Raw genomic sequence first — 72,089 nt, 5'->3', positions numbered from 1 at the left:
ATTGCACACGGTGGGATGGGTACACGTGTGCGTATTGCTGCATCCATAGCTTCAGTGCGTACTTGCCAATGGGCACATGACCACGGCGCTGTTTAAAAAAAAAATTCGTAAATGAATCAAATATTCACTTACAAATAGGCATGCTTATAAATGGTATCGATTTTATTCTGTTAAGCTAAATGATTGCGCCGTTAATGTCCAATTACGCTCTATAAATAAAATGCATGTTCTTTTTACAAAAATATCTCTTCACACCAAATAAATATGGATGGCCGAAGTACATGTAAATAAGTTTAAGATTATTTTAATTATATTTGTCCCGCAGGGAGGTATATGTCGTCGATGATCTTCTATAGCTATACGTATCACGTATACCTACATCTATCAATATACCAGACGGAAGCTCTTGACCTCTAGACGTGACTTATGGAAATTCAGTTCTCTAGCACGTGGTAGTAGCGTTGTAAATTCTCGATTTACACATTTTCTATCTTACACAATAATAGCTAAAGACACATACTCCTCCGCCGACACATTGAGAACTCTCCACTGGCTCCCCCGTGTCTGATACAATTGAGTTTATAGTTCGCTATCCTTCCTGTCACCGAGCCGCTCTTCCCAGGACGACCATCACACCTTCTTCTGTCACTATTAACTCTTTCCTCCCTCTTTAAAACCTGCCGTACAGAACGAGAAAAAAGATGCTGGGAGGTGACACTGACGGCTGCTCTGTGCTTCCAGTGTTCAGAGGCCTGCTTAAGGCGCGGCTCCGGCTGGAGCACGCATACCACGCACATGTCGGTGATGTGCACGTCTTCTTCGAACGCTGGGGAGCCGGAAAAGCCCTCTCTACCAGCATGCACGGAACTCTCGTGTTCACCTTCTGAAGCGCTCGCACGTCACCGTGGCGTGCGCGATGACCACCAACACAACCACGTGACTTTTCTTTCGTGTTGTGCGCGGTGCATTTAGCGCCACAGCGCGTGGATTTGTAGCGTTTATTTTCATTTGTTTGCTGGTGACTGTGCATTTAATATCGAAATCGCCTCCAGTGCTTTTGCTGCTGGCGGCAATAAAGTTGTTTAAAAGTCAAAGTCTCTAGAACCGTTGTTCCTCGCACCGCGTCCCTAACTCGACCAGCTCGTCGTCTGTCAATCACGGACCGACGTTTCTCCACGGTCGCTCCATCCCATCTGGAACTCCCATTCATTCCCCTTCGCGATACGCACGATTCATGCGGTCTCCATTCCCTTTCAAAGAGCATCTGAACCGCGCACCCGCTCCGGCTAGAGCCGCCAGCCGTGCCCGATGCGCTGGGCTCCGTGCCTCCTGGTCAGGGTGGAACTTGTTTAAGCACGTTGGCGAAAGTGTGCGAGCTATAAGTCGTCCGTTGTTGTTGTTGTTGTTATTTCCGTTATCATTCAACTATATTCTTACCAACATCAACGTCGAGGTCTGCTAACCACGAGAGGGCTTCAGGAGAGAGGTCGTGTAGCTTTGCTCTTCCATGAAGGATCGACAGACTCGGGTGGTTCTCCATATGGTCCAGAGTTCCGCTTGTATGGCCACAGTCGCACTGTGGCTTGCGCCTTTATTTTCCCCAATTGTGAAGGAGACGGTGCGGATCCGTCTGTTGATGTCCTGATGCGGTTGATGGCTTCACCATCGGTGGCTTCGACGAGGGGCATCAAAGCCAGGAGGGGCGATGAGGTTCGTGTCTCGAATGTGAGGCTCATTCTGGACGCGCCTGCGTTGCTCCACTCTGTCTCGCCAGCGTTCTTCCGCATCTGGGTGAGATTCTAGGATGGTGACAGCGGCACGATCCCACAAAGGGGGGGATCGGGACGCGAGTCGGCGGCGGGGTACATTGTTGAGGTCTTGGTTGATGGGCAGGGTTGCTGGAGCTGGATTGCAACCATTGCAGAGAGAGGAGAAAGTTTGGCGAGCAACATTGTCACGTGATGGTGGCGTGGGGCACGTGGGAGGTGCGTGGGACAGAACACCGGCGTGTGCATCGCTAAGACCCGAGTGCGTGGATCACAACAATACTGCTACTCGTAATTGTAGTAGCATTCTTTTTTTAAATAATTATTTAGAGAGTACGATGAAAATAAATATCTTCACAACCAGTTCGTTTAGGGCATGCGGAGTCGCTGCTCAGGTGTCTCAGTCATACCGGGCAAGGTTGGAGATTCTTCAGGTTGAAGATTCTTCAGGTTGAAGATTCTTCAGGTTGGAGATTTTTCAGGTTGAAGATTCTTCAGGTTGGAGATTCTTGAGGTTGAAGATTCTTCAGGTTGAAGATTCTTCAGGTTGGAGATTCTTCAGGTTGGAGATTCTTCAGGTTGAAGATTCTTCAGGTTGGAGATTCTTCAGGTTGAAGATTCTTCAGGTTGGAGATTCTTCAGATTGAAGATTCTTCAGGTTGGAGATTCTTCAGGTTGGAGATTCTTCAGGTTGAAGATTCTTCAGGTTGAAGATTCTTCAGGTTGGAGATTCTTCAGGTTGAAGATTCTTCAGGTTGAAGATTCTTCAGGTTGGAGATTCTTCAGGTTGGAGATTCTTCAGGTTGAAGATTCTTCAGGTTGGAGATTCTTCAGGTTGAAGATTCTTCAGGTTGGAGATTCTTCAGGTTGAAGATTCTTCAGGTTGGAGATTCTTCAGGTTGAAGATTCTTCAGGTTGAAGATTCTTCAGGTTGGAGATTCTTCAGGTTGGAGATTTTTCAGGTTGAAGATTCTTCAGGTTGGAGATTCTTCAGGTTGAAGATTCTTCAGATTGAAGATTCTTCAGGTTGGAGATTCTTCAGGTTGGAGATTCTTCAGGTTGGAGATTCTTCAGGTTGAAGATTCTTCAGATTTCAGTGGAAATGCCAACCGGCTCCAGTAGCCAAACAAAAAGGAACTCATCGAAGATCACAAGAGTAGCGGGAGCAACGTCCCGAATCGTCCCGAACTGCTCAAATGTTTAGTATCCTCCGTTATGAGACGACGAACAAACCGGCTACGTAAATGCAATTACAGATTACGGCTGACGCGAACAGTTGACGAGTGACATCTTAACTGGTTCTACTCTAACCCGAATAACGCCACCACCCTTCACCAAACCCACACTTACCAGTGCGAAGAATGGTCAAACAACCCCCATGACTCTCACCACAGAGAAGAGGCTTTCATGCAGCAGTGGATTGAGCAAGTGCAGTAAATAACGTATTGTTATTAAACACACGTCACGTGCAATGCTGTGTACATAGCGCATACAAAGAGTCCCCATATAGGATTTAATAGACTGTTGGGAAAAGTGCTGTTAGTGAGCACCTATGAAGGCAAGAATAGCACACGAGTGGGTGGGTGGTCAACACCACACCCGGCCGCCTTTGTCTCACCCCGTGCGTATATCACGACACAACGCACCAGCTACTCGTTTAAAGCTGAGTCGACCTGGGGGATGCCCGCTATCGATCGCGAGCTGGATTCGAACTCGAGTGGCCAGGTTCATAGTGCGGTGCCCTGGTCACGACCTCACCGCTCGCCCACTAACACCGACACACAACAAACATCACTCCATACAATCTACACACAACAAACATCACTCCATACAATCTACACACAACAAACATCACTTCATACAATCTACACACGACAAACATCACTCCATACAATCTACACACAACAAAAATCACTTCATACAATCTACACACAGCAAACATCACTCCATACTATCTACACACAGAAAACATCACTCCATACAATCTACACACAGCAAACATCACTCCATACAATCTACACACAACAAACATCACTCCATACAATCTACACACAACAAACATCACTCCATACAATCTACACACGACAAATATCACTCCATACAATCTACACACGACACACATCACTCCATACAATCTACACACAACAAACATCACTCCATACAATCTACACACAACAAACATCACTCCATACAATCTACACACAGCAAACATCACTCCATACAATCTACACACGGAAAACATCACTTCATACAATCTACACACGGAAAACATCACTCCATACAATCTACACACAGAAAACATCACTCCATACAATCTACACACAACAAATATCACTCCATACAATCTACACACAACAAACATCACTCCATACAATCTACACACAACAAACATCACTCCATACAATCTACACACAGAAAACATCACTCCATACAATCTACACACAACAAACATCACTCCATACAATCTACACACAACAAACATCACTCATACAATCTACACACAACAAACATCACTCCATACAATCTACACACGACAAACATCACTCCATACAATCTACACACAACAAACATCACTCCATACAATCTACACACAACAAACATCACTCCATACAATCTACACACAACAAACATCACTCCATACAATCTACACACAACAAACATCACTCCATACAATCTACACACAACAAACATCACTCCATACAATCTACACACAGCAAACATCACTCCATACAATCTACACACAGCAAACATCACTCCATACAATCTACACACAACAAACATCACTCCATACAATCTACACACAACAAACATCACTCCATACAATCTGCACACAACAAACATCACTCCATACAATCTACACACAGCAAGCATCACTCCATACAATCTACACACAGCAAACATCACTCCATACAATCTACACACAACAAACATCACTCCATACAATCTACACACAACACATATCACTCCACACAATCTACACACGACAAACATCACTCCATACAATCTACACACAGCAAACATCACTCCATACAATCTACACACAGCAAACATCACTCCATACAATCTACACACGAAAAAACATCACTCCATACAATCTACACACGTCAAACATCACTCCATACAATCTACACACAACACATATCACTTCATACAATCTACACACAGCAAACATCTCTCCATACAATCTACACACAATAAACATCACTCCATACAATCTACACACAACAAACATCACTCCATACAATCTACACACAACAAACATCACTCCATACAATCTACACACAGCAAACATCTCTCCATACAATCTACACACAATAAACATCACTCCATACAATCTACACACAACAAACATCACTCCATACAATCTACACACGACAAACATCACTCCATACAATCTACACACAACACATATCACTCCATACAATCTACACACAACAAACATCACTCCATACAATCTACACACAACAAACATCACTCCATACAATCTACACACAGAACAAACATCACTCCATACAATCTACACACAACAAACATCACTTCATACAATCTACACACAACACACATCACTCCATACAATCTACACACGACAAACATCACTCCATACAATCTAAACACAACAAACATCACTCCATACAATCTACACACAACAAACATCACTCCATACAATCTACACACAACAAACATCACTCCATACAATCTACACACAACAAACATCACTCCATACAATCTACACACAACAAACATCACTCCATACAATCTACACACAACAAACATCACTCCATACAATCTACACACAACAAACATCACTCCATACAATCTACACACGACAAACATCACTCCATACAATCTACACACAACAAACATCACTCCATACAATCTACACACAACAAACATCACTCCATACAATCTACACACAACAAACATCACTCCATACAATCTACACACAACAAACATCACTCCATACAATCTACACACGACAAATATCACTCCATAAAATCTACACACAACAAACATCACTCCCTACAATCTACACACGACAAACATCACTCCATACAATCTACACACAACAAACATCACTCCATACAATCTACACACAACAAATATCACTCCATAAATTCTACACACAACACATATCGCTCCATACAATCTACACACAGCCAACATCACTCCATACAATCTACACACGACAAACATCACTCCATACAATCTACACACAACAAACATCACTCCATACAATCTACACACAACAAACATCACTCCATACAATCTACACACAACACATATCACTCCATACAATCTACACACAACAAACATCACTCCATACAATCTACACACAACAAACATCACTCCATACAATCTACACACAACAAACATCACTCCATACAATCTACACGCAACACATATCACTCCATACAATCTACACAACAAACATCACTCCATACAATTTAACACACAACAAACATCACTTCATACAATCTACACACAACACATATCACTCCATACAATCTACACACAACAAACATCACTCCATACAATCTACACACAACACGTATCACTCCATACAATCTACACACAACAAACATCACTCCATACAATCTACACACAACAAACATCACTCCATACAATCTACACACGACAAACATCACTCCATACAATCTACACACGACAAACATCACTCCATACAATCTCCACACAACAAACATCACGCCATACAATCTACACACAACACACATCACTCCATACAATCTACACACAACAAACATCACTCCATACAATCTATACGCAACGAACATCACTCCATACAATCTACACACAACAAACATCACTCCATAAAATCTACACACAACACATATCACTCCATACAATCTACACACAGCAAACATCACTCCATACAATCTACACACGACAAATATCACTCCATACAATCTACACACAACAAACATCACTCCATACAATCTACACACAACACACATCACTCCATACAATCTACACACAGTGAGTTAGTCGCGCCGTGTGCGCTCGCATCTCCAGGCGAACGTGAGTAGAGTTCGTCTAAGGGTTGGCACCCTCGTGATGATCCATGCCCCACGTACGAATCAGCTCTCGCCCGCGGCAAAGCCAGGGTCGCCCTGATAAGGCTGTTAACATGCAGATAATGGCTATAATTAAAAGCCACTAATGTGACATGACAGAGCGTGACGGATTGCGTGGATGCGGCACCTGCGCCCCAGACCCAAATGCGAAGGCAAATCAGTTATCCCACCTCCGCTACAACGCGCACTCGGGTTAACCGATATTTACTTTTCTACAGCCCCCCCTCCTCCCGCCGCATAACATCGCAATATTTGTGAGAGGTGGCGGCGGCGGCGGCGACTTGGGGAGGCCTTCATCCAGCAGTGGATTGACCATGGCTGATGATGATGATTATGATGACGATGATGATGATAGTACCCAGACGCTGCCGCGTGAAGCCGATTTCGAGTTGCTCGCTGCGCTTAACGCATCTCAGCGATGTAGTGAACAGAGAGATACTTGCGAAGTCATTATACTACGAAGTGGTGTTCCTTCGTGAACCTCTTACAAACCGACGGGCCACGGCGGACGTGTGAGGCCAAATCGCCTTTGGGGTCGTCCATAAATGACGTCACGCACCTAGGGTGGGTTGGGGGTCAGCCATTTGTGACGATGTGTGACGAGGGGGGAGGGGTTGAGAATGTGACGTTACATCAAAATGCGCAACTTTAAATAAATATAGACAACACGTTCTGCTTAATTAAATAGACTTTGTAATAAATGTTTTCTCCTACAACATCAGAGTGCAGCGCCACATTAAATACGCACTACGATGACAATAGTTTAAAGCGATTTGAAGCATGTTTTATGGTTTGGGGGGGTCAAAAATCGTCCAAAATCGCGTGACGTCATTTATGGAGGGCCCCTTTGTAGAGCTTACTCCAGTGGAGGCCCTTCTGCCGGGCAGTGGCGTTAACAAGCGATTGCAAGGCTGCACCTTTTCAAAAAAAATTCTACCTAGCGACAATAAATGACCTCGTTCGGCATTAACACTGCATTGCAACATAACACACAATATATAATAATAGGTTGGCGTTTTTCGCAATGCCCCTTTCCTCACAGTATAATTTTAACATTCTAGATTTGAAGCTTTCGTGACTGCAAGGAATCATATTCTTAGGTTTTTTCGGTAAAGTCACGTAGGTAAAACATCAAAATTAATGAAAATAAAATAAAATAAAACAAAAAATCACGACGTTTCGGAAGCAACACAAGTCTTGATGCAGCTAATTCGGCTGTGACGGTCCCACCTGATGACGGAGACTTGTGTTGCCTCCGAAACGTCGTGATTTTTTGTTTTATTTTATTTTCATTAATTTTGATGTTTTACCTACGTGACTTTACCGAAAAAACCTAAGAATATAATTTTAACATGTTACATTTAGACATCCTACTGCAAGATCATCTCATACGCGACGGAGCGACTGGTGTACATTCCAAGGATGCTATAGGAGGGCTCGACATCGGTAATGTTGGCGTAGCTATGATCGAGCATGTGATTAATCGCCATTGGCCGTGTTCTATCCACTGCTGGATATACGGTCTTCCCACGTCGTCGCCATCTCTAACGGTCTTGCGATACAACAACCGATGGATGGCACAATCTGATGTCGTCAGCAGGGTGGACGTCTTCTCTCTCGTGAGCGCTCCCTCCTTTGGCTGCCACTCCGTCGTCGGTCTCGACCACCGGTCGTCATCCCTTTCGAGCGACGTGTCCTCTCTAAACGCACTTTCTTTTCTTCGCCACCAAAATTGTGTCGCCAATCCGCTGCCTTTGTTCTCCCATCCAAGTGTTTATAGTCGTGTCTGTGTCACACCCAGCATGCATCTCCCCATGCTTCTTTGCTTACATCTCAGATTTAGTTCTACGTTTTTTTTTCCATTCATGAATCCTTGTTCCCGAACCATATGTCACACCAGGTATGGGTAATAGACAATGAAATAAAGCGAGTTTTCTTTGGGAATGTTGGAATTTTACCATCGTTATCAAATTCAAATGTCCCAAAACCACTCCCTCGCCTGCTCTCCTTCACCTCTTCAGTTCTTCGTTTTCAACCTGCCTCACGCGTGTCCCTCCGACACTTATCTCGTCACTAAATAGAAATTGTTGTATGTGGCTTTGACTTTGCTCACACAGTATCCGTATCGAAACCCACTCTGCAGCCTCCCTTGTGATCTTAAACAATTTCCTGTAGCTCATTTAAAAAATATATTTTTACAAATAATAAGCATGTCGTCAGCTAATCTGAGACTGCTAATTTTTATAATATTATTTTATTTATATTATTACTTTAATTAATTTTAATTTTATTTTTTATCTACGTGACTTTTCCGAAAACACCTAAGAGTATGAATCCTTGCAGTCACGAAAGCTTCAAATCTAGAAATGGTAATTATTTCACCATTTGTGATCATTATCAGAATGTCCATCATTATCATGGCTTTATAATTTCAATCCAATGTTAGGAAAACAATAATATTCTACTGGTGCTCTGAATATATTTGCTACGAACCTCTCTCCCTGCCCGGCTCCTCTTCTCACTTGTATCTGTAACATTCCACACGCATCCCGATTGTAGCTGTCCCATATTTATAGGGTTTACATACTTTTTATATATTTTATTAAGACCTTGGTTTGCGAGAGCATGGACGACTGCATAATTTCCCCCTGAATCAAATGCTCTTTCATAGTCTATAAAAGCCAGCCGTAATGCTCACGCGGTTGGCTGGCCTCTAAATTGACCATGATTCGTCTTTTCCATGAACTTCATGGACAGTTTTTGTATACGTGCGATAACAGGCTAATGGCTTTGTAATTCGTCAGCTCAGTTTGCTCTCCTGTTTTGAATAGAGGCATGATTAAGGCGTCATTCCACGATTGACGCATTTTTATTTCAAGCGTAAACGTTAAATGAATTGCGTCCGCTAATTTTGATCAGTCAGCTCATCCTACCCACGCCTATGATGAGGTCCACAGTTATTCCATCGGACATGGGAGCTTTCCACAGTTTTCTCATTCTCTGAATGGCGGTGGTGAACTCTTCAGGTGTGACATTAGGAACATCATCCTTCTACTTACCTGATAAATGATCTGTTTTTTTTATATAAAGATCTGCATATTATTCATATTTGATCGTGTTGAATTGTATTTTATGTTACCTATCTCGTGTTTGCCAGTAACTATACCTTCGATCTCTCTCTTTGGATAAACTCGCAACTTTTACATTGTAACCAGCCTATGATCACTCCCCGTGTCGAACTTGCTGTGGAGAGACATCTCTGACAAGTTCGGACCTGTCTGTGAGAACCCAGTTCACATCACTTCAAATTTTCTCAATTCGGCCTCCTCTGGATCCATTTTCTATAGACCCCTTTTTAAAATAATGACGTCCATCATCTTCCTGTTCCCTCGTGGATGTGGCCTCTAGTAGGCTGCCTCCTCCCTTATTCACTCCTTTGTCAATTTTACCAATCATCCTCTCATCTCCGCACCTTTTACCGACCGCAAAATGCCACCGTTATTACACTGGAGTGTGTTTTTGCACTCGTTTATAAGTCGCTTAATTACCTCGCGCGCCTGGTGTACTTCTGCATCATCATTGTGAACATACATTTGAAATAAGATTAAACTTGTTGCGGTTTGATAGCCTTCATTATACTGCATAGCCGGAGCACTGTCTGAAATACCATACTCTAGGAACCTTCAATGGTGTGTTGAAGAGACGAATGACTAATTACCACTGTTGCATTATATCGCGTTCTCGCCTTTAATTGCCCTCATCTCAATTATGGACAAGGGTGTTTACTGCTCGTGCACACTTTGTAATTCGTGACTATTATTAATTTTGACGCTATTCAGGATGAATACGCTGCTGAAGGGCCTCCCCGTGCAAGTCACGTCTGGCACTCGCAAAGGGGCTGAATTAATCACTCCATCTCCACGGCGGACGTGCAGCTCATGACCCTTCCCAGTGGTTTAGACGTCCCGTGGTCGCGTGGAGTTTTCTCCGGGTCCTCCGGGTTTTCCCCTCCATATTTAGGATCAAGATCACGCGTTTAGAGGATTTGGCTGCTATAGATGTCTCCGTGATGATGAGCCACTTCGTTGAGCTGTTATTTGTGGCTAGGGCGCTTCGGAAAAAACAGCTACGTAGATCAGTCGACCTTATCTGGTAGAATTAAAACAAAATTGTTTAGTTTTAGTTTAAAACAGTTTGGCTGTCACTCCGTCACTCCTCCTTCACAATCGGACATAATCCCTTGCAGCGACGCGTCCCAAGCGCACTTGTCTTGGGGGCCGTCCATAAATGACGTCACGCACCTGGGGGGGGGGGGGTCAGACATTTGTGACGATGTGTGACGAGGGGGGGGGGGGGGGTTGAGAAATGTGACGTCACATCAAAATGGCAATTTTAAATATAAACAACACGTTCTACTTAATTAAATATACTTTATAATAAATGTTTTCTCCTACAATGTTTTCTACTACAACATCAGAGTGCAAGCGCCACATTAAATACGCACTACAATGACAATAGTTTAAAGCGATTTGAAGCATGTTTTATGGTTTTGGGGGAGGGGGGGGGGGGGCAGAGCATTGTGACGTCATATTTGAGGGGGGTCTGACTTTTTGTGACGCTGTGTGACAAGGGGGGGGGGGGGTCAGAAATCGTCCAAAATCGCGTGACGTCATTCATGGACGGCCCCTTGACAGTTTATTAAGTTCATTAGACGTTGCTTTTAATTTAATTATTATATTTTTATTTTGTCTCACTTTATTTAAGTAGTTTAGTGCATGCTGTGTGTCATAAAGAGACGCGCATGAAGTTTTTTTTTAACAATTAGAAATATTCGCTATGGAAAGTAGCGGTTCTTATCTCTGAAAACTGTCACGTTAAGTGGTTATTCATCATCTTTACTTGGTTTTAAAATATAAGTTCAAAGTTCATGATGTAGCGTTACAATGTTTAGAAGTAATATATGTATTATATATTGTACTACTTTGTTTGTACTGTTTCGTTTAGGATCTGATACAATCAATCTACCGTATTAAATGTCTTTAATCTTTACGTCGAAAACGTCCAGATTATTAGTAAGCGGCAGAATGAAATGCATCCGCGAGGATAATTATACAACCCTTTGTCAATCCACTGCTAGATGAAAGCATTTGGAAACAACAACAACAATTGTTTAAAATCTAGGAAGTGAACATCTGTCAGTTTGACTGTACTGGTCATAGACGGCATTCAAGTATTATTGTTACATTTGTAGTACTGAAATTATATAGATGTTGCAACCATTATCACAGTAGCAACCTTAAATTAGGGATGGGTGGGGCTGTCTGATCACATTGCATTTATTTGTTGGACAGATAACTTCACCAAGCTCCACTGACCAGAGTGGTGAAGTATGGTCGAAAATCATCTTAATATCTGCCGAAAATAAACAACGGGCCCCAGTCTCCAAAAGCTCTGGTTCCACCGGTCATTGACCAAAACAAATCATCCTATTTGTTTTTTTCGGTAAAGTCACATAGGTAAAAAATATAATTAAAATTACTAAAAGTAAAATAAAAAATCACGACGTTTCAGAGGCAACACAAGCTTCCGTCTTCAGGTGGAACCGTCACAGCACGATTGCTGTATCAAGTACTTATCAATTGATTGCTGTATCAATTACTTGATACAGCAATCGTGCTGTGACGGTTCCACCTGAAGACGGAAGCTTGTGTTGCCTCCGAATCGTCGTGATTTTTATTTTACTTTTATTAATTTTAATTAAAATTTTTACCTATGTGACTTTACCGAAAAAACCTAAGAGTATGAATCCTTGCAGTCACGAAAGCTTCAAATCTAGAATTAAAAAAAATCAGGTGAAAAAGATCTTTATAGCTCATCGGATTTCTCCATTATGAATACAGATTCTGATTGATTCTGATTTAATTATCGACCTGTTGACTTTCTAATTCAATATTATCCACAAGCATTGGTTTTAAGCAGCCAAATCCTGCTGTATTTGTATTATAAGACAGTGCTCATTATGAATGTTGTGTTGTTTTTTCCTTGGAGTACTTTTATGCACCGCCGTCAACGTAATCCCTTCACGTTTTTTGCATTCGTTAATTTCATGAGAATGTTGAAAGAAGTATTTCTTCCCCATACAACTCCGCAACGAGGGTGCATACAGAAAGGAATGCAGAATTTCACTGGCAATCCATTAGAGCTTACATGAATTAGGATATATGTAAAAAGGCTCGTGATCAATATTTCACGGCCAGAAACCCATCCGAAATTGCCTCTAAAGCGACGGCATTCCATTTAATCCACATCCTGTTATCCTCCTGGCACCGTAACACACATTGCTCATCATCTAGGATTCATCATCTCAGCCTCAAAGGCAGCCACGAGTGCGTCTGCAATGCGTGTATTGCTTTGGGGGGGGTGGGGGGAGCATATACAAATCATAATAATTTCAAGACAACCTATAGGACGCTCCGCGTGAACGTTGCGCCCGATTGTGCGAACGCACGGCTTAATGAGTAAACTGCCGCTTTGATAATAATCATAACAAAGATGTTTTGTTCATAATCAACGTTTTTGGGTTTAGATCGCGTTATTTATAAATGTGTCGTAACCCTCCACCACCCGACACGGCCAATCAGTTAAAAAGTGTCACGTTGACAAAAGACAAATAGTTCACTGCTTTAGCCCACCGGTGTGTTGAAGCGTGAAACCACAACATTTACAATTTGAGTACGACGTTTCGCTGGTAATTGCATCCAGCATCATCGGGCAATTCGCCAGAATGGTGATTATGAATAATATTGGTCGCGAAAGCCTACGTGTTAAACAAAGATGTTTTGTTTCAAACGCGTTCCGAATACAGTCCGTGTCAACGCTCCGACGGCATTGCGCTGACTGCAAGCCCTGTGAGAGCCTCAATGCCTCTTGCGGCTCACACGGCGTGCGCGCAGCAGACTCTAGGTGGCGCGATGCGCCCACCGATTCGTTCAAGGGCATGGACCCGGGGCCCTGTGAATGTAAAGACAGCGGCAGTCTTTTTCTCCCCGGCCGTTGGTCATCGTCAACAGCTTGCGAGTGGGGAGCTTGGAGAGCGCGGCGCCGGGCCCCTTTTGCTTCCTCAATTGGCGCCGTCTGTTCATCCGCAAACACAATGAGACGAGCCCACATCAAACATCGCACGGGCCCGGGGTGGTCGTGGCGGCGGCTGCGGCTGCGGTGGTGGTGGTGAAAAAGCGGCGCCAGTCACAATGTGAGGAACTCGGTTCTGCACCGCAGATTTCAAATCTCATTCTTTTTTGGCAGAGAGATATGCGGGGAACCAGAATGCCCCGTAGCAGTTAGCACAGACGGCGGCAACCAGGTGTCTACCCCGTGCCCCTCATCGTGATGCTGCTCTCTTGAGTTTGTTTTTCAGTTTGTACCGCTTGCTGTTCGGCGTGCGATGTTCGACGTTTCGCTCGACACTCGCCGATGGGAGATTCTTCACTGCACGCGATGATGTGCTGCGGTGCTTCTTCATGTAACTGCGTTTAGTCATTTGAACTGATGATTCACTTCTTGATTGAAGAGGATTCCAGCACGTGCGGCGAAACGTCGGACCATCGTTCCGAACAAGACCCGCTGCAACTCTGAAAACGCATCGTAAATAATTCGCGAAAGCAACGTGAATTCAAGTTGGATGGAAAAAGGTTAAATAAAAAAACGACCCTGGTCTGTGTCTTGTTGTTTGTTTCAGGGCGCGGACAAAATAACGACGCCCCCCACAGCCAGAATAACCCAAGTGAGGGGCGACGCGACTCTACTCGTCTATTATGGCAGGGCAGACAGACTGGAGATAATAAAAATCGGCCCAAATTTGGCCCAGGCATTTGTAGACCGGGCCCAAATTGCCGTGAGCTCTCACTGGCCTATTTGGGCTGGTCCAAAAAAACGCAAATGGGCCGCTGAGGAAGAATCTTCGTGGCTGCCGAATATGGAACGTACTACCCACTGAGAGAGTAAATAAGCAATGGCGCGTACACATTCGAGGTAATAGAATAAAATAAAATATAAAAAATAAAAATTTACTCTGATAACATTTGCAATTTCCCCACACAGACCGACCCACCGGCCCTCGGGATGAACTTGCCGAACCAGGCAGTTGCCCGGAATTTCTGCCCCACGTCCAATCCGGGCCCGATGGCAGGGCTGGTGGGTTTTTTTGTTCTTAGGTGTAAGCCACCCGCGTCACCTACGTGCTCCGTGTGGCGTCGAGCGCCGCCGCCAATCGCCTCCAGCAAGAGGCTGCGCGCTCACGGCTACGCCGCACTGATGAGTCTTGATTTAGACGAAGCCGGTGTACAGTTGCTGCGTTTCTCGTTCTGCAGCCTACGTTAAGAATGCCACAATCTCGGCCTCTTTTTTTCCAGCTGCAGGCTATCACTGAAACTGTTGATGGCATCTTGTCATGCAAAGCATGCTGGGATTCCTGGTATGTTTCGATGTTGTTGCATTTATTGTTAAAATAAGAGTCGTTACATTTGTTTTGTATTTTTGTCTTACATTCGGAGTTTGATGCCATTAGTTTTAAAACAAACCAACGTTATATATTGCCATCCCTTCCTGAATTCCATTGCTGGACGAAGTCTCTCATTGGCTATGAATTCAGACTTAATCTGGACATTTTTCGGTAGTCAAATTACTCAATTTGTCCACAATGGGGCGCACATGACGCATCTTTCTGGCTTAAATCCACTTTTCAGTTGGACTGCATTAAAAATCCAATTTGTACAACTTGTTAAAATAAAATCCATTGTTCTTAGCGCAGTATATGTGTGTGTGTATGCCATATATTGGTATACCAATACGCGGTATGATTACATGTCATCCGAACAAGGGTCAAGAAACGGTAGTAAGGTCAATAAACCACTGCGTTTGAAGGTTAATCCATTTGGCTGTTTTATATAGACCCAGGGCTACCACCGTAAGGGACACTGCAAGCAGTGGCGGCAACGCGGTTGGCATGAGCCCTGGTGCAAGGAATGAGAAAGGGGTTCGCAGTCGCATCCCCCTTCGATGCCCGGAGCCTGGGCCCCTGAAGGCCCCTAGACCCCGGCGAGACCGTCCTGCTGGTACACTCGATAGCGTCGCCCCCACTCACTGCCTGTCGAGTTTACTTTGTCTTCTTGGTTCATTCGGTAAAGTCACGTAGAAGGGAAATAATAAAATAATAAAAATAGAGCATAATAAAGTACATTTTAATTGTATTACATTCTTTTATTATATTATTATATATCATTAGTTCATTATATAATATAATATTATTATATTATTTTAATATGTTTTATTTCTATTATTTTATTATTTCCCTTCTACCGAAAGAACCAAGACGATGAATCCCTGCAGTCACGAAAGCTTTAAATCGAAATTTAAGTTTACTTTGCTGAAGCGATCGACGCCGATGCACGAGCAAGGTGTGTTCCTAATTGTTTTTAGGCAAACACGCGTCTATACCGAGTATCTTATGGGTAAAGCGGAGCGCTATGAAAGTGGCGAGCGCACTGCTGTGCTATGAATCCGACGATCTGAGTTCGACTCACGGCCCCCGGCTAACATCAGTGGCGAATACTATCTGAATCGGTCCCTGTTAACCCGCACCCTGTGCGCGTATGTTGAAGTTCTTTCGCACCGTACGTAGCCAGCCGTGCTAGTCGGAGGTGTGGGGGAAGAACAACAAACCGCACTGACCGGTATGGTCAAACAATCCCCATGACCGCACGGCGTGGAGAGCCTATCATTCAGCAGTGGATTGACACGTGGTTGGCTGTACATTATATTATTTGAAGAAACAAAAGCACACGAGGCTCTGATAAAACAATGTTACCCAGCGGCGTTCATTTCAAAATTGTACTGTTTGTTCTGTTCCGACTTGACTGTGTTTTTTGCTGTTGTTGAGAAATAGTTTGAATTAAGATACGGGTTCAGACGTAGAAACAGGCATGTATTTTTAGATGCACAATTGTAGAAGGGTTTCTTCCCGGGCGGTCCTACATGAGTTTGGAGCGAGAAAACGAACTTTAAAACCAGTCATGTGCAAATTGGAACTTTTTTTTTTATTTTACCAGGAAAGGCCCATTGAGCTATGTAGCTCTTTTTCAGAAGCGGCCTTGGCCACAAACGATCGCGCAACGAAGTTGCTTATCATTGGGACATTTATAGCAGCCAAATACTCTAAACGCATGTTTCTAAATGTGGAGGGAAAACCCCGAGGACACGGAGAAAAATCCTCGCGACCACGGGGAGAACACGCACACTGCAAATATAATGCAGGCGTCAGGGTCGGGATCGGGATCGAACCCACAACTTCCTGTATACGAGGCGAGGGAGTTAACATCTCGGCGGGGGGAAGTCCCACACCGTTCGTAGGACGGCGCAGCGATGCTGGTTTATCGCTCACGCCTGTGGTACTAACCCCCCCCCCCCCCCCTATCACCCCCTACCCCTCAGGACACCCCATCAACGTTTTACTACCGGACCTTCAAGTTCGTGTTGGACGACCCAAGCGACACCGCCTCTGTGCAGTGAGCGAGGCGGAGTTGGCCAGGATCGCTGTTGAATGTCCCCCACCCCCACACCCCCCTCTTCGTAGCCTCGCTCCCGGACCCCTCCAGCAGCTCGTGGGCCTCGACGCAGTTGTACCGCCTGCGCGTAACGTTAACGCGGCCCTGCGCAGTGGTTGCACGGCTGCCTGCGTGTGTGTGTTTCTGCAAGACAAATACAACGCTCGCCCGTTTAGCTTCATTGGGCTCTTGGTGGCAAGTGCTGCTCGCGAGTAGGACCTACGAAGGCCGGCGCGGAACGCGTGAGGGGGGTTGGGTGGCCAGCGCCACGCCCGGCCGCCTTTGTCTCCCTCGTGGCGATGTTTTTACACGTCGCATTTGAGGCCGAGTCGGCAGCATACACAGACTTTTTCACGGGACGCGAGTCAAACTTGCCAGCTGTTCTATCCGCCGTAAGGTTGTTAGTTTTTAATGTTGTTAAATAATCGTTTGTTATTTTTTTTTGTATCGAAATGAAAATAATGAGAATATTTATTTATCCATGGAGAAACCCGATGAGCGATTAAGTTATTTTTCACAGGTGCCGAGTCGGGATGGGTCAGAAAGTTACAACGACAAACAATACAACATTATTAGCAGTGCAAAGTATAGGAGTAGTAAGTAATCACAATTGAATACGTAAAATAGATAAAGTATATACTCTAAGTTCAAATAGCATAAGCACAGCAATTTCCAAGCTTGGGCAAGGTCGCAAAAACAACAACAAAAACATCCCCAGACTACACCAAGATAACACGCAGTCCCTCAATACAGTTGCACTTTAAAATTGAACTATCGATACATGGGTAAGGATGAGTTAAAGTGCTTCAATAATATACTTTTGGACGCATACTATCTTCCACGGAGGTGAAGGTGGCTGCTGACACACCGGGTTGTCTTGCGCCGGAGAAAACGACTGAGTCCACCGAGGAGGGATCACCGCACCTATGCCCCAAGGCCGTAGCCATGGAGTCAACATTGGGGGGGACAAAATCTTCCAGGGGGTCTGGGCCCCCCACCAGAAAAAATAAAATTTTTAAAACGAATTTCCTGCCTAAAATATAAAAAAAATCACTAACACATGGGTTGGACTTTTTATTTTATTTTTTACAGTAATGTCTAATAGTGTATTTTATTACATTTCTTTTTTTTTACCTTTTCTTGTTTCATTGTATGTAATGGCAGAGATTCGGGATTAATAAAGTATAACCATAACCACAATAATATAAACAGAAATCTATTTTACAGCAATATATTGGGGAGGACATTTTGAGCATATTTGAATATTGGGGGGGGGGGGGGGGGTGTGTCCCCCCAAAGTATATTATAGTTACGGCCTTGTTATGCCCACATCTCCCGCAATGTGCTCCGCTCTCGTCTGATGACAGAAGCTAAGCAAAGTTTGAGCCCACAAGGTGGATGGACTCTACTCTTGCCTATAGCAGCAATGCGTTCACGAGTTGCGTGCCGATGTCGAGGTCTGCCAGCCACGAGAGGGCTTCGGGAAAGAAAGTTGGCATACTTTGGCTGTTCCTCCTCCGTCGAAGGAGCGAAGACCACAGTGGTTGTACTGTATGGTCCATAGTTTGAGTTGAATGGCCAAAATCGCACTACTGTGGCTTGTCTTTAATATGTATCGATGTATCTCTATGGGTCTCCATTATTAGTTTGTGTTACAGTGCCACAATCGCAGTACTGTGGCGTGTCTTTAATACGTAGCTATATATCTATGTGGGTGTGATTCTCTGTGTATCTCTATGCGCCTTTATATGTGACCGCGATTCATGCACGCCAGGCTGTTACATGCGGCCGTGCTACGCAGCAGAGGGCAGTACAAGAAGAATTGTTGTACTGCGCGTCTATGCATCCTCGCCATCGGCAAACCCTCGCATTGGCCCACGGCTCACACGAGCTCGGGGGAGGTCCTCATCCAGCTGTGGATGCTGAAGGGATCACGATCACGCAAGGTTGTCGTAGTCTCATGCGGGGCGGTGAGCTGACTCGTGATCGCATCATGGACGGAGCGACCACGTCATTTATAACGCGGTACACCTTGAGTTCAGTTTTCGTAATCGCGGCGCCGTTGTATTTCTCCGTTTAACAAACCCGTGAATGTCTCCGTTCGCTTTGGCTGTGCGTGTGGAATATTATAGAGCTAGCCGCGCGCAACTTACACTAGTCTCTCTTGTATTGAACGAGACACGCTCTCGCCGTGAGCTCTCAGTTTATAGGGCGCATAAAGCACGCTGAAATGTCAAATTTACATCGCCCGATAAATATACGCTAGTACGCACGCGTTCGTGGCTTTTGAAATGATTTAACATGAGTGCATTTGCTTTAGTATACGCGTCTTTCTGGAAATATAAATCATAAAAATAACGCACTTCAACGATCGCGTTGACCTGGAACGGAAGAGCCGACGTTTTGAAATAATTTCTGATGCGTGAGAAATCACAACCACGACACTTGAATGGAGACGTATCCTCTTGACCTAACGGACACTCGGCCACAACGTCAAATTAATTCCTTGCATCGCAGGGAAAGAATATCTAATCACGTTAACACACGTACCAATTTTTTTTTTAAACGAGATCACATTCATAACAAGACGCAGTATTCATTGTCCATACCGGTTCGCCCTTAGAACCGTCACACTCCGTGTGTACATGACTGCGTGCCGTGGGCGGTCGATTGCTAAGAGGTGGAGAGACATTTTGTACAAATAACTCTCTCGCATATCGGTAACGAATACCAGCTTGTGTCGTGATGTTGTTTTGTTACCCAAATACTGCGCAATGTCACAATCAGCCACGACCAATCCACTGCTGGATGAAGGCCTCTCAAAGCCGCCGGCCATCTACCGCAATGGAATTGGCTTCTAACTTGAGCGATATTACGAATGTTTCATTTTATTTGGTGATCAAAAAATAAACATGATCACTTTATTAAAATACAAAACGAATAATTGGCGTGAATTTGTTACTTACTGCTTTGGAGTCAGTGTCTCGACTATGTTAACTATACATTCACGAGGAATGTGCATGTTTTAATAATTGTATTTTGTACCACTGTATTCCAGTAATTCACACACCGACATATATAGAGGGGAATCGGTGGTGCAGTGGTTTGCGCGTTGCGTTATGAACTCGGTAACCTGAGTTAGATTCGCGGCCACGGCTAACATCAGTGGTGAGTGATATCTGAAAGGGTCCTGGCCCCGTCGCACTGACCAGAGTGGTCAAGTACGCTATTACCCCCCCCCCCCCCCACCTGACCAACATGGGTCGGAAGGGATTCATCCAGCAGTATATTGACAAAAGGCCTGCAAATTAATTACTACTAATTTTATTTTCAAATCAGTGTATTACTGCATATCACACACGCATTGCACACATTTTAAATACACATATGTATAATACGCATTCTATGCCCTTTAATTCGAGCGAAGATCCCTCATATAACTTTAAACAGACATTTTCGGCGATGTTGTTCGCGAGCACCTATGAAGGCCGGCACGGCACACGAGGGGGTGGGTGGTGAACACCTCGCCCGGCCGCCTTTGTCTCTCCAGTGGTGATGTTTGCACATTGCATCAGGTACGAATTTGAGGCTGAGTCGACCTAGAGGAGGCACAGGACAGTTCAGATAATCGTCATTGGTGTTGGCCGTGAGCGGGAACCGAACTCGGGTCACCGGGTTCGTAGCGCAGCGCTCTAAACGCTAAACCACTGCTCCCCATGTTCTTTAGTTAACGCACACACGGCATCGTCATGATCTTCAGCCATGACCAATCCACTGCTGGATGCAGGCCGTCTCCATCTATACGACCATCCGCCGATTCAACTCACATACGCACGAGTTTATAGAGCTGCGCGTGTAATGACCTCGTTAATGAAATGCCTGTAAACTCCACATGATTTGACACTCGTACATCCACACACGCATATCATTAGTCATAATATAATTTACTCATGATCAATTCACTGCTGGATAAAAGTTGTCGCCATATATAAAACGATGCCCGCAACTCACACACACACACATATATATATAACGCTGCGCGTGTAATTATCTCAATAACTAAAAGCCTGTAAGCTCGAAAGGATTGGTCTGGTGCAGTGACCCGTCATAAGGCGAGCGGTGTTCTCCCAGTGCACGCAAAAGGCAAGCGACGTGCATGCGGTGAAGCCAGTGTTGGTGTAGGAGGGAGGGGGAGGGGTGGGTAGATGGGAGAGGGGGTACGTGGGGGGGAGGTGGGTACAGGGGGTGGTGGTAGAGGAGGAGGAGGATGATGGAGGGAGAGAGAGGGGGGGTAAACAGGTCTCGTTGTGGATTGATTCACTGCCGCTATCATGCGCCACTCGTCAAAAGCTCGACCTCTGGTCAGGGGCTATATACCGGCTGGTGCGGCCCTGCTATTTTAAAACAAGTTGTATTTATTTATACTTTCCTACTTTCCCCTTTTTCTTGCGAATGCGGCTGTTGCTCTTCCGTAACTTCGCATTTAGCAGCAGCAACAAAAAAACCGCGCGCGCGGCATTCGCCCGCGCTGCGCGCAACAAACGGGGACGCGCGGACCGAATCCGTCGACGCGTAGAGACATCTCGCCGTGGTTTGAAGCGTCGCAAAGCCTCTCCTCCACACTTTGGCATGTGGACACGTCACGGGGTTCTCAATATTTAACGACCAAAAAAACCTCCCGTCGCGGGTGGGAATTCGGCGTCGTGAGTGTTCGCCCGCCGCGTCGTCGCTACAACCGCGGCGCACAATGCGCAGCGGTTAGCGAAACAGCTGCGGGGGGTAGGGAGGGAGGGAGGAAGGAAGGGGGTGACCCGAACGTGCGTGTAATAATTACTTCTTGAGCAAAAAAAAAAGCGCCACACGGGGCGTATGCATACGCGATTGTTGTGATAGTAAGAGGCCGACGTAGCAAAAACACGCGGCCGCATCGTCCGTGTGTACATAGAGAGAGAGGAAAAGGAGGAAGCGATACACGCATGGAGCCCAGGGAAAACGCGGCCAAGAGGCCAGGTCACTCGCTCTCCAAATTCACCATCCGATGCATCTTGGGAGCCCAGACGGACGGGAGCGACTGCGGCAGCGAGGATGAGAGCGACGCGGATGGGCGGAGGAGGGGGGCCCCTGCCGCAACTCAGGCTCCGGGAGGGGGCGCCGCCGCCACCGCCGCCGCCGCCGCCACAGTGGCTCAGGATCGACATCGCACGAGCTCCTCCCGTCTCTCTGAGCCCTTGGAGGGGTCTCGCAAAGTCGCCTGCTGGCTGCAGGAACACCAGATCGCTTGCTGCCACGGTACGCACCTTGCCCGCGTTGTTGTTCGCTGTTGTCGTTTTGCGCTCTCCGTTCGCTCGTGCGCTCATCGGCTCTATCGCGGGTTGCGTGTCGATGTCTTTAACGAGACGCGACTAAGTAGTCGCGTCGTGGCTTCGCCAGTGAACGCGCGCGCGTATTCAGCCATCGGCTGTAAATCTCGACTGCTGTGCAGGGCGCAGCGGCTATCGGACTCTACCTTGTCACCAACCTGGTCAGTGGGGTTTGGTAGAGGCGGTGAGCATAGACGTGAGACATAGCAAGTACAGTACAATAAGGGACTGTGATGCTCTGCCCTCTGGCTGCTCACCACGTAATAACCTATCATGCACGCTGGCCACTCATCCAAGCGCTGTTCCAGGCTCAAAATCTGTTTTAGTCTGCGAGATGGGACGCAATTCGTGTGATTTCGTTGATATGCTGAGCGAGATGTTATTTAGAATTGTAATGATGTTGAAGATGGGCTAGAAACTATACCCCACATCCGAATACCAAAATGTTGGAATTTTGACAGCCCAGAAAAATGACGGCGCGGAAGTTGATTGGCTTGGTCTGTAGCGCAGACTCAGTCCGAAGTTCTCCACTGCCTTTCAAAGTCGCGCTGAACGCAATCGCATTAACAGCGTTCCAAAGAATCTCACCTCCCGTGGAGTGTGCCGCAAAAGCCGATGAAAAGCTGGCTAACTCATTGCGTTCTTGGTACGATGTTTGGCATCGAGCGGTGTTGAAACTGACAAGCAGATTAAACTGCGTGGTTACGGTATTCCCACGATGTCCCATTTAAACAACACGCGCGCGTTGCAGACCTATAAGTATCTAAGTAATGTCATGCGAGTCGGCTATGAAGTTATTTGTATACATACAGTACTGTATATACAGTACTGTATGTATATATATAATTGTACATATAATACAATTACCGTATAAACAGAAACTTCACGCGTTTTGTAACAGCAATGACAAATTCTTAATCTACTGCTGGATGAAGGCCTCCTTACGCATTTCGTTCGTCGTAGGGAATGTTTGGCCATACTTCACCACGCTGGTTAGTTCAGAAAAACGCATATTGCACCCATATGACATGTGAGCGTGTTTGTATATGCACATGAATCTATATGCACGCATAGTGTGCTTAACATCCGTATATTCTTTAATATAATCTACACACGAATATTACAATTTGTAGAATTTATATTTAAAGTTACGTTGCGGAAGTCTTACGGAAAAAATATGTTCATATAGCAAACATTAATACCCATTGATTTACGTTAATACAATATAAAGAAAGATAATATTCACTTGAACAGGGTCGCCACCAACGGGTTAATTTCATGAGAGCATTGGAAACAATGCAATTACAATTCAATACTATATCGCATGTTTAAATCATGTGAAGGTAACATTTTTTATATATTTCTTTGCAAACAGATATGCAGGAAATGTGACTTTTATTTTATAACAATATTTTACTTGCTGAGGATTTATTATGTACATATACACAGCCAAACTAATAGCTCTGGATGTTGCTGCTCTTGCCGCTTCAAGGCTCAAAACTGATCATTCGCCTATCCAGGACCCCGAGTCAACGTGTCGATGTAGAGATGGCGAAGTGAATTCGCGTGACATTCAAATGTCTCTCCCCAATCGTGCGGCCACTGTTGAACACATCTCGCAGAGATTAACAACACGTTTGGTTGCCCCCTGCACATTTAAGCTTATTTCCGAAATATTTGCCCCTCGTTAATGTAAAGCGTGTTGAGATACCAGTGTAGTAAGACGCTCCATATATATATACCCCAAAATTGTCGGTGTTGGTGTTATAGGCAGGGCTGTAATTATTGATGGATCTATCTATCATCTCACCGCTGCGACTCACAGCAACTGATATTATCATCTATTTTTAACCACAGTACGCAAGGCTGAGCGCGTGCGTGTTCTCAGCGTAAGCGCGCTGCGTCTAATTAGTCTCGACACGCGCGATTCCCGGCTTCAATCGCTCGTGTATTTGTCTGCAGAAGTGGCCAAGCGAGCATTGGCCGGGCACGGCGTCTCTCAGGAGAGGATCCAACCCCAACTACAGCAGCAGCAGCCGCCGCCGCATCAGCAGCATCAGCAGCAGCAGCATCACCATCCGCATCAGGAGGCGAGGGCCGGTCACGCTACCTCCCCAACGCACACGGAGCCGCGCAGCAGCAACAGCAGCAGCAGCATCGTCATCGACACTCCGCCGGCGCTGTCGGCAACGGCGCCTCGGTTAAACGGGACAACGGCGCCCCACGTTGTTGTTGTTGTTGGTGGCGGCGACGAAGATGACGACGATGATGACGATGACGACGACGACGATGACGGCGGCGGCGGCGGCGGTGGCATCGTCGTGAGCGGGGACAGGGCCTGCGAGAGCCCCCCTCAGCACGGCAGCCCGCGTGCGCCCCCCAAGAAGAAGACGCGGACCGTGTTCTCTCGGAGCCAAGTGTTCCAGCTGGAGTCGACGTTCGACATGAAGCGCTACTTGAGCAGCGCGGAGCGCGCGGGGCTCGCCGCGTCGCTGCACCTCACCGAGACGCAGGTGAAGATCTGGTTCCAGAACCGGCGCAACAAGTGGAAGCGCCAGCTCGCCGCCGAGCTCGAGGCCGCCAACTTGGCGCAGGTGTCGGCGGCGCACAGACTCGTGCGTGTGCCCGTGCTCTACCGGGAAGGGGGCTTGCACGGGAGAGCGGTTCCCGCGGGGGGCGTCAGAGCCCCGCTCGCGTTCCCCTACCCCTTCTACTACCCCGGCGGTGCATTGACACACTTCGCGATGCCCTACGCCGCCAGCAGCTCCGGCCTCATGCAGTGAGAGTGTGGACAAAACTCGTTGCACACGACGCGTTGTTGTTGTTGGGGGTGGGGGTGTAGAAGCAGAGGGCTCTGTTCCGTCGCCACATATACGAGTGCGGTAATGATACGTTTTAGTCCGTCAGCCTGTCGTTGGCTTTTCAGACCAATGTTATTAATCGTCCAGCAGCAGCAGCAGAATTCGTTTTGAAGCAAAGCAAACGTCTGATGCGGTTTCTTCGACGTTTGTGCGTCTCCTCGGCAGTCGTGCCCCCGTGCTTGCGGATGAGTGCGCGCCCGGACAGCGAGACTGACAGCCGGCGTCAAAAAACCACGCGAGCCCCCATCGTCAGTTGTGTGCGAGGTGATACAGACGCGATCCATTTGTGGATACCCCACTGACTTGTAATGACGCCCGATTCTCAACAGGTGATCGAATGTTGTTGCGAAAGCGATGGCTCCGTATCTTGCAGAGTGTTAACAGATGTACTAAGTGTGTCGTTGAGTCTGATGGGAGACGCGTAGATGCTTTGAAATGTAATGTTGTTGTTTTTTTATCAATGTAACGTGTCTCCATTGTTTTAGTGGGGTAGCTATAAATCGATCACCCTTGTATGATTTCCACGACTGTGTACTGCAGCTTTTTGTCCATCCGCTGCTGGATGACTGCCTATTCTTTGGCCACACTTCACCGCGCTGGTCAGTGCAGAGTTGATGAAAGCGGGGAGGAGCATATAAGTGAGGGCATAGTGCAGTACAACATGTGCGAAAATTATATATCTGCAAATTTTAGTCTACATACTGTACTGCATATGTACATATACTGAATAATACTGTATTTGTGCATATACTGTATGTCATTGGTTCTCAACCGGAGTGCGGGGGGGGGGTGCGCAGGCTGCGGCACGGATACCGTGCAGGACAAAACGCTGAATGTGCGCGGAGAAACGTGAACGTTGCGACGTCAAGCCACAATAATCGACACCATGAAACAAGTGTGAGGCTGCGGCGGCGCATGGGGTCCCGTGGTCTTGATTGCGGGAGGGTGAGGGGAGGGGGGTCCATACCAAAAAGTTTGGGAACCACTGTCGTATGCGCATATTCTAAACAAAGGAACGCGTTTGTAAAAATGCTGAATTACCAGGAAAGGAAGCTCGGTTTATTCGGGAATATATATTTTTTTCCAGTCAACTGCCTTGAGCTGTGAAGATGTTGTCGTTTTATGGATGTGAATTACGTGCAGGTGAAACTATTTATTTATTCCGTTCAATTTGATTTGTTTTTGAAGGGGAAATCCGAAAGGACCGATCTGAAACGGTATCGGCCTGCGTTCACGTGATGGTTGTTGAGTGTGTTGTTGTAATAATGACATTGAATATCGTAACGATAATTTTCAGCCCCTCTTATCAATCCACCGCTGGATGACAGAATGAAGGCGGACCCCACGCCGTGTGGGCCATGGGTCTTGATCATACTTCACCACTTTGATCGGTGTGAATTGGTGAAGGCGGGGGGAGGGGAGGGGGGCAGGACCGGTGCATACATATATACATTCGCCCACTGACGTTAGCGGTGACCGGGAATAGAGCGCAAAGTTCGGACCACTGCACCACCGCTCCCGTCTCTGATCACGTGCACAGTCGTATGAATGGTCGTCTTACCAAAAAAACCCGTAAAAAAGTCATGTATTCAACTAATAGAGGACACGTTATTTCTCCGTTACACACGATGCACGTTCAACTTCGGCGGCATCCAAAACTCCTGCGTCGGCTTGTGCAATGCCTAAAATCCACGGGATCATGCAAATGTTTACACGCACCTGTACCCAGAGTGCACTGCTCGTGGCATCGGCGATCGTGAGCATCGTGTGCACCGTGAGATGATGAATCGTCACCTTCGTACTCAACTCCATGGCATTTGCACAGGAGCGGCAGCATCATCATTATTATTATTCTTTATTCACTCATTGCACCGAGTATACAAGAATTAAAAAAAAAACACGTTGTGCAGTCGCCAAATGAACACTCGTCTATGCTGTTACATGTACACACATTGGCATTCATATTGGCCACACTCAACATCATCAACATTAGCAGGAGCCATGGTCAATCCACTGCTGGATGAAGGCCTCCCTCCCCAGCCGCCGCTATCCATAATGATCCAGCGATAATATAAAAAAAAACAATTCACCTAATCAGCCGCACGCGAACTGATTTAATCGTTCCGACTCTTCGGTAGGCGGCCAGTCCGTCGAACCCTTGTTCCATTTTCTTTTGGCTGCCACGAAGTCGGTGTTCTCGTCCAGTGTCATTCATCTCTTCAACCCACGTGCCCGGTCCAAGACCCACTTATCTTAATAGTTATAATGATGGCATTAACAGTGATAGGTCACGCTATACCGTTAATAACACGAACGAGTACATTGTCGCGACTATGTTTAAGTCGGTACATGTATATGTATGGAATACGTTGAGGGCAAAGTTCTTTCAGCAAAATGGAAGATAAGAAAAAGCGACCATCATATCGCAGTATATTTGGGTTGTAATGACCGTGTGTTTGTTAAAGGTGTATTTTGAGAAAGCTTCATTACAGATTGTAATAGCGACTCGATTCCGATAGGGGTCAAGACATATCCTATGAATAAAACAATGACATTTTATCTTAACCATGTCCGTGCCTATTACTCTTCATATTGTTTGGATTCAGTACTTGTAGTCGTAAGATTCACAATGGAAGATAATGCGTATATAGGCCTACACAAAACAATAACACGGTACGTATTACCGAATGTTCTATACGTGATAAGGGTTGTTAAAGTCGGTTTCTTTACGTTACCAATAACCGTACGGAACAAAAAAAGATGTCAAAACCCGGTTACCTGTTTGCTACAAATACAAACATGTCTGGCAACGAACCTCATATTTTTTTCCTTTTTTAACTCAAGAAAACGGCGGTTTGCCTTGGTGTGTAACGGGTCGCGCAGTGGACTTGCGATCCAGAATCCGCCAATTCGGTTCCACGGCCTAGCGCGGCAATGGAAGCAGTGGGCACATTTCTGAAATCTCTTCGCCTCCGTCCACCCAGTACCACGGGGGCCAGATGTTAATTACCTCGCCTGGTATACAGGAGGTTGTGGGTTCGATCCCGACCCTGACGCCTGTATATTTGGAGTTTGCATGTTCTCCCCGTGGTCGCGTGGAATTTTCTGCTGGTCCTCCGGTCTTTCTATCCACATTTGAAATCAACGTCACGCGTCTAGATTATTCGGCTGCTATACATTTACACGCGATGAGCCACTTCTTTGAACTATCATTTGTGGCCAGATCGCTTCGTAAAAATGAGCTATATAGCTCAGCGAGCCTTACTTTATAACATAGTAATATAATAGTCGAGTCAATCATTCGGCCGCGTGTGGTGGGGTAAAGTGTGGGTACGTCTTGGCCAGTGTGGCAGAATGCCCCCTAGAGATCTATTTAGTGGATGCCCTTCAGCCAGCAGTGGCCTTGCAGGGCTGCACCTTTACCTCTGAACTGAGAAACCACTTAGGCATCCATGCTGTTTAAATATTCGCGCGTGCCAATTGGTGCACTGAATACTGTATGTAGTAGGATTCAACTGGAACGTGCATTGACATACTGTACACGGTTATATGCTCATACACTCATACACACGCACAAGTGATCTTCGCATCCACATATATCCTCGTCTAGAAATATATCCTGTTTCGCCTGAACAGACTGTTGGGGCAATCGCTGTTAGCGAGCACCTATGAAGGTCGGAAAGGGGAACTAGGGGGTGAGTGGCCAACACCACGCTGGGCCGCCTTTGTCTCCCGAAGTGGTGATGTTTACACATCGCACCAGGTACTCATTTAAGGCTGAGTCGACCGACGGGTGTCCAAGGACCAGTTGAAATACTCCTCACCAATGTGTGCTATGGTGCGCGAATACAATTCGGGTCACCCGGTTCGAAGCGCGATGCGATAACCAATGCCCTATGGCTCCCCACATACTATCACTGTATAGACATATATACATGGGACAGACACACATGGGACAGACGTTGTACAACATCAATACAGGCTACATCTGTAGAGAACACACAGAGACACATTGACGACTGTTACCCTCATGTTTAGGTATTGAGTAGGCGAGTCGCAGGTTGCTATGACACGTGTTTGAGATGCGCACAGTGGGGGTCAAGTGCTGTTAGCGATCACCTATTAAGGCCAGAAACGGCACACACAGTGGGGTGGTGTGGTTAGAACCACGTCCGGCAGCCATGGTCTCCGAGCGCTGATGTTTACACACCGCAACCAAGGCACTCATTTAAGTCGTCTGAGTTAACCTGGATAGGGGGGGGGGGAGCGCAGGACCCGTTCACATTAATTGAACAGAACCCAGGTCACACATTTCGTCGCGGTGGTGCGCTAACCACGACGCCACCGCTCTTCACCCACAAAAAACAAAATACACATCGAGTAACATGCAAAGAAAATAACCACCCCCCCCCCCGCCGCCACCACTATCGTTTTAACAGACAGTTCGGGCAAATGCTGTTAGCGAGTACCTCGTACGACCGACTCGGCACACGAAAGGGTGGGTGGCCATCGCCACTCTCGGCCCCCTTTGTCTCCCCCTCCCTCCCTCCCTCCCCCCCAGTGCTGACGACCACACACCGCAACAGAGACTTATTTGCGGCCGGGAATCGACCTAGCGGAGGCCCGGGACCGGTTCAGATAATCGTCACCGGAGTTCGCCGCGGGCGAGAATCGAACTCGGGGCCGCCGAGGTTTCACATTGGCGCAGCGCTAACCACTACGCCACCGCTCCCTCTGACGCGCGCGCGCTCGCCTCTGGCGCCGTTGTCTGAGCGCGCGGGCAGTGCGGCGTGTACGTGCGTGCTAATGGCTCTATATATCTCCCAAGTGTTGCCTGAGGATTTCGCCGTCCAGCATTAAACAACTTGTGAGTCTTACTGCTGCGCTGAATAAAAGCATTGGGGGAAAGGGGGTGGGGGGGCATTGCACGTTCCCCATTGTAATTTTTTGCTGCTCCCATCCACGTGCAAAAACCTCGTGGATTCACTTTGCACAATGTGAGTGGCGCAAAGGTTTGGTCGTATGGGAGATTAACTTGCACGGGTTTTTTTTGTGCGTGAGGGTTTAGCAAAATGCGCACGTTTGTAAACCCTAGCATTGCAGTGGCAAATTCCGGGGCTTGCTTTTCAGCCGGGTCTGTCCGGGTTCGTGAGCCGGACAAAAACACATTTTACCCAACTCCGGCACGCCACATCCAGTATCTCGCTCTCGCCACGGATGTGGCTGCTAGCCCCGTGCTGCCACCTCTTTACCGGCGACGTGGAAAATGTTCAACGAGAGAATGAAATACCGGGATATGCTGCGCACCTTTACAAACAACAATAGCATCAGTGTATATCAGGGTTATATAAGCACGTGAGAGACACCATCCTGCTTGGTAAGAACAGGAAGCGGACTTGCACTGGGTACGCCGCTATATCAAGGCATTGATGGGCGGTGGTCGAGACTAACGAGGGAGTGTAAGCCAGAGGAGGGAAACGCGCCCGAGGGATGGAGCCATGATAATTTATCTCGCGTGTGGGAGCAAGATGTACAGCTGAATCGCACGACCACGAGAGATGGCGAAGGCTTGGGGAGGCCTTTATCGAGCAGTGGATAGATCATGGTTGCCGATTAATATTGTGCATTGATGTTCCAACCACGTATATTTTGAATGTTAAAACACGCTAGACGAAAATGTGAGATACGCGGTTGTTAAAAAGGTAAGCAATACCTGCACATCATAATCACGTGAACACAATCATCTGACGGACGTCAGAGCTCACGAATGCACACAACAACAACAACAACAACTTTCGATTTAAAGCTTTCGTGACTGCAGGGATTCTTCTTCTTGGTTCTTTCGGTAAAGTCACGTAGAAGGGGAGTAATAAAATAATAAAAATAAAGCATAATAAAATAATTATTTTATTATGTTTTATTTTAATAAAATAATAAAAAATAAAACATAATAAAATAATTATTTTAAAATAATAAACATAAAACATAATAAACTAATTATTTTATTATGTTTTATTTTTATTATTTTATTAATAATAAACATAAAACATAATAAAATAATTATTTTATTATGCTTTATTTTTATTATTTTATTACTTCCCTTCTACGTGACTTTACCGAAAGAACCAAGAACAACAACAACAGCAGCGGCAAAACATCAATGCAAGCGGCCTAAATATGTGTGGAGCGCGGCGCCCTAGTAGACTATACCCTTAAAATATCACTTGCGCAAAACGCTCCTCCGCCGCTCACCCACTGCAATATTCATGGCTCCCGGCTTCCTCTTCCAGAGTCGCACCACCTGCGCGCGACACGACGGGGGGAGCGGGCGGGGGGGGGGGCTGCCAGCCCCGGGTCGCCTCCCCGGTCCTTTACGGGACGACCCGATGGACACAGACGCAAAGTGACAGACACGTCGGCGACTTGTTCAACGTGCCTTGCGCCCTGGGTTGCCATGCATGCCTGCACCTTAAATCGATTATACAGTCAGTCGCGTGAAACACGGGGAAGGGGGGGGGAGGGGGATAGGATGGGGGTGGGGGAGAGCGGTGGGGGTATTCGGGAGGATTAGGAAGAGATATGATGGTGGATGTGATGAGAGTGAAATGGGTTAGTTCGGGATCGCGAGGGACGATCGTGATGATGATGTTGATGATGTAGACAAACGGGAATATGTTTGCCTTCAATAAACAGAGTTAATTGTCGTTGCTATAACTGCACTGGTTTTTTAGTTACGTACCAATGAAGGTTTCGGCTAGAAACGTAAACTCTAATGAGTAAGACTGTAAGAGTTTACTCGAGACAAAGTGCCCGCAATCTCCGCACCTCCAGCGTGTCAACGAGGAACGGATCATCGACTGCATTCGTGATCCCGAGTCGCAAACGGGGATAGAAGTTCTGAGTAAATAGTCGCGTACAATGATAATATTAATTTAAAACATTAGTCAACACTATCTCAATTCATTAACACCACGTTGCAACAGATTCATATATCGTCGGCTTACGTTTCGGGCATCATCCCTTCTAAAACATCTATTGTGAATGCATTGTCCTGAAAATTATCATGAATAAAAACATCGTTCTGACTATTTTACAGAAAATCGGCTAACACGCTGATGAACGATTGCCACTAACAGATTACTGGGCCCTGTTGTCGTACAATAATTCAAATAATTGTACAATACTTTTGTTAAACCACTGCTGGCTGAGCGAAGACTCTATTGGTGGTGTGGTTGTTTGACCATACTTCACCATGTTGGTCAGCGAGGTTTGAGGAAGTTTGCGCCCCCCATCTGATGCAATATAATGCGCTTAGTGATGTTAGCTGTGGCCGGGATTGGACTTGCCCGGTTCAGATCGCAGTGCACTAACTACCGCGACACGGTTACACAATGTACGGCATAGTATTTGCTACTTTATTTATTTTTGCACTTTATCATACACTGTACACACACATATACGCGCACACATTCAAATACTGTGAAGGCGAACACGTACTCATATATTAGTGGCGATTAGGTTTAATCACCTCCTGCTATGAATGTGTACAGATTAACGTCTGACTTTATTAGTGTTGGGAGCTAGTTATATCCACAACATTAGGATATGCACAAAATACGTAATGTCCAAAATTAACTTACTCGACTACATAGCCTTCACACTGCATAAAAGCAGCATATTTTAATAAACAAATCATACAGACTAAGTAAATTGTAACAATATTGCCCAAATAAGATTGCGCATGAAGGAGTTGAACTTCCATCAATATCCTACAAGGCGGTGCAACAGACTCGCGTGTATATTTTACACCTTTACCAATTTCCCACATCCTCTTAAATCACATATTACGTCAACGTCTACTCTGTACACACACACACACACAGTTGTTTCGGTATAAACATTCGCAACCAATTCCTCTATAATGCACTTTCATTTTTTCACGAGTGGCACAATTTTGGTAAAATATTGCTCATTGCGTTACGCAAATGACATGGCTTGAAATGTGACCCAATGCAAAGATTTTTTTTTCGGAAATTGAAGGCTCCACTTATATTCTTATGCATTATGTACTAAGGAGAGGAATGTAGTAATAACAGTAGAACTGGAAATGAATGCGCGTTCTCAAAGGGTGTATTCCCTTATCACCTTCCATGGTGAATTCTCACGTCTCGTGAAAAGTCCACGCGGTGATTTCACTGTTCATTTTGTTTAAAGGCTCGGTCCACACCTGAGCGACCAGTCGCATGCAACTTGATGGTTGCATGCATCAGAATCAACCGGTTGTTTACAGCAGACACAAATGTCACTTTCAGCGACCACCTTCATCGGCAATTTGATTGCCCAAATGCATGTCTCGTGCGTGGACTCGGCTTAATTGCCACAATTAGCGCACGCACGCACGCGGCACGTCGTGTCGCTCACTACCGAGTGAACGGAAATCGGCTTCTCACTCCGTCGTCTAACCGCCTCTCCATGCCCCCATTATACCCCCCCCTCCCCACACACACGCGGAGTAGCAGCGGTCTGCCTCCCCGGTGACTTCAAGCTGGCACAAGGTCGCGGGTTAAGCAAACGCTTGCTTGCAGGGCCTTGCCTTCAGGGTGCTTCTGCACGCACCCCTCCTCCTTCAGGACAGCCCTCCCGTGCTACCCCCCACACACGCCAGCGCCCACCTCCTTCCGTCCACAGCGCGCTCAACCACATGCTGGCTACAGATCTTTGCCTTCGCTCTCCATCCCTTTTACAACCTCAACGTGTGATGCACTTTTCGATTTAAAGCTTTCGTGACTGCAGGGATTCATCTTCTTGGTTCTTTCGGTAAAGTCACGTAGAAGGGAAATAATAAAATATAATGTTTTAACATAATAAAATAATATTATTCTACGTGACTTTACCGAAAGAACCAAGAAGGTGTGATGCACTGTTTGGCAAAAAACAACCTTTTGAGGTTTCCTCAAAATGCCCCGCACCAACACACACGGAGGTCTCCAGATACCCCCCCCCCCCCGCTCCCCCAAGGCCGGTTTTCAATGACCATGCTGCTCTGTTCTTTCGTCAACGTTGGGCCAGTCATAGTCAGATTCACCTTGTGCTGTTGCCTTGGGATTAATCTCTCACTTGGTCTTTTTGCGGAAGGCCCTAAGCTGGGCTTGGAGTAGGGATTGTTGGCGTGAGGCATGGCTACGTGGTATATGTTGGACTACGATGTAATTAACATCTCGCCTCCGTGGTCGTGTGGATTTTTCTCAGGGTCCTTCGGATTTTCTCTCCAAATGCAGAAAAATGCGTTTCGAGCATTTGGCTGCCATACATTTCCACATTAAAGCCACTTCGTTGAGCTATCATTTGTGGCCAAGTCGATTCTTAAAAGAGCGATTATACCTCAGCGGGCTTTACCTGGTAAAAAAAAGTTTATCATTTAGTTTAGTATACATATCCATACTGTATTATTCTACCCTATATTCATAGAATCTTAATTGAGGACAGTATACGTTCCATGAGAATAAGACAAGGCCACGTGAACGTGACAAATTATAAAATATCACAAATTGCCACCATCCTAGCCTGGCTATTTGTTCCGTGGCATAACGTGCAGGCCTTTATCAATACACCGCTGTCGGGCACGTTCATATTACTTTAGCCAGAGCTGAGGTTCGTTGTATTTAGTGGTCAGTAATGAGGAACTCAGGGGGAGGGGGGGGTCGCCATTCACCACCTGCGGGAACTGAATCAACTCGAGTCTTTAGCTGGAAACGCCTCGAGGTGGTCGGGGCTTTGGCGGTCGAGTTGGCGGCAACCTTCCTACATCCCCACCCACGAGATCACCGCCCGCTACGCCGCAAAACGACACCCATTACCCTATTCGTAACATGATTACACCGTCATTCGATCAGAAGTTGAAAATTGCGCAAAGAAGAAGAGAGATCATTACTTCGAGATGCAAAGAGCAACGCGTGGTTTAGAGAACATACCACAGCTATGTATATTGTACTGTGCATGATGTCGACTTTTAAGATATGTAATTGGGCATGCGCAGGACGTGGCTCTAGAAGGGATGATTGCCGGCCATCGAGACTAACGATGGAGTGGAAGCCGAAAGAGGGAACTGCGGAGATGAAGCGATGAACTCAACTCATGAGCAGGTGTTAAATGGATTGCTGCATCTTGTAGGAGCGCGAGAGAGCTGGCGACGACTTGAGAAGGCCTTCATTTAGCGGTGGCTTAATCATAGCTGCTGATTATTGTGCTGTTTGATTATTAAGATGATTTTGTCGTATATGAAGGCTTTAGAGTGGGCAACCAGCGGTTGGCAGTCAAAAGAAAGATCTAAATCCTGTGCGATACCTTAGTACATTGGCAGGGCTCGCGTCGACTTTGAGACAATTGCCGGATCTGGCAGAAGGAAGGTCGATGGCTATATGACCTTATTGACCTTGACCTCTGTAAGGCGTTTAAGAGCACATCGGTGAGATTGTAAATACAATCGAGTATTGACTGGCAGTTTTGGGTGTAGACGGCCTTTGACCAAATCGCCCGGAATGTGCCCAATCTCGACAGATCTAGGAAACTGAGCAGAATTGACTCAAGAGCTCGGTGGTTGAACAGGTGACCACGTTTCACCGCGGGTTGCGATGCAGGCTTGCGTGACGGGGCAGCTGAAGGCAAAGCAACATTGTACTGTACTTCTACGCTGCCCGCCTTCACCAACCCAAAACGTTGGCGAATTTACGGTCACATAACCTCCACGACCCGTGCGGCGTTTGCAGGCCCTCGTGCAGCAGTGGATTGACCAAGCTCAGAAACTCCCCCCCAGGCAGGACGCAGGTCCTGAGCACGTGCCCACGACAGGCGCGAGCGACTGTGTGCAGAACAATTTGCGGTGTCATCTTGACATGCCAAGCATGCTGCGATTCCTACGACGTTAAGCCCAGGGCGGAGAAGTACTGCGGTCAAATAACCCCCCACTTTGTGTGGGGAGATGCGTATCCAGCAGTGGAATGACACAAAGCACTGCACTTGTAGGTACATTACTGGAGGTCAACGGAGGTGCGGCTACTGAGCTGGGGCTGCCGGGACGATGATGTGGTTGGTGAGGCTCAACTCATGGGTCGTAACGTGGCCCTTGAATGTTGTGTGGAAAACAAAACAAAAAACCAAAAAAAACCCGGCCCGGGCTCACGGTAGATGTCGCTATTCTCTGCAGCCTCTTTCACCAGAGTGAGCATGACAAGTCTTACTGCTGTGACCATATCAATGTGAACTCATACAGCAGCGGCTTCTTGGCTGGCCATCGAACCAAGACGGTCGACCGCATCGTGCGCTTTCAGCTGCGCTTCTGCGGCCGTCTGGAACGCTCTTCCTCCTGTAGTTAGGAAGCCACTGGAAGCTGTACGCTTTTCAATCTAAATGGAAACTCATTTCTTTACGACTGCTTTTTTGTATTTAGTTTCTTGTTCTTCCCCCGCATCTCCGATTAGAACTGTTGGCTACGTACGGTGCGAAAGAAGTTCAACATACATACGTAGATATGCGTATGCATTTAATATGCTGTGGGGAGGCCTTTATCCTGCAATCCTGGATTGACAAAGGATGCATTATTACTTTCCAACATTTGTAGCGTAAAGCGTGTGTCCAGGTGCCAAATGCATGCTCAAACAATGACATTATATTTCAAGTCTTTAACCTTGATCTTCATACGCCACAATATTTCAAGTTGAAATGTATAATAGATGAATACGGACTGCAAGCATACGTTGATAGGTGATGTTCTTTCGTTTTCACACTCAAAGGCAGTTAAGCGCTGCTGTTCAATTATCACTGAGCCCTTCTCGGTGGACGGAATCGAGTCTGCAGCTGAGACAGACAAAGCGCTGATTCAATTAGATAACTCGATTACGCTGCGTAGGTTCCACCAACAAATGGGAAAAAAAACAACCGAGAAGAGGACAACCTCAAAAGGGGCGTCGCGGTGGCGAGATGACGACTACCTCGCCTGGTATCCAGGAGATCGTGGGCTGGATCCAGACCCTGATGCCTGCTGTATGTTTGGACTTTCCATGTTCTCCCCGTGGTCGCGTGGATTTTTATCTGGGGCTCTCCGGTTTTTCCCTCCACATTTAGAATCAACATGCGTTTAGAGTATTTGGCGGCTATAAATGTCCACATAATACGCAACTTATTTGAACTATCATTTGCAGCCAGTTCACTTCTGAACAAGAGCTGTATAGTTCAGTGGGCATTACCTGGTAAAATTAAATAAAAAAAATAATATTTCTAGATTTGAAGCTTTCGTGACTGCAAGGATCCATACTCTTAGGTTTTTTCTGTAAAGTCACGTAGGTAAAAAATATAATTAAAATTAATAATAGTAAAATAAAAATCACGACGTTTCGGAGGCAACATAAGCTTCCGTCTTTAGGTGGAACCGTCACAGCACGATTGCTGTATCAAGTAAAGAGAAATTCCAAGAGACCCGACCTTGTATATATACTGGTTGAGGGGGGAGGAGCCAAGGTAGGCCTACGTGACTTTACCGAAAAAACCTAAGAGTAAAAAATTAATAGTTTAAATTAGTTAAATAGTTTGGTGAGAGGAAATCAGCTTATTTATACCATAGTGGGAAGAGCCTTCATCCAACAGTGGATAGAACGCGGCTGATGATAATGACAACAACAACAACAACAATAACACCTACACGTGTTTATCTTTCTCTTTGGGGGAAATTGCCCACTTCGATTCTCTTTAGGTTCAATATCCGCCACGGATTCCTAAGAGGCTGTTGTGAGTAAACACGCGTTTACGTTTAGAGATTTCGATCAACGATATCAATTTGTCACTAACTTGCCCAAATGCTCTTAAAATTGGAAATAGCGCGTTTTAAATCCTATAGCGATGAGCAGATTGCAACGTGTGAATTGAAGATGTTTCCAATTGTTTTCATTGCTGAACGTATTTCTAATAGCCACACTTTGAAAACTACTATTATTATTACGCGTGCATCAGTGTTGGAGTTTTATTTTTTTGTATTTAAGCATGCATACCTATAGGCGAGTATGTACTAGTAGGAGACCTTGCCTGCTTTCTAGAGGCTTAAGCGTCACACTCCAAAGCAAATTAATTGGTTCGTATGACGATAGGGAATCGTATGTGTTCATGTGGTTAGCACGTGACTTAAATAAATATAAACATAAGGCTAACCCTGCTCTGCGAGTAGGCAGGGTTAGCCTTAATATATTCACCTTCGCGACGTATTCATTTTTGGGTCCATATTAGAATATATTCGTAATGGGATTGTTTTAATCATAAACATCGACTCCATTATTGCGTGCCAAATCTCAGCGTTCTGGCCTTTCAAAATATCATTAGAATGTATTTCACTCATTGACGATTTTCGATACGCACTATGAATGCACTTTTCGTAATTTTGTCACAGAAGCTTACACAGGAATTACCTCTTACGGAATGAAGATATTATTTGAAATCCCTTTCCCAAGCCACCCGTGCTGTTGACGCCCTGTCCCAGTTCAAGTCCAAGTTCTGGACCTTTTTTAAATATCGGCCTATGGCTGACTGTTACTACAAAATAAGTACCTATACTGTTTCTGTACAGCGTCTTGGGACAATATATGAAAACACATTGTATTGTATCATTGCACCTTTTTGTGGTCCAGTGTGATAAAGTAACAATTTAAAGGAGCTGCCCTGAAATTGCTCGCTCACGGCACTGCTGGCGGTATGGCCTCTCCCCTAGAGAGCACCGATAGAGGGAAGTTTTGACCTATTCTTCCCCGCTGGCCAAGACGTCTTGGAAGAGGTGTGAGTAGCCACACTTTACCCCATCACACGCTACCCGCCGGTCGGAGGGTTTGGGGGGTGAGTGACTCTTGATCGGTCACCAGCCCTGGAGTACCGCAAAGAAAGAGTTCAATGCATACAGGTAAAGGTGCAGCATTGCAATTGTTTGCTCGGGCCATCAGAGGGAGGTCTAAAGAGCCCCTCGGAAGAGGATATTTATAGCTTACTCTTCCCACTCTGCCAAGACGTCTCGGAAGACGTAAATAAAATAGTCGGCAAGAGTGGCAGAATGGCTTTGAATTGTTGAAGACGAAAAAAAACGAACCATCCTCTCTTTTTCTTCTTGGTTCTTTCGGTAAAGTCACGTAGAAGGGAAGTAATAAAATAATAAAAATAAAACATAATATTTTATTATGCTTTATTTTTATTATTTTATTAATAAAAATAAAACATAATATTTTATTATGTTTTATTTTTATTATTGTATTACTTCCCTTCTACGTGACTTTACCGAAAGAGCCAAGAAGATGAATCCCTGCAGTCACGAAAGAAGCTTTAAATCGAAATTTACATCCTCTCTTTCTCTCTCCAGATCGCGTATATATGGAAGGACACTAGGTATACGTGAATAAGAGATGCAGTCGTATGGCGGCGAACGCGCTCCGTTGCGAGCTTTTGTTTTTAAAGTGCGGATTTGTTAATAATTCAGTGAGCGTCTTGGGCGCACAAAGCAAAAACCTAATTTATGTTGCTTCTATGGCGGCGGCAACAGTACACTCTATTCATCTGAGACGACGGAGCAAGTGCACAATTGAGCTTTCTTAAGTGGGGTGGGGATTGCCCGCTATTGTAGCGCATCGAGCGAGGGGGTTAACGCCACGGCTGAAGTGGGAAAATAGATACAAGTAAATAATTTATGACGGCCTTATGTAAAAAAGCGCATAGATTGCCCGCGCGAAACGCAATGCAAATGAGACGTAACAAAAAGTTGCGTGCAAAAATATGGGATGGACACATTAGCAGCGGAAGGGACAGCCCCCCCCACCCACCCATGAGGCTCGGAGCACGATTTATGACGGGCTGTATTGTATAGGCCGATAACATTATTATTATTATTGCACGTGTTGTGTCGTGGAATTTACATAATTGTCAGATAATTCCCCCCCTCCATATGCCATGCACTGCGCCAGGAGCGGTTACTTCACGACATGTGTGCTGTGAAGTCGCCTAGATATGGACACACGACAGAAATTGATTGTTGAATCCATCTGTACTAAAACTTTCGTGTGAACTCCCACCCCCCCCTTTCTCCCCCCTCCGTTGGTAAGTTGTCTCTGGGTGCTCCGCTCTCCTCCCACGTAAAACCAAACACTCAACAATGGAATTGGTCAAACATCTCGATGCAACATCCTCCTGAAAAATAAAAACGAGCCTCGAAACCCATGACTACATATGCACGAGGTTGCGCGCGCACATCTCGAGGCAGTATCGTGCACAAGCACGGACACGCCCCCTCCTCCACCAAAGAACTCGCCACGTGCCTCGATAACATTCGTCGCTCTCTGCTCTAAAGAAAAGGCATTGCCCGAAACGTCAGCCTAACTGAAAATCATGCATTTTGTGAGCCAGTTGTATTAATAAGTCTAATGTGGTGGCGCACAAAAGTCGTAGGTGCTGCGCCCTGCATAACTGCACCATCACACTGACCTTTGTTTTTCTCGAAGATTACCCTTCGACGAATGTGGAGATAACTTCTTCAGACGGAACCGACGAGTGTATGGGATCATTTACATGACGCGTAACATATTCTCAAAGTCCTGCGGTTGTGTAAGATGAACACGGACATGGGGGGGAGCTTGATGTGGAAGAGTAGGGGTGGTGGGGAGTGGAGATGTGGGATAGAAGGAGAAGGGTTTGAGAAATTGATGTAGAAGTATATGGGGAAGTCACGTGCAAATATTGGGTCATTTGTTAAAATCATGAACAGCAATTTTGTATTTACTATTTGCCTATTTAAGGATGGAGTTATTTATAACACCAGCTTCAACGCAAGTAGAACGGCACCTCCGATTAGCACGAATGGCTAGGTACGGTGCGAAAGAAGTTCAACATACATACCTTATATTTAGACTTAAAGCTTTCGTGACTGCAGGAATTCACATTCTTGATTGTTTCGGTAAAATCATGTCGATAGGTTGAAATAAAATAACAAAAAACTACGACGTCTCGATCACAACACAAGCGATCGTCATCAGGAGGATCGGAAGGATGACGGTCACTTGTGTTGTGTGATCGAAACGTCGTAGTTTTGTTATTTCCTTTTAACCTATATCTACGTGACTTTACCGAAAGACCCAATGAAGATGGTGAAGTGTCCTCAAAGAAACTACCACGGCCGACATCGCGCGGAAGGTCCCTTCAGGCAGCATTTGGTTGACCAAGGGGCTGTACATGATAATACGATTCCCTTAACTATCACGAGCCAGTTGTGTCCATACGCTTACGAATCATCCCACTCAACCGACCTGCATTCAATGGAGACGATGCAAACGCCAGCTTCGAGGCGAGCAAGAACAATGACGACGTCTGGACGGCGTTCACAACGCACCTCTCGATCATTCATTCGTCTTGGGCACGCAGCCTGCCTCGCGAGGCCATCAGGCACGCGTCCAACGCGGACCGAGTCGCATTCAAAGCCGCGGCCCTTTCTCACACAAATGCGCTCATCATAGACGCGGCACCCACGTGCATTTCGCAAAGGCCTCGGTAGTGTTCGACACGGACGCCGTCGTTGTGATTCGAGTGCTCCTTCATTGAATGGGGAAACCAATCACACAGATAGCGGGCTGGGTAGGCGGTGTTGAGCGCACCAAGATTTGAACCCCCTGCAACGTGAGTTGGATTCTCGGCTACGGCTAACATCAGTGGCCGGGTGTGTGTGTGCACCGTATGTTGAACTTCTTTCGCACCGTACGCGGCCAACCGTGCTCATCGGAGGCGCGAGAGACGGCAAAACAAACTGAACACAAAAAGGCAGGTTCCAAAGAAAGAGTGATTACATAATCTGTTCGACCGTGCCCACCCCCCCTCACAGCTGTAGTGGAGGATGTTCAAACAATCCCCTATGCCCTACGCGGCACGAGAGGGAGCTTTATCCCGCCGTACACTATTATCACTAACTGCATGCGCGTCGAACTTATTTCGCACCTTCCATAAGCGTGCCGTGCTAAGCGGAGGTGCGGGAATATATTTAGTATAATTGTATGATGCTATACGTATAAAACACAACCTCCCTGCTTCGCTATTTACATTGATTCTTCACACACACACACACCACGGCATACATCAAGGGCCACTATATCGGTCATTAATATATCACACGAAACCAAAAACCTACCTGGGCAGCAATTTTACGCGCGCGCACACGCACACACACACTGCGCTCGCGTCAATCTCGCTGTTGCTAAACGATGCACGGCCCTGTCCAGTGTTCTGGAACGCCGTAAGGAACGGCGGCGAGACACACTTCATTGATTGTTGAAGGCGGGGAAAACCTGCCGGGGCACGTTGGGTGTGAACAATTCGACTCGGCGCTCTTTTTTGCCGGAGGTCTGCGCGGACTCCAGACGAAAGGTGAGCAACACTTGCAAGTGAATGACTCGCGCAACTTATTAACAACCGGTGACAGGGGGGGGTGTGTGTGCCCTGGGCAGTGCGGGCTCGATGTGCGGTAACGCACTTAGCATGGAGAAGGGTGGGGGGATAGACTCCCTGCCGCGTGACTCACTGCGGCGCAGTGGCACCTCGAATGAAGAGCACGGGGGTTGTGGTGTGATAGCGCATCTGGCGCGGGGTTGACACTTTCTGGTTTTTTTTGGGGGGGGGGGGGCAATTGATGTTCGATTTGGATTCCCGCGCGGTCGAACGTCGGTCACGCCTGATTCACACATACAGATTGGTTTCGCGGCGTTGTCTGTCGCATTGTCTCGACTACTTTAGGTAGGAACTTCTGCTATGGCATAATTATTGTGAAGCGGCGGGGGTGTGGGTGGGGTGGGTGTGTGTGGGGGGGGTCGTTCCATTGCTAGGGGGCACAGGCCAGGTGTTGCGCCATCTGCAGGAGTAACAACGTGTTTGTCGGTAAACACGCACCTCTTGTTCGGGCTTTTAGAGCTTAAAGCCCGCATGCCTAATGGGGCAAAGGGGGCAAGACACATCTCAATTGGCGCTAATGTGCTGAGAAAAAAAGGCCGCAGAGCGATGGAGCGAGAGCCGCTGATTTGCTCTCCGAGTCTAATCTGTTCATCCCGAGAAGGCAGCTCGCGACGGCTCCGGGCGCCCCGCCGCCAGATTTGCGCTCTAATTGGCCCAAAATGAAGAGCCAATAAGAGGCGGGCTTTCTTTTGGCCTTGAGCTAAACAACCCCCCCCACCCCACCACACCCACCGCTTTCCCCCCCCCCCATCCGTACTTCTCCCATCCCTCCAGCCCCTCGGAACCTCATCACATCACAACCCCTGAAGCTCCCCCCCCCTCCTCCCAAACTCCGCTAGCGCCACCCTCCCCCAACACCCCCCCCCACTCCCCATCACGCGTCCCTCTCTTCGCCCCGTCTGCAGCCCGCACCCCGAAATGCACCCCCACCACCCCCACCTCCTCCTCCTCATCCCCACCAAAAAAAACCGGGAGGTGGACTCATTACAAGCGATCCGCTTGTTATGCCGAGTAATCCCATTTGTCATTGTGCTTGCCCAATCGCCGCGCGTTCCTCGCTTGTTAGGCGTTTAACTTGTATGACATTTTTATTTCATCATTATCATCCGCCTCTCACAAATTGGCGCCGGGCTGACGCTCCGCTCCTGTCTGGGACGTGCAAGTTGGCGAGACTCGCTCACCCGCTCGCTCGCTCGCTCGCTCCCACTCACCCGCTCGCTCTCTCGCTCGCTCCCACTCAAGAGCGAGGCAAAGCGAGTAACCGAGCCATGTTCACCGCCCTCTCTCGTCTCGCGAGCCGCGCCACTGCTCCCTAGAACAGCTCCGCCTCGGAGGGAGAGCAAGGAGAGAGAGTAGAGAGAGAGAGAGCGCAGGGAGAGAGAAGAAAGAGGAGAGAGAGAGAGGAAAAAAACATCCAAGCGAGAGGGAAAGATCGACATCGCCGATGCGCCTTGGACACGCTTTTTTAAGCTCCGCGCTGGCATTTCTTATTTAGGCGTTATTCGTCGCGTGGAGTCGCGAATTCATTTTTTTCTTGTTTTTACTCCGCACACAGAGAGACCGAGGCGTCGCCACGGGACGAAGAAAAAGATGTCCGAGAAAGCGACCACGCCGCAAAATCCCGGCCCCAACAAAGTGTCATCATTCTTCATCCAAAATCTTCTCAATTCCGAAGACAAGCCCGCGACCAAGCCCGAGCGCCAGCTCATCTGTTTCGGATTTGGCAATGTTCGCTTCGGCGAGGAGATGTCGGCTCTCGGGCACGGCGCGGGTCTCGTGGTGGCTCCGTTCGAGATCCCCATGCCGAGATTCGCAATGCCGCCCTTTCGCCTCGTCGAGAAGTCCATTGCCCCGTGGCACCCCTACCTCCCGTTCGGACAGACGGAGAGTGAGTATCCACCCAGCCTGCACTCATGCACGCGCCCGTGCGACTGCCTTCGGAGCGACGGCATTCACTCGCACATGCTACGCTCACGCACAGCACATACACACAGTCCGGGGTATATATATATATAAATATATAGTTACTGTCTCTCAGTGTGGTCGCGATATTTGACTGCGAGTAATAAAATACTGGGGGGGGGGGGGAAGTGACACACACAGCGGTTTTTTTTATGACGGAAGATTAATGCGAGCTGTCCGCTGCAGTGCAAGTGTGTAGGTAATTCTGTGTGGCTTGGCTGTGTGAGAGCAACTGTGCGCGTGTGTTTACCAACTGTGTTCTTCGTGTCAGCGAGCGCTTACTAAGACATGCGGCGAGTCGCGCTAATTAATGTCGCTTGCCTCCACACTCTTCACGGCTGATACGGGGTTCTATTTAATGTGTGTGTAACGTTGTGACCGCGTATGCGTGCATGCAACTGTGTGCGACTCAGTTGATGTAACTGTGTTTGTTTACCCGCGCGCGCGTGCGCGTGTGTCACAGGTCCTAGGGGATGCTCCCCGTCTCTGCCCAACAGCGATCACGCCTCGCCGTCTCCCTTCAGCGACCGGGGCTCTCCCGGTACCGCGGCCAATAAATGCGAGGACGCGGACGGGGGAGACTCGTCGAGGGGAGCTGACGAGCGACTCACGCTGCACAAAACTGCCGCCGCCGCAGCCGCAGCAGCAGCCGAAGACGCAGCAGACGCCAAGGAAGAATCCATTGGCGACAGCGGCTCCGAGCGACAACTCGAAACGAGCGGCGGCAGCTGCGGCGGCGGCGGCGGCGGCGTCGATCTTCTGGAGAAGAAGGGCGGACGCAAGAAGAAGACGCGGACCGTGTTCTCTCGGAGCCAAGTGTTCCAGCTGGAGTCGACGTTCGACATGAAGCGCTACTTGAGCAGCGCGGAGCGCGCGGGGCTCGCCGCGTCGCTGCACCTCACCGAGACGCAGGTGAAGATCTGGTTCCAGAACCGGCGCAACAAGTGGAAGCGCCAGCTCGCCGCCGAGCTCGAGGCCGCCAACCTTTCGCACACGGCGCAGCGCCTGGTCCGGGTGCCCATCTTGTACCACGAGAGTTCAGGGGTCAGAGACGCGGCTGCTGCTGCTGCGGCGGCGGGCAGCGCTCACGTGCACGGCGGGGCGAGCCACTTGACGCGGCCTCTGCTGCAGGGCTTCGCCCACCCGCTGCCGTACATGCACCAGGCCATCGGCGGCCCTATGCCCGTGATGCGCTCTATGACTGGCTTAGTGTAACAAACAAACTATTTTGAACGAGTTTTTTTCCATTGGTATATATTGGATTTGTGTTTTTTACATGAAATATTCTGGTTTTTTTGTACTAACATGTAAAGTGTGAGAATTCAAGCGCCGAGTGCGTTGCTTGTAATGCGCAAGTTGGCGTGTGTGTGTGTGCGCGCGTGCGTGCGTGCGGAGATGTGTCGACTACTGAGATGTAAACAACAAAAACATTGACGTTTGTTATGCTTGTCTTGTAAGTATCGCTTACGGTATATATATATACACACACACACATTGCACGCGTTTAATCGACGGCGCGTCTGAGCTAAGATTGCGTACACGGTACAGCCCGTTTTGTCAACTCATTGCTGGATGCCGGACCCGAGCTGAGACGCACCGCCAACTGTAAAACATGTAAAGTGTTCCATACACGCTCGGCATCTTTCGGTGATCTCTTAACGATTATGTACATAAGGGTATTTTATTGCAAATGTTGGAAATTGGGAGGAGGGGGGGGGGGGGACGAATGTACAGATTAAAAACAGATCGAATTCCAATATATATGCTGTATATTGTCGCCTATACCCGTCAAACGTTAATCACGTCCGTCTATCGTTCATTTCTCCCATGAAATTGCTGTCCTGTATTTCTCCACCGCTCGCCGACTGAGAGGAAGACGTCGCGTGCACGTCGCGTGAATACGAACGGATGTCAAAAAGCAAGGCCCGCAACCCCCTTCCCGTCCCCTGCGCGAGGTGTACACGTGTCATTTTTGAAAGAGACACGTGCTTATTTATTTGCGTCGCGCTCCGTCGTCGCCAACTCGCCACACACGTGTTTCTTGCCACGACCGTCAAAGTTGGCCGTCCTCAGTCGGCCCCCTACTTCGTATTTATTCGCCCCAGATTGTTCTTATCGCGTCCGTTTTGTTGGGGAGGTGTGAGCTGCCAGATAACGTTGCGGAGAGAAGGACGAACGAAGCCCCATTAAACGTGAACTTCTGATCATTTTACCAATTTCTTTTTTTGGTTTATATTTTGTTGTTCCGTTACTTGCTTCCGGCGTTTTGTACATTTAATTAAGTTACACACGCACTTTGAATAAATTGTCCCACGGTACTCCTATTGACGTATCCTATCATCATCGACTTCTTTAGCGTTCGCAACACGAGGTTTATTATGCACCTACTACATCTTAAGGGCTGTCTCGTGACATTGGTTGTCGAAACCGTCCGATGATTAAATTGCTACTTTTGAGAAAAGCATATTTTTGATGAGATCTTTAATTGTCGAGATAATTTAAACTTCATAGGCTATACGTGATTTAATTTACTTTTAAAGCAACAGCTTCTACATCCGCTGTGCAAATACATTGTGTAAAACAAATAAGCCGTGTTCTATCCACTGCTGTGCAAATTGTGTTGTTGTAGTGTTTTTTTACATTAATTAATTACTCATTAATCACCCCCATCCACAGTAGCAGGCATTATATGATCCACTCTCAAAGCGGTCTCCATCTCTCAGGGTCCTGCAATGTAACGATCCAACCTAACACCTGCACACGAGCTAAATGTATCGCTCCATCTCCGTGATGGACGAGTCCTAATCACGAAATTTAATTAATTAAAATTGGGGGGGGGGGGGGTAGGGTGGGGGGTGAGGGGTGAGGAGCAGGGGGGGGGGGGGGGGCGTGCGAGGGGGAAGTCCACCCGAGTGGACTTCCGGACGTTAATTGGCAAAGCCGATGTGCTCGAAAAAGTTTTCGTATGAGTTGGAGCAATTAGCAGCAGAGCCTTTTGTGCTCGCGATAATGAAATGGCTTCGGGGTCAAGCTGTGTTTGCACTGCCTTTATGCCGGCGAAGTTAACATCGCTGTTTGGGGCCCATTCGCCTGTAACAGTGAAATCCTCGGCCTGTCGAAACCAATAACCACGCTACAGTTAATCCGTGCAATGCTGTCTGAACGGTCTCTTCCGTTGTTATTTTACCACCGTTAGCGCGGGCGCCAAGCGGTGCATTCACGCAACTCGCTGTAGTCGTCGTTGCGTCTGTGAGCGAGTCTGTGTATAGGCGCGCGGTCGTGTAAGCGGTTATCCCGCTGCGCTCCGAACCCGATGAGCCGAGTTCGATTCCCGCTCACGGCCAACACCGGTGACGAATACCTGAACCGGTCCTGGGTCCTCCCCTAGGTCGACTCAGGCTCAAATGAGTACCTGGTACGGTGTGTAAACATCGTCACTGGGGGAGACAAAGTAGGCCGAGCGTGGTGTCGGCTACTCACTCGCTTCGTGTGCCGTGCCGGCCTGCATAGTTGCTCACTTACAGCACTTGTCCCAACAGTATGTTAAGGGCTGTACAGGGGATCTTTGTAGGGGAGCCGGAATGTCGTTGCTACGAGTTCAATTTTTGCTCACGGCCAACACCGGTGATAATTATAATGATCATTGGTGTTGGCCGTGAGCGAAAATTCAGATAATTATCTGAACTGATTCTGGACCTTGCCTAGGCCGACTCAGCTCTAAATGAAGTACCTCGTGCAGTGTGTGTGCAAACGTCAGCAGTGGGGAGACAAAGACGACCGGGGGTGGTGCTGGGCACCCATCCTCTAGCGTGCCGTGCCTGCCTTCATTTGGTGCTCGCTCACAGCACTTGCCCTGAGTCTGTTCAGGCTCTGCTGGGGGTCTTTGTCTATGTATGTTTTATTATTATTCTTATCATCATCAACGGCAAACCCGAGCTACCATGGAATGTGTTGCAATTTACCGTCCACGTATTTGTGTATATGCGAGTGTAAAATAGGGCTTATTTTCTAACTCGATATATGATTGAACCCTGCGAGTAGGAATTATCGGCACAAGGCACTACCCCGCTAGAACATCCACATTTTGACTCTATATTTCAGTATTGTCCTTAAAGACTTCTGGTAACCCTGACGCACCTTCAAGCAAGGGTTTTGCTTACAAGACAACGACAAAGCCTGTAACAGACTGTAGGGGCAAGTGCTGTTAGCGAGCACCAATGAAGAACCGGCACGGCACACGATGGAGTAGTTGGTTAGCACCACGCCCGGCCGCCTTTGTCTCCCCCAGTGGCGATCCCAAGGTATTCATTTAAAGCGACGTCGACCTCGGGTAAGGTCCCGGAGCGGTTCAAAAAATCGTCAACGGTGTTGACCGTGAGCGAGAATCGAACTCGGGTCGCCGGGTTCGTAGCGCACAGCGCGCTGTCCACTGCACTACCGTCACACACGCACAGAACACCACACGGCATCCCGAGAAACACAACAAGATGAAACGTGGCGAAAATAATTACCAGATCAGCGTTCCGGACTGTTCCTCCTGAAATGAAGCACTGTAAATGTGTACAAACACACGTATATATGTATGCACACATGGGCCTTGATAGGTGCTAGCTAGCAACACTTCTCCCACGAGTCTGCGATGCAGGCTAAACGGGATATGTAGATGTCTTTATATACACATACACTGTTCATGTACTGTTTGCATATTACACGATGAGTGAACAATGTACGTCTATATACAGTATATATATATAGATCTACACATATATTACGTGGGCACTTAATGGACAGCTAATTATGACACGTGTAATTAATTAACCGTATATGGCGCCTCTACACACTAGAGGACACACACACACGCATGCACTCACACACACACAGTTGTGACAACAGGACATCGTTCCGCAAAAGGGGCGCATTTAATCGTCGCATTCATATTACATATAACGAAGTTAATTATAGATATGATTATTTGGTACGCAATTTAGTTTCAGTGTAGGTAAATGTGACGCTTTTATGAAGGCCATTAGGATACTCGACGTTAAAAGCCCTCTTTTTATGGCCCCAGTACTTTTTTTCGCCGCTTTCGGCAAATTCACTTTAGCGTTGAATCATTTAAGGTGTATGTGAGCCTAGACAAATACATTGAGAGCTTCATGCATACTGCATACGAACACAGAGAAACGCACAGGTATATCGGCTCTTCGCGTATAGGTTATAGTAGAAATGCGCATGCACTTTAACAGCATGGCCCATTGTCCAATGGTGCATCGCACCGTGTGTAAATAGCTGATAGAACATTTTAAAAAATGGACTCGCGTACTTTTTTTTGTACGCATACAAATGCACTTGTCCGCGTGCTCCGCTTTCCTACGGCGTGTAAACACTCATGAGTTTGGCCGATAACACCTTCATATATAGAGGACCGCAGAGTTTGGGCAATGTTTGGTGCCGGCTCATCGCCTGGCTGCCTTCCTGCTTGTCTCTCCGGTCCCTCGTGCGCCCCCGAGTCGTTCTCGCGCTACAAGAGCGAGCGAATCGTTCGGCTACGCTTCATAAGTTGAAACCATTAGAATAACAATTAATTTGTGTTTTGAGTAAGGAGTTATGGTGAACTGAAGTTTGTTCAATTGTCTTCACCGTATGACGGTTTATGTTTACGAAAGTATCTACAAACTGTAAAAAAGCCTCAATTAGTAAGCTAAGCTTATACTGATTACGATACTTTGTAAATATATATCACATACACACGCGCAAACCAAAATGTGAATTATGGATCCCATAAAGGTCGGGGAGCTACGTGAACATTACATATATATACGCGTTTACATTGACCCATTTTATAAGAGATCCCACAACTATTGACTTAAGAACAATTAAGTGGCCTTGAGGGCAGGCCACCGTTGCAGGAACGGGATGACGACCGGTGCAGGTCGAGACTAACCACGGAATAGCAGTCAAAGGAGTGAACACACCCGAAAGAGAAGACAGTCCACGGCAGAGAGGAAATCAACTAGGGTACCGAGCCGTGTACGCCGAGCGCGCGAAATGGATCGTGCCATCACGGGATCGGCCTCTTCTTCTCTGCGCACGGCTGGACGGAGACGGGTTTAAGGCCTTCATCAAGCAGTGGATAGCTCATGGCTGTTTGCTGCTGCTGCTGCTCGTGATGATGCTGATAATGATGGCTACACGTGCTATGCAGACACACGCGCAGACACGTTTTATAATTGTGCAGGGATGCGCACGGGGGCCACGTGACGACCTTGCCTTGCTGAGAGGGCTCGCTTGGGCTGCGCGGGGTGGAGTTCACTCGCGCTCACCGCTCCACCACCCACTCTACCACTCACCCACTCAACCACCCACCCACCCACTCACTCCCTGCAGCTCACCGCGGGACCACGCGCATTAGCCTGCTTGAGAGAGGGGCCGTGATCAATTCGAGTCGATAATAATGATCATTTGCATCGCAAGAACGCCGCTGAATTAATCATTTAATGACTAATGTACCATTAGCGGTGGTTTTAATTGCCGGGTCGATACATCACTGCCCCGAGCAAGAACAGAGGGCGCAATTATGGCAGACGCGGCGACCGGACCATGCCTGTCTCGACAGCCGGGATCAAATCGGAAAGCCTTCGCCTCGTGTATTTACGGGAGCCACTGGCGCTGCGAGGTTTTTGTTGTTGTTGATGTTGTTGTTGTTGCTGTTGTTGTTGGTGTTCCCCCTTCTTCTCTCTTCTGCTGCTTTGGTAATATAGGGTGATCCATGTATAGACGCCCCACTCAAATAATAAAGGGGGTGTAGCGAGGTTGGTGGGGGGGGTATAAAGTACAGGGGGAATAATGTTTGACAGTAAAGCATCTCGAAGACTCCCACCAATCATTGTACACGAATTAAAAATCGTCTGACGCTAACGTGGTCAATCACGATATTCCATCACCTGTTGAAAAGCATTGTAAGAGGGGAGGGTCATGATAAATAAGGGAATCCACGAACGGATCACCCATGTATTTTTTTAAAAAGCAAAACTCTCTCCACGCACGTTCATTACACGTTTTAACCACAATACCGTGCGGTCGGAAACCAACAAAAATAATACGAATAAAAATATACACACGTAGAATTATTAATTAGTTGCAACACTCCAGAGGTTGGTCTGTGTGTGTGTAATTAACGCACTCTGAGCCATTTAACATGATATATTAAGCCCGCGCTAAGGGCTGCTATATTTGCGGCAAGATGTAATTAATTTTTAAAAACGTCATTTCCATAAGTTGTACATTGGTACACAAAAGCCCGCAGCCCGGTTGATTTATCGCCGGTTCGGGCCTCATGTAAACATTATCGATATTGATTTGAATGCAATAGAGCCGCTAAAACGCTAACCGTACTTACTTAACGTGAAGGTAATTATAGCTCGAATAATTACAGCGCCACAATAACACGTGGAATCATTTCAATGGGTGAATACGGGAAACGCGACGCTCATATTACTTAAACAGGCACGACTCTCGTTGCATATTCATGCTTTGTTCACGCATTTCAATCTCATACGCGTGTACCGTGTGCGTGGTGGGGTACAGAGTGGGGTGCTGTGGGTGGAAGCAGTGTCTTGAATGTAGAGGGTGGTCCAGATGTCTTGTGACCCCCCCCCCATTTAACTCTCTAAAACTTCATATTCTTACATACCAATGGGTGTGAGAATAGAGATGAATATGCATAAGTAAAAAAACAAGGAGTAAATTAATAGGGGAGGCGGGGGTTACTAGACATCTGGACCACCCTGTTTAAATAAAGCCATCGTCAATGGATTAAAAGGACTCGAGGTTTCCAATTTACAGGTGCTCAACGCCCGCAGACGAGGGGAAAAACCTCCTCGCACAACAAATGCACCTGGTAGAGATCCTTACAGTTTCTCAACGAATCGCCAATGACCGGGCATTTTGTTTCTATTTTAATGTCATTGAACGTTTCGCTTGGCGCGTTTCGCTTGGCGGTAAGGAGCAAATGCGCACAGGTGTCCCATTGACATTATCCAACCGTGGTTGAAGACGCGACGCAGCACGGCACAGAAGACCCGTGTGGAGCAGCAGCAGCAGCATTGTGCAGCAGCGTGCAACAGCAGCGTGCAACAGCAGCGTGCAACAGCAGCGTGCAACAGCAGCGTGCAACAGCAGCGTGCAACAGCAGCGTGCAACAGCAGCGTGCAACAGCAGCGTGCAACAGCAGCGTGCAACAGCAGCGTGCAACAGCAGCGTGCAACAGCAGCGTGCAACAGCAGCGTGCAACAGCAGCGTGCAACAGCAGCAAGTTTTCCTGCACACAACTCTCGCGCCCCTTCACTTCGTTCTATTAAACGGGGCTGCGCGCGCGCACAGACACACACACAGACACACACATAGACACACACAGACACACACACAGACACACACACACAGACACACACACAGACACACACACACAGAGGGCTGCTGCTGCTGCGGCAGCGTAGTTAAATAACGTTTGGTTCATTTAAAAGGCGGCGTGACAGCGCATAAATCGCGGGGGCAATGCATTGGCGCTGTTTGCTGATGTATGTTTCCCTGCGTTGTAATTAACCTTTGCTGGAGACCTCAAGTGGTAAAGTGGGCACCTCACCGCTGCCCCCCCACCCTCACAGCCCACCAAAGCCGTAGCGCCCCCTCGCGGCGGCCGGTCGGTTGAAACGATCGACTTGTGCGCGCCCCCCTTTGGCTTTGTGATGCTTCCAACAGGAGCGCGTTTGACCGTTCGCGTTGTCAGCGCGGAGAAAACGATCGTGGCAAGACGTGCCCCACTCAGCACGTCACCTCACCAAAACGTACGGCAGCCGTTCCTCGGAGTGTAGCCGCCCCTCCCTCCCATCCCCGACTAACAATTAGCAGTCGAAATCCATTACGCGGGCACAAGAAGGGGTAGAGTGCTTGTTTGTTCGCCTCTAACAGATGGATGCGCCCGTGCATGCACTCCGGCATTAAAGTTTAAATGATCAGAGCTTATGGATGTGCCGTGTATGCGGTTTAAAACTTGCGCGCTTTCCCGAGGCGTCCCGCGCGCAACAAGCGTAACGAAGAGAAGAAGCCCACCTCAACCAAGGCACCCCCCCCACTCCACCACGACACCCCGTGCGAGACGGCGAGATAGAATTGGCAACGTAACAAAAAAAAAGTAGCACCGCCACGGCACTTGATATAGCACTTCCATCAGGCTTTCATCCGAGTTCGATTAACCGAAACATAGGTTGCAGACCAATGCTGATTGAAACAGTTTAAATTTTAATTGTGTTTTTAATTTGACAGATAGTCGCCACAAAGAGTGGCGTTACACGGGCCGTGCCGGGGACCGTCGATTTTCTTAATTCATCCCAGAGGGACGAATGAGTCTATCAATCCAGTAAATTGGAAAGCCATTAGCGCCCCGCGGTTCATGGGCCTCGCGGTGTTAATTGGAACTTGATGGATCGCCGCCCCTTTGATGGGATCTGCCGATGTAATCTCGCCACCGCCCATCTCACAATAAATTACGCGATTTATTTTCTCCGCCATAAAGCATAAATTCCTCCTCCCCCCCACCACCACCACCACCACCCATCCCCCTCACCCGCCTCGCTGGGCCGAGGCTGTAGGTACAGGCTACAGCGACGGAGATGCGGGGCGACCCATCCTGGGCCACCATTCATGCGGGCAAGGCGACGGTGGACGCTGAAAGAAAATCGAAACATAATCAACCTTTGTGGTTAGGGAATAGATTGGCGCCATTTTCTGCCGTAATTCCCCCCCATTTTCACCCTATGCTGGGACATACATCATAATATAAAGGGCAAAATACGGCTGGCCTTTAATATTTATCGGTGGTTGATTCTCAATTCTTACTTGTTTATGACTTCATTTATCATCGCGGACTGTAACCTTTTCCATTTCGTAGAATATTATCAGGCAAGCGAAAACTTCGCTCGCCTCACGACCAAATACCATTTCGCCGTAATATTTGTTGACGGCCGCAAAAAGAGTAAAATATGACAAGAGACCGCAAAAAGCTGAGTAGAATCGATTGCTTCATATACTCGCTTTTCTTTTTACTTCGTCTCGCTGGTTCGGCACAAAATATTGCGAGCAATGGCTACAACTTTCAAAAACCCCCCTCCAATGCTCTGCGCCGTATCGGGTCGCTCTTCCTCTCGAGCAAAGCGCCGCGGTCGCCGACTCTGCCGTACGCCGTTCTTAAATACGCGCGCTGATGATGGGTGAACGTGTGACTTCGTGAACACCTCCTCCTATGGATGTACACATGCACACACACACACACCTCATGCCACACTCGTGAAACTGGGAAGCCGCCGGTTAGCGCAGGTATTATAGATGAGTTGCTTTAGTTTAAACGTGGAGGGCACGCCAATAATGTGTGTCTTGTGTACACAACACAAAAGACAAAGATTGCCCGTATAGCATTACCAGAATGTAGGGGCAAGTGCTGTTGGCCAGCATCTATTAAGGCCAGATCGGTACAAGATGGAGTGGCTGGCCAACACCACGCCCGGCCGCCTTTGTCTCCCGAGTGGCGAAGTTGACGCATCGTTCAAGAGGCGCTGCACCGGTTCAAATTTTCGCCACTGTTTTTGGTCGTGAGCGCGAATTGAACTCAAACGGCCCGGGTTCGTAGCGCAGTGCGCTCACTACGTTACCACACAGGCACGTCCGTCATTGTACACACTTTGTGTGCGGCGAGTGGTTGTTGTGTGGCCTCATTTGCAAAGGTGACTGCAAATCTCTATAGATTGCTAGTTATTCGGTTAAATAAAACACCCCTTGAAAATGTTAATGGCCAAACAGCCCAGAATATGACCCTCGTGGACAAAGAGTATTTCGTCTCGGTGAAGCTTTCCTGGAAAAACTAATTCTGTATTATCATCATTATTGTAAAGGACACACGTGACATTGTAAAGTAGCGATTCGAGTGTAAAATAAAGAATAACACACATTTCAGCATTTTTTTGATCCACCATACATTTGCATAAATATATATTTTTTTAAATTAATGTGAGTTATTTGTGTATACGTTGCCTGCGTCACGCGGAACACGTTTACATGCACGCGCAGACCACGGGCACACACACACTCAGATATCAAGCTTAATTCGAATCGGCTCTATTAACGTGGACAGCGTTAATTGCGTAACGTGTCACGTGGGACGTGTTCAGCAATCATCGGGCGCGTGCAGCGTGGCACGAGTTAATTTGTATTTGAATGGGGTCGCGGAGACTGGAATTTGAGACGCCTTGCGTTTGGGATACCCAGGCTTGGTAGCTTTGAGCTCTGCGCAATATTTTTCAAACTAGTTATTATTTTTGTATTTTACCAGGTAAGGCCCACTGATCTCTATATAGCTATTTTTCAGTAGCGACCCGGCCACAAATGATAGCTCAATGGAGTTGCTTCTTGTGTGGAAATGATTAGCTGCCAAATACTTTAAACGCAGGTTTCTGAAATGTGGAGAGAAAAACCGGATTGCCCGGGAAAAAAAACATCTACGCAACCACGGGGAGAGAGACACTGCAAACTCCAAATATATCCAAATATACAGGCGTCAGGGTCAGGATCGAACCCACAACCATTCTGTACGCCAGGCGAGGTAGTTAACGTCTCGCCACCGTGGCGCCCCAAATATTGGAGCGGAACGGGCGCTTGCGTGGATTTGCGGATCATCCGAAAGTGCGAGGGCAATCAACGGTCAATGGGGTAGAAAGCCCCATGTCAATGCACATTTCACGCCCTGTTTTAATCAGTTACGTTTTCTGGCCCCTTGCTAATGAAGCGTACTTAAGCAGCTGATAGATTTATCTCGGTCAGCACTGCGTTATAGCGCAGTTACCTTTGCGCATATGTCACAACTGTAGCGTTAGTCATTTACATTTAAATAGCTCATTTCTCGCCTCGGCTTGCCCAAATGTAATTGGAGCATTACTTTTAGCGTTAAAGAAGTGCGTATTGTTTCGTTTCATATATATCTAAAGCAACTATTTGTCGCGTTAGTTGATCTTACTGTTTATTTTGTCGTCTCAATTTAGATGTGCGGCTCATGTTTGTCCAGTATTTATTGTGGCAGCCTGAATATGCTATGCAGCAAACAATGATGATGGTCTTCATCAGCTATGCCCGGTCCACTGCTGAATGAAGGCCTATCCTACGCTTTCGCCATTCCACGCGGTCTGGCGATATTAAATGTTTATTCAACTGCTACATTGATAGCGTTAAATTAACACGCACATGTATGCATACGTGCATGTTTCATTTTTCTAAATACCAGTTATACGATAAAAGTAATATTTTTTTCCATCAAATAGTACCACGGTTCAAATCACGCATCCGCCATACACACGTGGTCATGCTATGGGGTTCAACTGCGATTGCCATATAAATGCCGCATAATTGAAGATTACATAAACGGAGGGATAAAATAAAATTAATAAATGTCTGGTCGCACGCTAATTGCTGGCTAAGCCCCTCCACCCACCCACCCGATCCCTCCCCACCCAACCTCCAACCAATGCGAATAAATGCCCTTAATACGGGCAGCTTGCCCGTATCGCACCCCCCTCCACACCTCCCCCGCCCCCCCGCAGAGACATCACGTGCACCAACACAAAAGACGAGGCACAATTCGAATAATCATGATCAAGTGGCTGTCCAGAAGCCTAATTAATGGCTCGCCGTGGCGATGTAAAGCTGCCGTTTGTAACATTTCACGCTCTGTAAAAGGGGCACGGGCCGGGTTAATACCGCATAACAGAGCGTGACATTGCCCACACCTGCCACAGATCCGCGGGGCTCGGCGCCACGTGGGTGCCACATAAATCCGGCGCTAAGGAGACGCTCACAATGGCAGCAGCAGTTGGCGCGGCAGTAGCAGCATCGGTAGTAGAGCGGGGAGGGGGGGAGGGGGGTTATTGTGGTCGCAGTAGTTGGCAGTAGCGTTAGTTGCTGCATGAGTAGCAGTAGCATCACAGTGAAAGGGGTCTCAGTAGTAGCAGCATCGGTAGTAGAGCGGGGAGGGAGGGAGGGAGGTTATTGTGGTGGCAGTAGTTGGCAGTAGCGTTAGTTGCTGCATGAGTAGCAGTAGCATCACAGTGAAAGGAGGCTCAGTAGTAGCAGCATCGGTCATAGCAGTAGGGGGCTTATAACAGTAGCAGCAATATCAGCAGCAGTAATTGTTATAGTAGTAGCAGCAGGAGTGGTTATAGTAGTTGCAGTAGTGACAGTAGCAGTAGTCGTAGCAACGGTATTACCATCATCATCATCAGCTGTAGCGGGCGTAGCAGCGGTTGTAGTATCAAATGCATAAGCAGCAGTTGCTGTTGCATCAGCAGCAATTGAACCGGTTGTTACATTATCTGCAACAGTAGTAGCAGCAGCAGTTCGAGTTGATTTTTAGTCAAGCGGTAGAGTAGTCAAGGAGGCCAGGATAGTCGAATTTGCACGAGTGACCAGGATCACGAAAAAAATTACAACAAAGCAAAACTGACAAAACACAGTAGAGCAATGAAGTAAAAGCAATCGTAACAAAAAACAAAACCAATCGCATGAAGCAGTGCAGCACCAGTCGGAGTCTCGGCAAATATCAGCAGTAGCAGTTGAAGTTGTAGCGATAGCAGCAGCAACAATACTCGCAGCAGGAACAGAAGCAGTAGTTGCTGCTGCCGCTGTTCCTGCTGCTATTATTGTTGCTGCTGCTGCTGCTGCAGTTGCTGCTGCTGCAGTAAGCTCTACTAGTTGCTAAGCGGCATCACTGGCATTAGTAGGCGCAGTGCATCAATAGCGGCAGTACTGGCACGATCGGCAGTAGCAGGTGGAGCGGTAGCAGCAGTACTTGCAACATCAGTAGGAGCATGTGCAGCAACAGCAGCAGTACTAGCAACATCGCCAGTAGCATGTGCAGCAACAGCAGCAGTACCAGCAACATCGCCAGTAGCATGTGCAGCAACAGCAGCAGTACTTGCAACATCAGTATGAGCATGTGCAGCAACAGCAGCAGTACTAGCAACATCGCCAGTAGCATGTGCAGCAACAGCAGCAGTACTTGCAACATCGCCAGTAGCATGTGCAGCAACAGCAGCAGTACCAGCAACATCGCCAGTAGCATGTGCAGCAACAGCAGCAGTACCAGCAACATCAGTATGAGCATGTGCAGCAACAGCAGCAGTACTAGCAACATCGCCAGTAGCATGTGCAGCAACAGCAGCAGTACCAGCAACATCAGTATGAGCATGTGCAGCAACAGCAGCAGTACTAGCAACATCGCCAGTAGCATGTGCAGCAACAGCAGCAGTACTTGCAACATCGCCAGTAGCATGTGCAGCAACAGCAGCAGTACCAGCAACATCGCCAGTAGCATGTGCAGCAACAGCAGCAGTACCAGCAACATCGCCAGTAGCATGTGCAGCAACAGCAGCAGTACTTGCAACATCAGTATGAGCATGTGCAGCAACATCAGTATGAGCATGTGCAGCAACAGCAGCAGTACTAGCAACATCGCCAGTAGCATGTGCAGCAACAGCAGCAGTACTTGCAACATCGCCAGTAGCATGTGCAGCAACAGCAGCAGTACCAGCAACATCGCCAGTAGCATGTGCAGCAACAGCAGCAGTACCAGCAACATCAGTATGAGCATGTGCAGCAACAGCAGCAGTACTAGCAACATCGCCAGTAGCATGTGCAGCAACAGCAGCAGTACCAGCAACATCAGTATGAGCATGTGCAGCAACAGCAGCAGTACTAGCAACATCGCCAGTAGCATGTGCAGCAACAGCAGCAGTACTTGCAACATCGCCAGTAGCATGTGCAGCAACAGCAGCAGTACCAGCAACATCGCCAGTAGCATGTGCAGCAACAGCAGCAGTACCAGCAACATCAGTATGAGCATGTGCAGCAACAGCAGCAGTACTAGCAACATCGCCAGTAGCATGTGCAGCAGCAGCAGCAGTACCAGCAACATCAGTATGAGCATGTGCAGCAACAGCAGCAGTACTAGCAACATCGCCAGTAGCATGTGCAGCAACAGCAGCAGTACTAGCAACATCGCCAGTAGCATGTGCAGCAACAGCAGCAGTACTAGCAACATCGCCAGTAGCATGTGCAGCAACAGCAGCAGTACCAGCAACATCGCCAGTAGCATGTGCAGCAACAGCAGCAGTACTTGCAACATCAGTATGAGCATGTGCAGCAACAGCAGCAGTACTAGCAACATCGCCAGTAGCATGTGCAGCAACAGCAGCAGTACTTGCAACATCGCCAGTAGCATGTGCAGCAACAGCAGCAGTACTAGCAACATCGCCAGTAGCATGTGCAGCAGCAGCAGCAGTACCAGCAACATCAGTATGAGCATGTGCAGCAACAGCAGCAGTACTTGCAACATCGCCAGTAGCATGTGCAGCAACAGCAGCAGTACTTGCAACATCAGTATGAGCATGTGCAGCAACAGCAGCAGTACTAGCAACATCGCCAGTAGCATGTGCAGCAGCAGCAGCCTTAGTAGCAACGGGAGTAGCAGTTGCAGTTGCCACAGCGTGCACAGCGTACACAAAGAGCAAGGTCCTGTTGAAGAAGCACACTCACACACACGTGGGTGTGAGTGTCAGAGAGTTGTGTCCTCATTCTCTGGCCACCGTCCCAAATGAAACATACATGTTTAATCGTCAATATGCAAAATGTATGGCGCACGCACACAGACATGTTCACACGTTTGAATGCATGGGGCGTTCAGGTTTGAGAAGACCCTACAAACGACAGAATGACCTATAATCCTATGCTCTCGAAACGTGCCGAAATAGCAACAGCGCACATCGCTGAGAACGAATATATTGAAATAAATGCATGTGAATGCTGACCCGTGGGTTCATATATAGTTGCTACCAAAGAGTATTTATATATAGTACTGTATATAGGTCCCTATAGCACGAGTAGAGCGGTGGCATCATGGTTAGCGCAACTGTGCCGTGAAACCCGGCAACCAAAGTTCGATTCTCGAGCCACAACCAACGCCGGCTGAGCCACCGCCAACCGGCCACAAGCAACCGGCTACTGACCCAGCGTGCTGAAGTATGGTCCAGGAAAAAAAAACCCCGAGGCCTTCATCCAGCAGTGGATTAACAAAGGGCTGGCTGTACACGCTGCAATATACGTACCGCAGGCGTGAGGCTAACGTGGGAGTGTGATGAATTATCCACGGGTGCGCGCGCATACGCGGTAGATGGCTCAGAATTCATATTTTAAAAGAAACAATATTGCAACAACGTATACAATATTCACACTCGTGTCTGAGCGTAGAAGTGTGGCAAGCCGATGTCAATGCAGAGTTAAAGAAGAGTAAAAAAGAAAGATCCCATCGAACCCGATAGGACAAATCTTTTTTAATGCGTTTTAAAAATGTACACGGCTATGTATTATTGAGTCGTTGTGTTCGCTGGAGCGTGGGGTTATTACGCACCACTAAAGTTGAGACCCAGAACGGAGAAAAACTGCGACAGTAAGCCAGCGTACATGAACGCCCAGAGAAGATGCATCGTAATGATGACAGCGCCAAGATCGTTGCAATTAGGAGGGACGTGCCAAACATTCCACCAAAGTGCCCAACTTGCCACGACAACCGGACGGGGTCTTTACCGCATGTTTGTTTTGCAGCGATTGTAACGCGTGTGGGATCATCGTGATTAATCATCGGGCATGATCAGACCACCGCTGGATTGAAGGCCCTTTTCCCCATGAACCACGCCGTCGCCATCTCTCACGATCCTGAATGACCGCTGTACAGTCTATAATGTGAAGCCTGCGTCTATCCCAAATGCAACAGCACGCGCGTTCCCACGCACCTCGCGTGCTGCTGCCTATACAAGGCGGTCGATATATCTTGTGACCCCCATTTAATTGACCGACATTTTCCCCCCCCCTCTGCATATCCATTCATGTTTTAAATAAACATTACTTTAAAAAAATACCTTTAAGAGAACGAAAGGAGGTTATCATATTTGGACCACCCTGTACAATACTGCATATATATATACACATACCACCTCTAGCAGCGCAAACCGATTCCACCTGGAGTTCCCGCGCAGGTTTAACTTCCATCAAACCCGGCGATCGCTCCGCGCGCACTCTTAAGGGGCTGGCGTTAAAAACCCCCAAAACCTCCAGCGCCACATTTGTGTGTATAATATCGCGGGCTCCCACTCCCCCCTCCCCCCCCCCCCTCTTTATTAATACGCGCCGTAATTATGTATGAAGAGGAGAGCGAGGAGTCGAGCGAGGCGAGCGGTGTCATTGGCTCCGTGAGCCTCCCCCTCCCCCGGGCCGCGACAAATCCTCGCTCCCTCGGAACAGCGCGCCCAATCCAAGACTGCTCCGAGGACATCAGACGCGCTCCTGCAAAGAAAACGGCCGCTAAGGAAACGTCGATACAGGGGGTGGTGGCGGAGGGGGGGAGAGAGAGAGAGAGGGGAGAAAAAAAACCCCCAAAAAACCCCACGTTGACTAACTCCTCCGGCTCCCTCTTTGCCTTCCGTCTTCGTTGTTTTGGGGTGGTTTTTGTTTTGTTTTGTTTGAATCTGTGTACGTGTGTCATTCTCTCTCTCTCTCTGTGTGTCTGTCTCTTGTCAACTTAAATAGAAGCCAGTGTATCTCATTACGCGCCGCTACAGGGTTGAAACACAATCACAGAAGTACAAGAAAGGCAACGGAAGACGACAACGAAGGAAGAGGAGGAGGAGGACAGAGCAAAGATTCATCACGAACACACACACAAACTAAAGTTTTCCCAAGAGACCGACTCGCGCAGGCGCGCCTTTATGCCCGCGGGGCAATGACGGACAAGCAGTCCCCGCCGTGTAACGCGGCGCCCAAGTTCAGCATCCAGCGCATCCTGGGCACGGACCTGGCTGACTCGTGCAGGAGACCGAGCCACGGCGCCATCAAGGGCGACGCGTGGAGAGGCTTCCCGCTGTCCGCGGCCGGCGTCGACCTCTCCCTGTTCTCGACGAGCAACGGGCCCCACTACGCGACGGGCGCCAGGGAGACGCTCTGCGGCTGTAAGAAGAAGCGGCTCCAGGCAGCGACAACTCCCCCCGCCGCCGGACGGTGCCGCCCCGCGCAGGCAGCGGCGGACATCGATGCGCTCGTGTCGCCCGCGTCAAGCGTCTCGTCTGACGGTAAGGGGGGGTGGGGAGCGCCAGGCTGGTTTGTTGTGATGCTGCTGCCGCTGCTGCTGCTGCTGTCGATGTGGGCTACTGCGACAACGATAGTAACGGTAGCAGCGGCTGCGTTGAGCAAAGCTGGAGGATTCAGCAATGACCACCAACAGACACCACCACCACCAACGCGAGTAACACATCCCCCCCCCTACCCACCACTCTAAACAATAGCTATCAGCAACAATAACTACCGGCATTTACATTATCAGCGCCACCACTAGCGCCACCACCAACGGCCAACCAAAGCACCACCAACAACAACAACCAAAAACACCAATACTGTAACAAGAACCACCACCATTAAATAAACAATAGCCACCGCCACCAACAACTAATATCCAAAAACCACCAACAGCCATCAACAACAATAACCAGCAGCAGTAGCAACACCACTACCACCATCACCACCAACGACCACATGCAAGGCTCTCGGAATCGCCTGGTTGTAGTAACAGCAGTAGCGGGCCCGTGTCAAGTACATTGACCATTGCTCCACACACAAGTCTAGTTTATGGTCAATATAATGGCATTGCCCACGTGGATAACTCGATGTAGCTACTCGCAGTGCTGATTTAACAGGTGTGCCAACAATTAGTCTGCCGGTTAAGAGTGAACAGGTTTATGGAGCAAATAGATATAAGTGATATTATAAACGAGTAGAATTAACACAATGTCATGGGTGTAATTTTTGTAATTGAGTATTGTCACATATATGTGTGTATGTATGACAGTTGCTTTGATATAGATTTGCGTTGTTGGAGCATGCCCGTGTATTTGGGTTGTTTATTCTCAACAACATGAATATATTCGCTTGTTACCGATGAAAATATATTTAACGGCGACCTTTCCCCCGTAAATATTTAATTGTCTAGATCGAAGTAATTAATAATTTGTGTTGTTTTAAAAATACATTGTCAGGCTTATAAGCTTATCGGAGAGGACGTAAAACATGCCTCGGGAAAGTTTGAATTGAATCATTTTCTGCCACTTTCAATGTTAACGCACTCGTTGTTTAATCAGAGATCGACGTGTCCGTAACAAGATGACGAAGATAATTCTGACGCGTGAAACACAACACGGTTAATAGTGTTTTGGGTGAAGAAGACCACGCGACTTGTATTAAAAAAAAAACACATTCTATGCGCGCTGCGCTATGAACCCGACGGCCGAAGTTCGATTCCCGACCACGGATAACATCAGTGGCGAGTGGTGTCTGAACCCTCGGTCCCGCAATTCCCCCACCCTCTCTCCCTTCACCAACCCGCATTCCCGTGTGCGACTACGACTAACAACTTTAAACCATGGACGATATTAATGTCGCACTGTCCGAAAGTTAAATGTTAAAGCGGTGTAAATGCATATATTTAACGGCCAGAATTGGTGAATTGCATATTAGGAATAATCGAATAACTCGTCAATAACTTACAATCTCGATTAGTTGCTTTACATAAGTCATACGAATGAAGACTGGCTGACCCGAGTGGTGAAGTATGGTACAAGAAAACCCCCTCCATGCCCGGCACTGCGTGGGGAGGCGTTCGTCAATTGGTGAGAACTGAGACTCTCTCTCCAGTACATGCTTTTGTTTTTCGCAATTAACGCGCTGCATTATTTACGCCTCTTTTTTTTTTTGCACCGCAGCCACCAAAGAGACGTCCTTAGATTTATCAAACCCGGACGACGTCGCCGAAAGGGTCTCGCCGGACTTCAAGGCCCCGCCGCAGAAGCGCTCGGTGGGTCGGGTCACGGCTGACGACAGAGACTCCCAGGCGGAGGAGAGAGACGCGGAGAGCGTCGCGTGTCGGGCCGGGGACAGGGCCTGCGAGAGCCCCCCTCAGCACGGCAGCCCGCGTGCGCCCCCCAAGAAGAAGACGCGGACCGTGTTCTCTCGGAGCCAAGTGTTCCAGCTGGAGTCGACGTTCGACATGAAGCGCTACTTGAGCAGCGCGGAGCGCGCGGGGCTCGCCGCGTCGCTGCACCTCACCGAGACGCAGGTGAAGATCTGGTTCCAGAACCGGCGCAACAAGTGGAAGCGCCAGCTCGCCGCAGAGCTCGAGGCCGCCAACTTGGCGCAGGTGTCGGCGGCGCATAGACTCGTCCGCGTGCCCGTGCTCTACCGGGACGCGAGCCTCCTGCGCGCGGCGGCCGCAGCCTCGCTGCCCCTGCCCGGTGCCCTCTGCTTCCCGGGGGCCGGACTCTCTCAGTTCCCGACTTCGTTCCCCAGCAACCTCATCTGAAAACGAGTGCCCGCGGTAGCGACCCGATTGCAACATTTCGCAGCCACGTGCCGGGAAAGTCTTCAGCAATCGAATTTACTTCCTGAATCAGCTGGCCAACACGCGGGTGGAATCGATTACATTTCACTAAGAAGTGCCCGGCACCTGTGAAGTGACATGTCGATGATGATGATGCTGTTGATGTTCATTCAGGAAGTGAATTTAGTTCCCGAAGAAGCTCACGGGCACGTGGGGCAAAACGTTGGACATGGAGCCGAACAACACGTGGCACAACCGTGCAACGCGCGGAATAGCAGTACAGCAAAGCCGCGAAACCCCACGCAGTGGTCCAACAACGATAACAGCAACAACACCACCACCATCATTATCGACGAGGAGATACTGTTGTTTTGCTCACACGCCTAACCATACACACACACACACTTACTCACACACTCACACACCTGTCCCTTCAAGCATAATGCGTCGTCGTATGCACAACGGTGCGTGACCCAGCCACGTGACCCAGCCACACCGTTCCCAGCTGTCCGTGCGACGACGGCGGCTGCCACGCTGCTTCAATGCGCGCTCCGTTATCTGTTTATAAAGTTAAGTATGTATATACATACGCGTAGCATATATATATACAGTACCGTGTATATGCTGAGTAAACACTTTACAGCTGTAAACGCCAAACACGATGTACATCGACCGATATTTATTTGTGACGTCTTGTTTATGGTGAACCTGTGAAAGAAAAAACAAGTGGGATTTTCGTTATTGTTTTTTATTATTGTTGTTGTTATTATATATACAGCAAACGTCTTCAATGTGCTGTTCTTTAGAGATACACTTTTGCGTAAAAAGTCCAGTCCTCCCCTCACATGTTATCTTGATGCATTAAATTCGTATATATAGCACATATCGATTTGCTCTGTTTCAGGCTTCATAGGCCAAAGATAATGACATAATACAACTTATCAGCTGCACGTCTCTATACAGGTTTTTTTTTCTCCTCCCAAACCCCACGTAACGTGTAACCGAATTGCAACACGTGTTTTAAGTGCACATGTTATATTGTGTTGAGTTGCCCTAGGCGTTCCCGTCTACCGCTGTCAGTTGTGGAGTTCATTTCTGTTCGAAAACCCAGTAATGTACATAACATTGTGTAAAGAGTGGTGGGTGTCCATAAGCTATAATCGCTCTGTAAAGTAGTTAGAAAAAAATTATTGAACATATATTGATTCAAAGCTGCGTTCTTCAATGTGCCTTTGCTATAAAATAACGATGTTATTCCCAAGATATTTATAATAAAACCGATCATCTTTTATTCCTCTGCCTGCTAAACGTCACACGTTTCGCTGTATACTGAAGCGATGCCGTCGCTCTGATGTATGTCTGGATGTTCCCATATGTGGTTTTCGGGTTTGAAACCGCGTGTTGTTCGGCGTGACGTCCGACGTTTCGCTCCACGTGCCGGTTTAGAGCTTCTGAGTTCGGTTATCAGGCATGATGTCAGACGTTTCACTCCGCGTGTTGGTGAGCTTCTGAATTGAGTCACTGAAGGAGCTCCTATTTAATCCGCAAACACATCGCACGTATACATGTTGAACTTCTTTCGCACCCTGCGTAATCAACCGTGCTCATCGCAGAGCTACACGCAAGGCACCACCACGAGGGACCACGCAGTAGGCTGATGTCATTTGCAACGAGGGCTTTTCTGAATCTGGACAATATTTCATATATACAGTAAATCATTGATGTTGTGGTCATTAGCCAGTCACGACTTATATATATATACTCCTGGTTGTTGTATTGCCCCTTCAGCTAAGACGAATTGCTTGAATTTATATATATATATACACACAATCTGTAAATACAGTAATCGTTCGTTTTCTTTAACAACACAACAAGATGAATCGGACGAGCTGTTTATAGCCGCTATATACGTTCAAGACAATTCCAACGTACGCACAGGTTTGAGTGTTGCACAAACAGAATCAGAATGTTTATCTAGCCTGGAGGAGGAATCCAATGAGCAATGAAGCTATTTTCCCACAGATGTCCGGTATGGGCGGGTCAGCAAATAGGACAGAATTGTACGCGTGTGTGGACAGAATGCGTGCATTTTTTTGGTTTGTTTTGCGAAATGCGACCGCATTTTCTGCAAATGATCGTCGCAAACGAAAAATGAGAGCACGACTCCCAGCACGGACACCTCGATTGGCGTCCACGTCAATGGTACCCCGCACTGCCGCGCTCACGCACAGTAAGCACGAGAGAGCCGTGCGTGTCACGAATGTGCAAAGTTTAAATTCCGCTCTCTGCCGTGCACTAAACGGTGGAATAGCACCAAAAACACGTTCAGAACCCCCACCCCCTCCCCGAACAAGAGAAGCCCACGGAATCGGAGTATTTATTGATACCGGGGGGGAATCCGATGAGCTATAAAGGTCTTTTTTACAAATGTCCAGTCGGGGCACGGGGGTTAAGAAGGTTACAACAACAAACAATATTTTTTTTAAAAACACGATCGGAGTGAAAAGTATATTAAAAAGGTAAACAAATCGCTTTTAAATATATATATACAAATAAAAGAAAAACAATGTTCTCTTCGCAGGTAAAGCTCACGGGAGCTATTCACTTATTTTTCGGAAGCGACATGGCCACAAATGATAGCTTGACGTGTGGACATTTCTTGAAGCAAAACAATCCAAAGAATCTGAATGCATGTTTTTTTATTATTTTAACCGGCGGGGAATGATGCAGTCATCGTACAGCGACGGTGGTGCAAAAAAAAATAATTTCCGCGTTGTTCCTCTCATGTCCCGGCAGCTACCTCGCGTTTTAATGAATTCACGGGTACAAGTGGCCTCCGTCGCTAGGCAACCCATCATTACCACCCATTTGATATCTCGTGTAAGGAGATCAATAATTCGCACGAATGCTGCACTTTTTTTTCGCAAGGGTGTTCGTGTTACAGTTGGTTCGCGACACACGTGCAGCGGATGAACGCGAGGGGGAGGGGGGGGGTTGCAACGTTCAACATAATTCAAACGATTTAAAGCTTTCGTGACTGCAGGGATTCATCTTCTTGGTTCTTTCGGTAAAGTCACGTAGAAGGTAAATAATAAAATAATGAAAATAAAACATAATAAAATAATTCTCACGACGTTTATTTTATTATGTTTTGTTTTTATTATTTTATTATTTCCCTTCTACGTGACTTTACCGAAAGAACCAGGAAGATAATCCAAACGATCGTACCATCTCCTATAGAAATATTATTACATGCAGCGCGTTCCAGTTTGACATTCGTCAGGGGCGACGGGTACACGAGCGCATCTGCATGTCAAATGCATTATTTTGCAATGTTTAGAATTAATTAGTTTGCGGGTATTATCGGCGGAGTATGAGGTCACTGCGCGTGAGATGGTGTTATGTTAATAATTGCGGCTGTGAAACGTCAAAAAAAAGCTCTCAAATCTATTTTTTTTACAACCCACGGATATCCTTGTACAAGTGATGTATCCAAAGCGTAAACAGTCGGTTTTTTTCCGGTTTCGTGTGCAATTATGAGGATTTGACTGACATTGTCAACATATCCGACAGGTGTGTGCACGTATCTGCGCCCGCATCCCCCCTTTTATATTTAAGAAAGGCCACCGTTTACGTGAACGCGTGAACTCAAATATAGACCATTTCAAAATTAACAACTTGATGTAACGGCACCGAACGCGTCAATCGATTAAACATCACCTCCGATAAGCACGGTTGGCTGTGTACGGTGCGAGAGAAGTTCAACATACACACGTACAATATATACATCCATGCGTACACATATGCACCCCACCCCCGTAAACGATTTGCATGGTATGCCGGATGGGTCCCTCTGATAAAACGACACAGCGTGAGGCTGCCGGTGTAACGCTTTGAGTGTTTAAATCGAGAGCACGTGGCAATCGCGCGATGCCTGCGGTCGCTGCCGTCTGACCACCTGTTCAGCAGGGAGCTATCTCGACGGGGGTTGTCTTCTTACATATCCCTGGACGACGCTTGCGATGATGATGATGATGATCCGAGGGGGGTTAAGATAAAGCAGTGAACACACACATGTCCCACACCCCCCCCCCCCACAACAGTGGCGATTTAGATGTCGTCAACGTGGTTGGAGCGGTTAATAGCGCCTGGCGATTTAAACCCAACCACCTGAGTTCGGCTCCCGGTCACGGTCACCAAACATTCTTGGCGAGTGATATCTGAGCAACAATTCCTGGTCACCACCGTTCACCAACCCGCACCTGACCAGCATGGTCAAGTATGGTCAACCCCCACCTCTCTCCATGGCTGACACGACGTCAAAGGCCGTCAGCCAGCAGTTGAGTGAGAAAATGAATTGACGTTATCATTTATATAACCACAAATAACACCGACACCGTATACACACGTAACATACAATTTTCACAAGCGAATAAAAGCACGTCACCACCACAGGCAGACGCACAACGAATTAAAACTGAACTGTTGCTGGCTAGAGCTAAAGAGTCTATGATGTGTGTCGATGCTTTGTCAGAATCGTGATACAACGGCGTTGGACGCGACGTTTCGTGCGCTTTGTCGTGCGGTGCTTTCCAAGAGCGCGCCAAAATCTCGCCGTGGCTTTTTATTTTTGCGTTTCAGTTCCCCAATTGACGACGACGTTTCTTCAAAGTGCAGAGAAGGCGACACCCGCGCATCGCCTTTCGCATCCTTCACGGCTGAACGTGAGACGATGACGAATGCGCATTGCCGTTCCCTCACCGCTGAGGACATTCACAACTGGTGCGGCTCCCTCGCGTGTGTTTCTGGGCTGTGCCGTGAGTTGTTCGGTATGATGTCAGTTCCTGAAGGAAGCTCCCAGCACGTGGAAGCGAAACGTCGGACGTGTAATATGCCGCAACGACAAGCGGTACCGAACAACCACAAAAACGAACTCATTTCAAATTGAACAAATTATTTGGTGATGCTGCTGCTGCTGCGTTGGCAGTGGTGCACGATGACAATTAATGCAAAAAAAAACCTCGGAATATTCGGCAATAACACTGTGGCCTTTAACGAGAACATATAATAGGCGACGTTTCGGGCAATGCCCCTTCTTGATAGCACGTAAATAAACAAACATTAATTGGTGTGTTTGAGGATACGCAGATGCACATTGGGATGCAGCCTCCAAGTAAAATTCTCACAGACAAAACAAAAACACTTTGCTTCAAATCCCATAATTCGATGTCGTAAATACATTTTGCACAATCTGCAATATTGGTGGGATTTGGCCGCGTTTAGGTTAATTGCGAGTTCCGTTGAGCCTTCTCTACGAACAACACGGGCAGCTTTGTGCCCACGCCTAAACGCCGAAGCATCGTCAAGAAATTCCCATGACCCGATACGGCGTAGGGAATCCTTCATCCGGCAGTGGATTGATGAAGAGTCGTACAATCTTTAAACATGAGTTAAAAAAAATACCAAATAAACAATTGTGTTCAGCATTCGTTGGGATTTACACACACGGCAAGTGTTGTATACACAGATGTACATATACACACATTGCTCAGTACTAAGTGTGCATACACCGGTGCCCTCGTTGCAGGACACGGTATTCCTGTGATCTACTACGGCAAAGGGTTAGAGTTCAGGTCATGGTCAATGAACAAATCTTCTTGGTTCTTTCGGTAAAGTCACGTAGAAGGGAAGTAATAAAATAATTTTGTCAAGGCGCCCTTCCCCCCTTCCAACCCAGCTTAAATATACGCTCCAAGCGTGGTGGTTTTTCATTCAGACGCTGTCTCCCCGACAGACCTGGTCTTCACCTGAGGACGGCTGCTTGCGTTGTGGCCGAAACGTCGTGAGAATGATTTTATTATATTTTATTTTTATAATTTTATTACTTCCCTTCTACGTGACTTTACCGAAAGAACCAAGAAGATGAATCCCTGGTCACGAAAGCTTTAAATCGAAAAATAAATCAACAAAGTTAGGAAAATATACATCTGGGGAAATGTGCAAAGATAAATTTATTGCGAGTAGATCACGGCATACGTGATAGATCGTGCACGAGAAGACTCGGAAAACGCTAAACGCCAGGCAGATGATTTATTTATTTAGACCCGACACAAAACTCACGTGGATTTGTACCCAACGCAGAGAGTCAATAGTTCATCGTCATGCGGTTGGAATTGCTTAATAAGTGTATGATAGCGGACGTCATTAAAGGCATTACAGTTAAATGAATGTATACATATTAGGGTCTCAAAAGGTTCTAGCGATTTGCAAGCACTAATTCCAAAAACGTCTAAATAGTGCCCGTATATTAATACATTATGTAAATATGCACGTTGATTGTGATGATGGAAACGAACAGTTAATGTATCTTGCGCAATTAATCTGTTAACAAACGCTGTAAACGTATATATGTACATTCCAACACGT

The 72,089-nt window shown here is 47.4% G+C and overlaps 3 protein-coding genes across 3 annotated transcripts; all 3 read left to right on the top strand.

Moving 5' to 3' along the window:
- Window positions 1-22,436: 22,436 nt before the first annotated feature.
- On the top strand, window positions 22,437-26,525 carry LOC144721797 (uncharacterized). The gene is made up of 2 exons (XM_078599720.1): window positions 22,437-22,749; window positions 24,678-26,525. Exons 1-2 carry the CDS (start codon window positions 22,437-22,439, stop codon window positions 25,601-25,603), a joined length of 1,239 nt encoding a protein of 412 aa, XP_078455846.1. The 3' UTR covers window positions 25,604-26,525.
- A 17,784-nt stretch (window positions 26,526-44,309) lies between these two features.
- LOC144721826 (homeobox protein HMX3-like) lies at window positions 44,310-47,361 on the top strand. The gene is made up of 2 exons (XM_078599747.1): window positions 44,310-45,077; window positions 45,615-47,361. Exons 1-2 carry the CDS (start codon window positions 44,780-44,782, stop codon window positions 46,364-46,366), a joined length of 1,050 nt encoding a protein of 349 aa, XP_078455873.1. The 5' UTR covers window positions 44,310-44,779; the 3' UTR covers window positions 46,367-47,361.
- Window positions 47,362-62,751: 15,390 nt separating this feature from the next.
- On the top strand, window positions 62,752-65,645 carry LOC144721796 (uncharacterized). The gene is made up of 2 exons (XM_078599719.1): window positions 62,752-63,366; window positions 65,050-65,645. The coding sequence occupies exons 1-2, from the start codon at window positions 63,021-63,023 to the stop codon at window positions 65,643-65,645; spliced, it is 942 nt and encodes a 313-aa protein (XP_078455845.1). The 5' UTR covers window positions 62,752-63,020.
- The last annotated feature ends 6,444 nt before the right edge of the window (window positions 65,646-72,089 follow it).

This window comes from Lampetra planeri, chromosome 12, assembly GCF_965212315.1.
Source record: "Lampetra planeri chromosome 12, kcLamPlan1.2.h2, whole genome shotgun sequence".
NCBI lineage: Eukaryota > Metazoa > Chordata > Hyperoartia > Petromyzontiformes > Petromyzontidae > Lampetra > Lampetra planeri.
This window is presented reverse-complemented; position numbering and strand designations above follow the sequence as displayed.

Excerpts from the sequence above, each read along its gene's own strand:
- LOC144721797 (XM_078599720.1), top strand. The coding sequence starts at position 22,437 with ATGGAGCCCAGGGAAAACGCGGCCAAGAGGCCAGGTCACTCGCTCTCC. Across the intron at positions 22,750-24,677 it reads CCAGATCGCTTGCTGCCACG|TACGCAAGGCTGAGCGCGTG; the intron begins GTACGCACCTTG and ends TTTTAACCACAG.
- LOC144721826 (XM_078599747.1), top strand. The coding sequence starts at position 44,780 with ATGTCCGAGAAAGCGACCACGCCGCAAAATCCCGGCCCCAACAAAGTG. Across the intron at positions 45,078-45,614 it reads CCCGTTCGGACAGACGGAGA|GTCCTAGGGGATGCTCCCCG; the intron begins GTGAGTATCCAC and ends CGTGTGTCACAG.
- LOC144721796 (XM_078599719.1), top strand. The coding sequence starts at position 63,021 with ATGACGGACAAGCAGTCCCCGCCGTGTAACGCGGCGCCCAAGTTCAGC. Across the intron at positions 63,367-65,049 it reads GTCAAGCGTCTCGTCTGACG|CCACCAAAGAGACGTCCTTA; the intron begins GTAAGGGGGGGT and ends TTTGCACCGCAG.